The sequence below is a fragment of the Mixophyes fleayi genome, chromosome 1, assembly GCF_038048845.1.
Source record: "Mixophyes fleayi isolate aMixFle1 chromosome 1, aMixFle1.hap1, whole genome shotgun sequence".
Classification (NCBI taxonomy): Eukaryota; Metazoa; Chordata; class Amphibia; order Anura; family Limnodynastidae; genus Mixophyes; species Mixophyes fleayi.
This window is the reverse complement of record NC_134402.1, coordinates 458,581,452-458,653,540: the sequence shown is the minus strand read 5'-3', so window position 1 is coordinate 458,653,540 and position 72,089 is coordinate 458,581,452. Positions and strand designations below refer to the sequence as shown.

The following is a 72,089-nucleotide window of genomic DNA, read 5'->3' as shown; positions in this document are numbered from 1 at the left end:
TGAAGCTCCTTTCTACACACTTGGTCCACAGAGGGCGGTTTGTACCCCAAGGGATAAACGTTGTCATGGGAGCCCATTTGCTCCATCATACTATGGTACGTCAGATTTCCCGAAGAGGTGCTTTACCTGCTTGGAGTTGAGGTAGATCGTACTACCTACAGCGAGTCGGCCATATTATTGAGCGCGAGTGTACTGCTGCCGATGAACACAGCTAACAGGCGGCCTGGATAACCCAGAGCACTCCGGAGACATTGAATCAACCTTCTACGGAAGGACCTTACGGTATCTTTTGCAATTTTACCTCTTAACATTGTTGCCAAGTCTGAGAATCTGATGGTCACTATATTAATTAACCATTATATTATATGTCATGTCATGAGGAGTCGTCAGTGATGACAATATTTACATCTATGATATGATACTTTGAGCAACATATAGATTGGCAATCTATTCTGTTTTGGTGTATCTCATAATATCACTTTGCTGTGAGGAAGGAGAGTTCCATTTATCCAATATCGAGTATATTGATACATCGTAATACATTTGCCACGAGAATTATCTCAGATGTTCATTGGTTCTAAGTAGAAGTTTTCAATATCAGTGCACTGATACATATTTCAATTTAATGTGATATTTTTACTTGTTTGTTGTACATTGGTTTATATTTTAATAAATGTGATTATATATATCACATGGATTCAATTACTCATTAGGCTGTCTTCATGGGCTGCTGATCCAGCGCTGATATTGTCTCTTATTATTTATTTAATTAGAATTCACAGGTTCTTATCAGCTGCGCTTTAGCGACCCATTTGGACATAGCTCAATAAGATTTTAATGAACAGCGACGGACTATATATATATATATCTTATACAGCTTTATCTATAACCTATATACAGCAGAGAGGTATGTTCCCTGATACAGAGATAAATGGTTAGTGTAGGTACCAATATGAATGGGGTCACCTTGTTGTGGTACACTAAGAATCTCATGTTTCATTCAGATATTACATTGTATATTAATATTACAGAGCCTTATACACAAGTGGTGATGTGCTGTAATCAATATCTACCTAACAAAGGAAAAAAAATATAAAGCTTATCTGAAGTATCTTTTGTCTTAAAGTGTTTGACTGAGGTATTCCTTCAAAAAAGTGTTTTGCTCATTAAAGAATTTCCAATATTTCAGATGAAAAGTTGTATTTAGTAAACATGCAAAGGTAAAATAATAGTACATTAGGCGTACATTAATGTTAAAATCATCAATTTTACCTGTAAGGAGTCCAAATGACATCTTTTAAAACCCTGGTGAGGAAAAAGAGAGTCCCAGAGTCGATATGGAAACCTTCAGATGTGGCCCCGACACATTTCGTTGAGTGACTTCCTCAATGGGTACATTCCAAATGATTGATAATTATGGCTATAAATAATCCCTTCCATTAGGAATGCCCAATCTGCTTCCTGTATCGGGAAACGCTGTTCTGTATGACACACATATGTCACTTCCGGTTTCAGTGACGTCCCTTTCACCCTTCGCAAATGCAGATATGGAATGTTAGAATTCAGAGAGAAACATATATTAGACACATGAAAATTGCACACGACAATCAAAATTAGCCATCTATATAGTAAAAACAGCAGCATTAGTATAACATAGAGATAACCCATATACATAGGATTTTGCAAAAATATAATAATGGTCACTTGTATGCACAACGCCATTTTCTTGGTCTGAGTTAACAGACCTATCTGGGATTATAAGAACAGTCGCTTAGATGATAGGCGCCATTTTGTTGGTTTGATACAGTTGTATAAGGAGAGCCAAAAAAACCCTTATGAAGGAGAACCATACATATTCATCAATGGGAGCATAATAGGTCTAAAATATATCTGATAATTTTATACGTGTTTTCCAATTTTCAGTATAATGAATCTGTCCAAAGTATAAGTGAAATAGATCTCTCAGGCTTCTATAAGAAATGGATTCTTATATGGGCTGAGCGACATTATTGGTTATAAAATACTAAATTTAGAAGCTAAGATTAATAAAACATACAGCAAAGCCTCTTTAGTCGCTCAAAACCGACATACTATTAAGACCGTACAGATCAAGGAAACTGTTGAAGACATTGGGTGTTGGCTCTGCTGTTCTCTTTACATGAGTTGAAGTTTGTGATGATTAAATATTCTGCATGATACACACAGGTCAAAAATGTATAATATACAATTAGCAGATTCCTAATCACATCGCCTGGAGGACTTTTCTGGGCTCTCTAGATTTTCTTTCAGAATAACTTACCTTCTAACTTGTTGGACAATACTCTATGTGATTATCATTTTTTAAAGGGATTCCATTGAAATTTAATCTAACTAATTTTTGCTGAAATATTTGTCTGTTTTCTCTCACGTCTAGCCTCTCCTTAAATCGTCGGTTGCCCTGTGAAGTAAAAGATAAGTTAAGAAAGCTGAAATATCACAAACCAGGCCTACTGCGTACTTCCATAGAATGAACAATTTGAAACTATGACCGATTAATCAAAGAAACCGGGCAAAACATTCAGATTAACCTGTCTTCCCAGTCCTACTTGCTATTGACAGAATTATATTCAAAACCTAGAAAAGCAATAATTCAAAGTACAGGTTGGTCAGACAACATAGGCGACTTACATACGTGAAACAAATGACATCTTGACATGCTGCGAGTTGTATATAAATGCGTTATGACTGAAATAAAGGACTTTGATGGTTGTAAGCAGTTTGAATTTTTTCAGAATGTCCGGTGAACAAAGCAATTTAAATTACTGACATAATCCTTGTTTATGAAACATCATCAGCAACGGATGACAGTGATATGACCGCACACTACATGAGATTTTCTTAAGATTATATTTTAATGTAAGTAAAAAGACAATGCAATATCCAATGCATTATCCTAAGCACCGCATAGAAACAGGGCAAAATACACATTAAACCAATATATGTAGAGCTCGTACTGATATTCAGTTATCTTATATATAGATTTGTTTTAACATTTTTAAATAAAAAAATATCAAACCAAATAAGAGACAGTGATTGTAAGGGAGGAGAGGACTGTACAAAGGAGAATGGATGAACATATAAACTATACAGATACCTCCACATTGTCATTATATACAGACTACTTCATTTTGCAGAAAACCCTTGCACAGAAACCCACCACCTCTACTTGATTTAAATTGAAAGACCAAAAAGTAGAGTTGTGTGGAATGGTCAGAGGTAAGGAGAAACTGAAGGAGCTATAAACAGAGAGTGTTCCCTTTAGAGAACCTACGAACTCCAGATACCTTAAGGGAAAGGATAAACCTAATTACCAGACAGGAAGTCATTTGAAATCAAAATGGGAAGATAGATTTGATGGCTTTCTACAAATGAACCAATTTGATCCGTTGTAAGGTTTAAAAGAACCAGATTGTTATTATTTTCACAGGGAAAAGAGACTGTTCAGACAAAAAGGTTTTAAAGAAATTCTGCAATAAGCAAAGAGGAACTGGAAGAGGAAAAGTTAAACCTAATAGGTGGGAAAAAAGGGTAATTATAGAGGATATTATTGTAGGACCCCATATACCCCCTATAGATGAAGAAAAAGTTTTCATTTTGAGAAAGAGTTAAAGTTTGCTACTACAAACTTATTAACAAATTTGAATTTTTTGGTGGATTTACAAAAAATTTTGAGAAAATTGTCCTTGAAAAGGTTTTTCTTTGAGAAAGAAAATAACTCCAAAAAGAAAGTTTGGATACTGTAGATGATCTCACTAAAAACGCTGTGGATCATAGAAAGAGGTTAAAAAAAGGTGTATGTTTACTCCCGTTCATAATAGAGAATGTTTCATTGAGAGGTTTGGCAAAGTGGTACAGGCAGAAATTGAATCTATACAAGTGGGTAAAAATAGATGACAGAGTTATCAAGGAAAGAAAAAAATGTCTTAAAAAACCTACAGGTTAATTCGGATCTGGTTATTAAGCAGCCAGACAAGGAGGGGGGGCATTGTACTAATAGATAAGGAAATGTACATTAAAGAGATCAACAGACAATTAGAAGATGGAGAGACCAATAGTATTTTCGAAAAACAATCTGACTGAAAAGATAAGGTCTAGTTTACTTTCCTTTTTTAAAAGTGTAAAACATAGTGGTGTCCGTAGTGCCAATGAGGTAGAGCATTGGACGGTAATACATCCTACCACCCCTGTGTTATACATCTTGCCTAAAGCGCATAATGATTCCACCAATCCACCGGGACGCCCAATAGTAGCTGGGACTAAATCACTGATGGCAAATCTGTCAGAATTGGTAGATTTCTATCTGCAACCAATAGTGATTAAAAAATCCTATCTTAATGATACATGTGATGTTTTATGTAAACTTAAAGAGATTGAATGGATAAATAACTTTTATCTGGTTACGGTGGACATTAAGTCCCTCTATACTAGAGATGCTCACTGACCCCCGTGTTTTGGTTTTGGTTTTGGATCTGGATTACCGTCGTGTTTTGGTTTTGGTTTTGGTTTTGCCAAACCGCTGTCGAAGTCAGCAAATTGGATAAAGTCATCTCAATTAATATCAAGCAAACTTGATTGTCTTTGTCTGAAATGATGCGTAGAGCACGCTACAGCGTGGAAGGGCGTATCCAGCCGCAACATGTGGCAATAACAGTTTTTATACTTTTGTATACATTCGCACCAACAAACACATTTGTAAAATAGTACACATTAATCGTAGTTGCAACACATAGTTATTTATGTCGAAATATAGTAGTGTTTATGCGTAATATTATAAGCTATATGCATATTAGTGATACATATGGTTCAGGTTAAAGGAAAGGTGTCATGTCTGATATCATATTAATCCCCTTTACATCAGCAGCTGTCCGGTGCATTCGGCGAAGAGATCGTACATTGCATACTCTGGTTATTGATGTTAGGGAATAAACCTTTAATATGATGCTGACTGTAAAATGCTAATGGACTTGTTGTAATTGGAGTTTTGGCGGGAAGAACAGAGCTCATCCCCTGGAGAGATGACCTCCACCTTTGGATTCCTTAGATTGAACCAGCCTATGATCTGCAACCCCCTGGACCTTCCTGAAACCTGGACCAATAGAAGCAAGCCATTACATCTGCATTGTTTCACTGTATTTCTGTTTGCATATAAGCAGGAGCTTTTCATGTAGTGTTCAGACATCTTGTCCACAGACTTCAAGACTGAATGACTGTTCACTAGATCCAGAGCGCCTGTGATAAGTAACGGCTGTACTTACTATTATTTCGCTTGATTTATTCTGCTACTTTTTGAGAATAAATATTTGTGTGTTGGAAACACAAATCGAGATTCGACAATCGTTATTGGATAGCGACAAAACGTGCATAACAATTTGGAGGCTCGTGGCGGAGGTTTCGTTACCGGACGATATGCAGGACCAACGGATTGCGATTCCCCAACAAAGGGTGGAGACGCTTCATATACGGGTAAGAACGCAATGTGTTCAAAACCTGAATTTTACTCTGTGTTGTGAAACCGAATGTCCGTTTTGCATTATCTAAGGTGCACTAACTTGAATCTAGGAACAAAAGAGAAAACTGTTTCTTTTAATTGTCATATTGCGTTTTAACTGTATTGCATTGCTTAGCGTATGTGTACTTCCTGCTTTGCGTATGTGAACTTCCGGTAGATTTTCCACGTGGTTAAACAATCGTTTTACTAGTTTTTATACATGCATAGTATAATCACTTGTGAAAGCCTCTGAAACGTTATTACTATTGTTGGGAATTTTGTTGATTTTCTGCGCAGATAAGGTGTATGTTGTGTGATTTTGTGATTTCAATACACTAAAGTTGTGGTCTATTGTTGAATAGAGTGTCAGTTGCTGTCTGACGAGGCAGGTGCTCAACTGGTGAACTGTATATTAGGCAGATATACCGAAGGCGAAAACAAAAGAGGTTTTCGTCAAGCGCACCTAATAGATCGCATGGTTTACTGATAATTAGTGTTAGTAGGCGGTGCGATCCGATCACGCGGTAAGGACAACCGTGAGTGTGAATTGGGAGAGCAGCTTGGAGGAATTATACTGGAAAGGCAGGTTGATTGTATCGACTTTGCGCTAACAGCGATAATAGACTCAACAGATTTTGTAGTAGAGCCGGGGTATAGAGGAGCTGATACCCTTGGGGGCCTACAGTGATATTTCTGTGTTAGGGGTCCTCGCCTGGTGCGAGAAAAAGACGTGCGAGTAGACGCGGCTAGTGGAAATATGTCCACCGGTAGATTGATTGTAGCAACAGGGTTGAAAGTGTTTGTGGAATAGACAAAGTATTGCGATATATTTGTGGTCCACATAGATATTGGTACTGTTCAAAATGGGTGCTAAGCATACGCTAGAGATCGCCAGTGTACTGCCTAAGGAAGGGCCTATTGGTTCAGCAAGGTTTCTTATGTGTAAGAAATATGGTGAATACGCAACGGTTTATTGCGTCACGTGGGTCAGTTTGAAATTGTGGCAAATGGAAGGCAACACGTGGCAGACCAGCGAATGCACAGTGGAAGTAGCCCCCATCACCCTCTGTGGCGGGAGGGGTAAGTACAGCCGTTATTAAAAATGAAAAAAAGGAATTTGCAAAGTTATTTCCTGTTTTAAGTCAGTTTAAAACAAGTGTTTCTGATGAAGAAGATGAACCCACTGTAATTTTAGCCATTGCCCAAGCTGTTAATATGCTAGAGGTTCAGCGTAAGTATGGAAAGGGGGCAATGGCTACGATAGGTGAGAGTAGTGTGACCACTAGGAGGGATAACATTCAAAATACTGAAACAGCAAATCCTGTAGTTACTTCTGAAGACAGTGAACCAGTGGGTACGTATCCAGTCCGCACAATATCAGTTCCCAATGGGAAGGCGGACAAGGATGGTGTAGTTCCTTTAAGAAATGTTACAATGCATTGTCCCTGGACTAGATCAGAATTACGTTCCATTATGACTGAATTCCCAGACCCTAGAAAATAGTTGGCTAAGTGTCAGAAATTTGTTAAAGATTTAGGAAATGTACACAAACCAAGCTATAAGGATTGGCGTGTAGTGTTGTGGGCGTGTCTTCCTCCCAATACTAACATACAAAAATGTATTAAAAATTGTTCGTTGGAGGAAGATGACACCTTGACCGATGAGATTAATCAAGAAAATATAGAACAAATTGTCACACATTTAGCCATCTATTCTCCTGTAGTAGTGAATTTGAGTAAAATTTTCACCATTAAACAGAAAGATAGTGAAACAGCATCAGAATACTTCGCTAGAGCTCTGACAGCGATAGCACGGTTCACTGGGATATCAAACATCACAGAGAGGTAGCTGTAGGGGTATTAATGGATGGCCGTAGAGAAAATTTAAAGACGAGGGTAGAAACCACATTACCTAATTGGAGAGGCATCACAGTAGATTCTCTTAGGGAGACTGCTGTGGAGCATGACAAAAATCTTTTTAGAAAAAAGGAAGAGAAAAGTGATAGGTTAATGACGGTAAGTATACAGGCTCAAGAGGGAATGCATACACGACCACCAGCATACAACCCACATAACAAGAAACATAAAATAGTCAGGTGTTTCAACTGTAACGAAGAAGGACATTTCATGAGAGATTGTAAAAAGGAGAAACACAATAAACATAAGGGTGGGTCACATAAGTATCTTCCAAAGAGGAATTCACATAGACAAGAGGACTCATACCTGCCTGCGCACGTTATAGCCGTGCGGGAAAGCGATAGTCAGCGCTATGGGTCAGGTCATACCTGTAGTCTACAGCCAGTGAGGTTAACTGAGAGTCTGAAAGAAGAACCAACAATGATAGTTGGCATAGCTGGTAGGAAACAAACTTTTCTTGTAGATACAGGGGCGGCCAGATCTGTGATAACCTCTCCTTTTAATCTACAGGTGACCAGTAAAACTATTCCAGCTATGGGGGTAACGGGAAGAGTGTTACATTATCCCTTAACTAAACCCACAGAAGTTACTATCGGGCCCCTGCATACCAAGCATTCGTTTCTCTTGGCTGCAGCAGCTCCTACTAACTTGTTGGGAAGAGACTTGTTATGTAAAATGGGATGTGTCATATACTGTACCCCAGATGGTGTATTCCTAGATATACCAGAGAAGGTCGTGCATGAGGTACAGGATATTTTGGACACCCCTCAAAGGTTGATGTTGCACTCTACCGTTATAGAACAAAGTCCATCTCAAGTAAAGGGGATGTTGCTGGAAATACCGGGTTCCCTATGGACCAGAGATGGACAGGACACTGGATTAATGGCAAACGTAGCTCCTGTGATGGTAAATCTAAAAATTGGTAGGATAGCTCCAAAAATCCCACAGTATCCATTAAAACCGGAGGTGGAACTAGGGGTATATCCTGTTATTGAAAGGCTGTTGCAACAAGGGATTTTAATTCGTACATCCAGCACAGCAAATAGTCCCATTTTTCCTGTGAAGAAGAGTGGGAAAGGGGCTATAGATTAGTCCAGGACTTAAGGGCAATTAATGAAGTTGTTGAGAGCCAATTCCCCGTAGTGCCCAATCCAGCTGTCATCCTCATGCAGATTCCACCGTCTGCCAGTCATTTCACTGTCATGGATCTATGTTCTGCTTTCTTCTCAGTCCCTCTTCACCCTGACTGCCAATACCTTTTTGCATTCTCCTACCGGGGCGTGCAATATACATGGACCAGACTCCCCCAGGGATTCATTGACAGCCCCAGTATTTTCTGTCAAGCCTTACATGACTGTTTACAAACTTTCCAGCCTAGCTATGGGTCTGTTCTAATTCAATATGTGGATGATTTGTTGTTGTGCTCTGATTCTTTTATGTCATGTTTACATGATACCAAATTGTTGTTGCTCCATCTCTCACAAACAGGGCACAAAGTGGCAATGGACAAGTTACAGCCATGTCAGACTAAGGTCAAATACTTAGGACACTGTCTCACCCAGGGGCTGAGACACTTGACGACCGACAGAATTGAGGCCATACAACACATGACTCTGCCGCAGAGCCAGAAGCAGATTCGTACTTTCCTGGGGATGTGTGGATACTGTAGATCCTGGATCCCAGGTTTTTCTATTCTGGCATTTCCATTGCAGGAGCTAGTCTCTTCCTCGAAACCAGAATGTGTCGTACACACAGAAGAGTCAGAGCAAGCATTCTTTAATATTAAAGATAGTCTGACTAGAGCACCTGCATTGGGAATACCTGATTATGAAAAGCCTTTTGAGCTATACTGTACGGAAGCTGATGGTTGTGCAGCAGGTGTCCTCACACAGAAACATGGTGACGCTAGCAGACCGGTATCATACTACAGTGCATAATTGGACACTGTGGCAATATCACTCCCAACATGTCTCAGAAGTGTAGTAGCAACTGCTCTTCTGGTAAGTAAGAGCGAAGACGTAGTATTAGGATATAATTAAACTGTCTATACACCCCATGCTGTATCAGCTCTGTTAAATTCAGCTCAAACCAGACATGTTTCTTCAGCTAGATTCACAAAGTGGGAACTAGCTCTGATGGCACCCTCAAACATCACCATCAAACAATGTAGCACCTTAAATCCAGCTACATACCTTCCATATGTGTCTCAAGAGGCACAAAGGGTGGGAGGTGAGGAGACACTGGGTGATGATGAGTTTGGCAAGAGTACTGATACGCATGATTGTATGGAATACCTGAACCAGACCTTTACTGCGAGGCCCGACATACGTGACACCCCCTTAGAAAATGTAGATTTTACATTTTATACAGATGGGAGTTGTCATAGATGGACAGAGACGGGAGAACTATGTACTAGTTACACTGTTGTAGACGATCAGGATATGGTAGAAGCTGAACCCCTTGGTCCACCTCACTCAGCCCAGGTGGCGGAACTAGTAGCACTAAGGAGAGCTTTGAGTTGGCAAAAGGTAAATCAGCTAATATATATACTGACTCTAGGTACGCCTTTGGGGTAGTGCACGAATTTTGGGGCCCTTTGGCATCTTAGAAACTTTACGACAGCAGCAGGTACACCAGTGGCACACTCACAACACATAAAAGAACTTTTGACAGCGATACAGTTACCCAGGACGGTAGCCGTCATAAAGTGTAAAGCCCATACCTCTGAAGAAGACCCAGTGTCAATGGGCAACAACAGGGCGGACGAAGCTGCTAAATGGGCAGCAGGGCAACCTATGACTGTATCGACCGAGACTATGATGGTTTTTCAGACATTAGACATGCAGAAATTAATTGAAATGCAAGATTTGTGTTCCCTGCAGCAAAAAGGCGGTTTGAAGGCGAAGGGATGTGGTCAAGAGTCCTCAGGACTCTGGAGGGATGGGCAAGGTAAGCCTGTAGCTCTCCGAACATACTATCCAAGCCTGGCTGAAGCAGCACACGGTCTGACTCACCTGGGTAAAGAAGGTATGTGCAAACTGGTGAGAGCATACTGTTGTGCTCCTGGATTTTCCTCTCAGGCTGGTAAGAAAGCAATGTCATGTCTTACTTGTTTGAGGAAAAATGTCGGGAAAACTATTCCAACTGAGCCATCCCACATCCCTCCTACAGATGGACCTTTTCAGGTAATACAAATTGACTATATCCAATTACCACCTTGCAGGAATCTAAAGTATGTGTTAGTATGTATTGATGTGTTTTCCGGTTGGGTAGAAGCATATCTGGCAACCACTAATACTGCTGTGTTCACTGCAAAGAAAATTGTACAAGAGTTTGTGTGTAGGTTCGGTATCCCTAGAATCATTGAAAGTAATAGGGGTACCCACTTTACTGGTGATATCTTCCAAAATATGTGTAAGCTCATGGGAATCAGTAGCAGACTTCACACCCCTTACCGACCACAAGCCAGTGGTAAGGTGGAGAGAGTAAATGGTACTATAAAGAACAAGCTTGGTAAGGTAATGGCTGAAACTGGGTTAGCGTGGCCTGAAGCTTTGCCACTAGTCCTTCATAGCATCCAAACCACTCCTAGACCTCCTCTTAATCTGTCCTCCTTTGAGATACTGTTCGGCCGACAACCTCATTTGATCGTGAGTCCGCAAGACGACTTAAAGTGTAAAAATGAAGTGACTGTACAATATCTTATCAAAATGAGCAGACAGCTAAAACACCAGCAACAAAAACTCAAAATGCTGTCACCTGGTATGCCAGAAACGAACTCTCATGGTGTTGAACCTGGGGACTATGTTATGATCCGCAATTTCTTACGCTCGGGTTGTTTAACAGACCGTTGGGAAGGCCCGTACCAAGTGCTGATGACCAGTACTACATCACTGAAGGTTGCAGAGAGAGACACTTGGGTCCATTCCACCCACTGCAGGAGAGTCAGTAACCCGGAGAAAGTGCAAGATAAAGCTGAGACCGACGACACTGATCTGTCACTCGTAAATCTGTTCCGGGAGACCTAAAGCCTGCAGTCAAGACACCTGAACCAGAGACGTTGCTTCAGAACTATCTGTCCAGAGATGGAGTGGCGGTTTTTGTTTTTCTTTTGTTCCAGGATTTTCCTTGTTTTTACTTTTTCTAGGACACTCCATTTTTGTGAAGGAGGATGGAGGACAGAGGCAGGTTCTGGTAGTGATACAGATGAGATGGAGTTATTAGAATACCCCGAGCAGCCCATTATCAAGCTTGGTCCAGGGGTCATGAAACGGTCTGCTAGCTCGGGAACTCGGAGATAGCGTGAGGGGCTATTGTCTGATGAGTATTGTATCTGTAAGTTCTGTGGCTCCCTAGTTGAAGAAAAGTGCATCCAGCGATGCCAGTCCACCAGTACCCTGGACATGGGCGGGCATCCTCTGGAGGATTATCACTCCTTAGTGGGTAAGGTTCTAAATCAAACTGAGTGCTGGGTGTGCTCACATGTGCCTCAGGGACAGCATAACATAGGACTAGTACCATTCCCACTAAACATTTCTGAGGTACTAGAATTGAGGGGAGGGCGGCCCATAGAAGGGAGGTACAATAATACTAGGTCCCCTAGTCTGAAGCTTCGACTATACTCCTTAGACAGATCCTTACTGTGCCTAAACATCTCTCATGCAAAGCGTCTGGAGAATTGGGAAGCTGATCTATCATATCAGACAATGGCTCGCCACACTCATTTTGGAGGGAGACTTGTAAGGTTACCAATAGGCAGGACTGTTGATGGACATCACAAATTAGGGTGTGTAACTAAATATTAGAAAGTATCCATTGGAAAGGTCTCTATAGGTAATTGTAAGAATGTCATCCATGCCAACACATGTCTCGAACAAATGGAGGCACTAGGCATGGGTAGTTTTGTCAAACCCTTATGTGATATAATTAATGGGCATACGGTTCCTTATGTTCTCCCTGATGATATGTACTTTGTTTGTGGGAGAAAAGCTTATTCCTGGGTGACTCAGAGTTCCAAGGGTTTGTGTTTCTTAGCTAAACTGGTTCCTGAAATCATGACTATTACTCATGAAGAAATGGTAGGTATTCACAAGATTACATCACCACCATACATACACACACAGTATGAACACCGTGGCAAGAGAAATATGATTCCTGGTGAGGAACCCATAGCTACAAAATTGATTAGTGAAACCGCTGGTTTTCAAGTTATGGTTGTTCTAGATCTCACCAGGACCGCTCGGGGAACATTAAACTTTAAATATATCCAAGACCTAGACAATATCACCGATATGTATGATGACACTTTCAGGTATACTGGAAGGGAGCTACAAGCGTACAAGAAGGAGTTGGTGCAACATAGACTGGTACTAAATTATCTCAACTCTATTACTGGTGGATACTGTGTGACACTGGCCACCCAGTTCGGTGTCAAATGTTGCACGTACATCACTAATAATACGGATGACCCTAAAGAGGTTATAGACCGGAAGATGGATGAGATTCTGCAACTGAAATGGGAATTTCGAAGGAACCATAATTCTTCGTTATATGAGGTCGGGGAAAAGTTGGCAGGTTGTTTCTCATGGTTGAACCCTGTGAAATGGTTCTCTGGTCTGGGGGAGTGGGTGCAGGAAATGGTTGCTAGTGTAGGCAAGCTCCTTCTCCTTATACTGGGTGTCATCTTAGCAATTGGTTTATGTGTCAAATGTGTTCCTACTGTGTTGAAGTGTGGAAAACAGTCTTCTGGGAGAATCACTGAGAACGAGACTGAAAGGGTGGTGAGAGATACCGAGACCATGGTCTGTGAAGAAGTGTTGTATAATCCTGAACTTGAGACTGTGATTAGGTGATAGTTTATAACACTCAAAGGGTGGAGCTGTCGAAGTCAGCAAATTGGATAAAGTCATCTCAATTAATATCGAGCAAACTTGATTGTCTTTGTCTGAAATGATGCGTAGTGCACGCTACGGCGTGGAAGGGCATATCCAGCCGCAACATGTGGCAATAACAGTTTTTACACTTTTGTATACATTCGCACCAACACACACATTTGTAAAATAGTACACATTAATCGTAGTTGCAACACATAGTTATTTATGTCGAAATATAGTAGTGTTTATGTGTAATATTATAAGCTATATGCATATTAGTGATACATATGGTTCAGGTTAAAGGAAAGGTGTCATGTCTGATATCATATTAATCCTTTACATCAGCAGCTGTCCGGTGCATTCGGCGAAGAGATCGTACATTGCATACTCTGGTTATTGATGTTAGGGAATAAACCTTTAATATGATGCTGACTGTAAAATGCTAATGGACTGGTTGTAATTGGAGTTTTGGCGGGAAGAACAGAGCTCATCCCCTGGAGAGATGACCCCCACCTTTGGATTCCTTAGATTGAACCAGCCTATGATCTGCAACCCCCTGGACCTTCCTGAAACCTGGACCAATAGAAGCAAGCCACACCATCTGCATTGTTTCACTGTATTTCTGTTTGCATATAAGCAGGAGTTTTTCATGTATTGTTCAGACATCTTGTCCACAGACTTCAGGACTGAATCACTGTTCACTGGATCCAGAGCGTCTGTGATAAGTAACGGCTGTACTTACTATTATTTCGCTTGAATTATTCTGCTACTTTTTGAGAATAAATATTTGTGTGTTGGAAACACAAATAAAAGATTCGACAATCGTTATTGGATAGCGACAAAACGTGCATAACATCGCCATTGCGTGTTTTGGTTTTGTTTGCTTTTGTTTTGCTATTTGTTAAAAAAAAATACTTTTTTTCGGTCTAAAATAACATAATTTAGGTATTATTTTGTACCTACATTATTATTAACCTCACTAACACCAATTTATAGTCATTTCCATTCAATTTTGCCCACCTCCTAGGTCACAACATGATTTTCATACACTTTCAAAGAAAAATTGCTGCATTTCTTGCCAGTGATAAGAAAAAGGCCATTGTCATGCCTGGGCATAAGACCAAAAATACACCTCTTAAGTGGGGAATTATTTTTACAGAAATCCTGACAACAGTTGTCTAGCCATTTGTAGTGTTTTTAAAGCCACACTCAGTAGAGGTAGGGACCTTAACAATTTGGGATCCTCATCCATATTACATAATTTTTCAGCGAGTTCTCTCAAAGCTGTTGGGAAAATCAAAAACTTAGGTTAAAAAAAATTAACAACAAGCAGTCCAGTATCATCTGCCTCCCTTCTCTTATCTACATCCCAGCACCTGCAATCTACCCACCCCCCCCCCCCAACACCTTCATCATCACTATTCTCATAACCAATAATTTACAGTTAAACAATCCTTTGCAAGAGAAATCAAGTTTGAAATCTGTCACCCAGTCGCAAAGCAGATCACAGACGCCATAAGGACTATGCTAGTATTAGATCTGCGTCCAATGTACATTATTAATGCAGCTGGTTTTAGACAGTTACTTGTGGTGTTCTGTCCCTATTACCAAATTCCATGACGACCCCATTTTACTCGAAAAGCTATTCCTCACCTCTACCAGAAAGTTCTTAAAAATGTAATCATTGGACTACAAAATGACATTCTACCCACTGTACACTTAACCACAGATATGTGGGCAAGCGAAACTGGGCAAAGTATAGATTATATGACTGTGACAGGCCACTGGGTTGGTCATTCGCCTTCACCAGCAGGGACAGCAGCAGCATGTACCCCAGTACGTCACATTTTTCAGAAGTAGTTTTTGGAGCAGATTGTCAGCTGTATGCCTCTTAGTGAAGCTGCTGATACACAAAGTAGCCTAAGGGATGTCATTGAAATATGGCTAATCCTGCTTGGACTCTCCTGAGGATATGTCATTTCTGATGACGACCCCAATATTGTTCAAGCATTACAGTGGGGTTGAATTCCATCACATTTCCTGTTATGCACACAAAATCAACTTGGTGTTACAGAACTTTTAAAAAATAACATGCAGGGGATGCTGTTTGTGTCTGGAAATATTTAGGGGCAATTTCAGTTTTCTGCAACAGCATGTAGGAGAATGCAGCAGCTGCAAGAAGACTAGCATTTGAGGGGAATGTACTTTAGTCCAGTGAAGTAGTCATCTGTGAAGAGAGTGCAGGCACGGTTAGCTTGAGTCAAGTGATTGCCTTAATGATACATTTTTACAAGGAGCTACAGAAATTTAACGTGTGACATAAAACAAAGTAAATGTGCTAACTATATTTTAATTGTGGACGAAATACTTAATTTGCTTCACAAGGTTCCAAGATCTATTGACATCTTGTTGAGATGTCTTCTCCTTCAGTTTCTCAGGCAACTGCTTGTTGTACAAAAAATTGCTTTCCCAAGACACCCAGTGGTGATGCAGATGATTCTGCACAACATTTAGATATTTGCTGTGCTGTAAAAGAATTGGCCAAAAATCGTGACAGCTCTGCCATAAAATGAACTACTAATTCCATTTTGAAGGACATTATTGGCAATTACATCATAGTACACAGACTTCTATGATAGTGGGATGAATTAGTATTGTTTGAGGAAGATTAGCACTGAAACCTGCCACATCTCCTGTTTCTGAGTGAGCTATGGTACAATAAAATGTAACTGCAGATTTACACAAAGTGTGTCAGCCCTATTATTTCTATTTCAGCAATTACAATTAGCAATGGAGCAATGGAGCTCTTCTCTTTGGGTGTTACCTATATAACGCAGTAGAATTTGCCTGCAAATTCTACAGACAAGCCTGCTTGTCTTCCTCTTCATCAATGACTCTTAGCAATTGAGCACTCGACTTTGGGTGTATATTACACCCAAACCGTATTAGTGCAAATTAGGAAAAATACAGTTTAATCCCTGCTAGGTCCTCCACCATCCTTTGCATGTTAATAGTAGGATTGGTTGCAGTTATGGGCAAAGTCACTAATTTTTTTGTCAAATCCTTCAAACCAGCCCAGAGGTCAAACTGTTGTGGTCTGCCACCTGCGTCATCCCTGCTTGTGTTTGGAAAGTGCAAATTGATGCCAGAACCTCATGTGTCAGAACTGCTGCCACTGATGCCACCCTGCTGCCACTGGTGCAGGACTTACACAATCAACCGCATCCTCATCAGCGCCCTCGTCGGCTACCCAAATCTCCCCCTCATCCTCTTCTAATTCCAAAATGTCATCATCACTTGGTGTATCACTGGCTACACTCGGGCTGTTCAGGCACACATCATCAGAACTGCTGAAAGGCCCCTTCTTTATGGGTACACTAACAGAATGCTCACTATTAGACATCCCACTGTTGGATGGACTCTCCCCAGGGATTGGTGTCATTTGTGATTCAGAGCAAACATTATCCTCTAATGCCTTACTGTTATCTTGCAGCTCAGCTTTGACGCATAACAGTTGTTCAATAGTTGTGCACCACTTGTAGGCTCGGTAACATTTTTTGATTTGCCACTAATAGACAAAGGTGAAGGCCTCATTCTCTCTTTGCCACTGCATGTGTAGAATGGCATGTTGGCAATTTTTTTTTTATCGGCACTTAACTTTTCCTCAGTTACACTTCTTTTTCGCTGCAACATAGTAAAAATTTTTTAGGTGTGTGGTTTTTTTTGTGACTGATTTCAAAAGACTGTGTAGTTTGACATTGCCTTTCCCAGATGACGTACTGGGAACACTACCATCAGGACTGGTGACAGAACCTGGTTGCTGATTCTGCTCATATGTGCACTGCTTTGAATCCATTATGAGCCCAAAGCACTTATAGTGCTACAAATTGTTTTAGATACTGCTGACAAATATGACTTTTGACAGCCACAAAAATGAATGCAAACGAATGGGGGATACCCCAAAGCATTTCGGAGTGCTAAATATTATTTTTTTAGACTGCTGACAAACAGGACTTTTGACAGTCAGAAATATTAATGCAAAAGAAAGGGGGGCACCCCAAAAGCACTTGGGAGTGCTAAATATTGAAAAAAAAAAAAAAAAAGACTCCTCTCTTCTCTTCTCTATCAATTGTTATCAGAATTGTAATCAGAATTATAATCAGAATTGTTATCAGAATTGGATGAAGAATAAGGTATATTCTCTGTCCCTGCTCTAATCAGCCTGTGACTACATCCTGCTCTCTCCCTTTGTCAAATGGCGATGGATTGCTGTGGAGGCAGGTATTTATAATTTTCAATTATCGCGAGAACCGAGCTCCGAGATCCGACGACGTCACAATGACGTTTGGCCTCGATTTTGAATCCCAGCAGACGGGAGAGTACCGAGCCTGCTCGGCTCGGTACTCGGATAGTCAAAGTTCGGGTGGGTTCGGTTCTCGGGGAACCGAGCCCGCCCATCTCTACTCTATGCCTGTATTGACCATAAAGATCATTAGATGGCTATTGACTATTTTTCGGATAAAGAAATGATTGTCTTCTATGAAAGAATTTATAATTGAAGGGGTACAATTTATCCTCACAAATAATTATTTCTTTTTTGAGGGGCGTTATTAATTACAGCATATTGGAACAGCTATGGGCACCAGGTTGGACCCTAGTTATGCCAATTTTTTTGGTGCATTGTGAATAACACCATGTCTGGAGTGAACATAGTTTTGGGGCGAACCTGGTGTCCTGGATGAGGTACATAGATGATGTGCTGTTTGATTGGGAAATTGATCGTCCAAGTTTGGATTTATTTTGTAGTTATCTTAATCAGACTGAGATAAATGTAGAGTTTACCTTTGAAATCAGCAATATCTATAAATGTTTTTAGTATTAACTGAATTTATATCAGAGAACGGCAGTTGCATGAAAACCTTTAAAAAGCTAATTCCAATTCATGCATCTTAGCATCTAGTGAACAACATTACAAATAGTTGGAGAACATTCCGACAAGTCTGTTTTTGAGGCTTAAAATAAATTGTACTAAAGAGTATGTTTTACAAGAACAGACATCTATGGTGAAAAATCAATTTCTATTGAAAGGATACGATGAGTTAGTTTTAGACAAAGCCATCCATACAGTCTTTGGCACGAATCACCCTACGAGTTGATTTATCAGAACCTGTTGTCGACGAGCGCTTCTCCAATAGCAACCCCCTTTCCCATAGATCCAGATATGTTTGCTGGTACTCAATTGTCCCCAGGACTTATTCTCGAGTAGTGATAACTCAACTCCGGTAGGTAGACACCACAGAGGACTTGACAGTGAGAAGCTGAGCAGAGATACTCCTGGACCAGATAAAGCAGGAACACTGAGTTAGCAACAGGATGCAGTACCAACCTCCACCAGTATAACAGATTGGCAGTGTGCAGTAGAGGATGGTGTAGTAGCAGCTGTGGCCTGTGTGAGATGGAGCTAGAGAGCAGCACAGTGTCAGGGAAAATGCCGGAGCAAGATTGAGCAGTAAATCTGTACTGTGAAACACTGCAGAGATAGGTGAGTCTGATGGAGCGGATAGCTTGCACCATGATCCTGTGGCAGGGAGGAGAATTTTCAGACAAAAAGGTAGAGTTGGAATCCAAGCAGAGGTCAGGGCCATGAGCAAACCAGCAAGATCAGTATTCAGGCAGAGGTCAGGGTCATGAGCAAACAAGCAAGGTCGGTATCCAGGCAGAGATCACAACAGGTATCAATCAGGAAAAACAGGCAGACTATTCACAGAGAAGCACGGAGAAGCAAGCGGGTGTACGCTATAACCGGCAAAGGCAGAGTGAAGCTGACAGGTATTTTAAACCAGTAGTAGCCAATCAGGGCAGGTGTCAGATAGAGCTACAGGTGACAGGAGTTCAGGTGATCACACTCAGGCTGAAAATAACACTGCAGCAGCCAAAAAGAAAACATCAGTTACCTGCTGTTCCTAACAGTCTTTAAGATTGATGGGGATTCCATCCTAAAATAACTAATCCTATGATTTTTTTTTCTTTCTGTAAACATGGGAATATATTCAGGAGGGATCCCACTTCATCCAATATTTTAACAGAAAAGCCAAAATTTGTATGTAATCTTGTTCTTAACCTAGAGGGATAAATTGGTGAAATGTGCCTTGACTGATTCTAAAATAGTAGGGGTTACTTTTATGGCCTTTTTTAGATGTGGGATGTGAATTACATGTAGAGCCACTTCCTCAAATCAAAAGAGTAAAATGACTCATTTTGTAGTTAAAGGTTAAAAATATGAAATTAAGCTGCAACTAGCAGTACTAAAGTTGTTTATCGTTGTCATACATCGCAAACCCTTAAGGTTAGACTGGCGGAGCATATCCACAATATTAAGAAGGGATTTGATAATCATTCAGTATCCTCACATGTTAAAATATATCACAATAGCTGCACAAGTGGTTAAAAAATTTTTTTGCTCTTGATAAAATAGAGAATACTTGGATGATAAGGGACGCCCCACTCATACTTGTGAGATGAGATGGATTTAGCATCTCAAGATTCTGTTGACTGGTGGTTTAAACTTTTCTTGCTGAATATCGGTGTAGGTACACTCTGCATATACGGCACTTTTGTATTGAGCCAGATACAACACACCTCAGGAAACGAACAAGACATACACTATATGGACAAAAGTATTTGGCCACACCTGTTTATTATTGAACTGAGGTGTTTCAATCAGACCCATTGCTAAAGGGGTATAAAATCAAACACCTAGCCATGCAGTTTCCATCTGCAAACATTTGTGATACAAAATGGGTCATTCTGAAGAGCTCAGTGACTTCAAGCGAGGTACTGTGATAGGATGCCACCTGTGTAATAAGACGGTACGTGTAATTTCCATGCTTCCAACTTTGTGGCAACAGTTTGGGGAAGGCCTTTTTCTATTTTAACATGATTGTGCCCCAGTGCACATGGAAAGGACTACAAAGACATGGTTTGATGAGTTTGGTGTGGAAGAACGTGACTGGTCCGCACAAAGCCTTGATCTCAACACCATCAAATCATCTTGGGATGAACTGGAACGGAGATTGTGAGCCAGGCCTTCTCATCCAACATCAGTGTCTGACCTTATAAATGCTCTACAGAATGAATGGGAACAAATTCCCACAGAAACTCTCCAACATCTTGTGGAAAGCCTTCCAAGAAGAGCGGAAGCTGTAATTGTTGAAAAGGGGGACCTACTCCAAATTAAAGTATAAGTATTTGAATACAATGTCATTACAGTCTCTGTTCGTGTAATGGTCAAGTGTCCGAATACTTTTGTCCATATAGTGTATGTCAAATGTAAAGTTGCACTTAATAACATAAATAAATAAAAACAGTTAACAATAGATAAACATATAACAAAATAAAATAAAATATATAATTATTGCTGACTGAAAAAAATGCTTATTTCAAATAACAAAGCAGTACTTCATTAAATTCCAGTTAAGCACTTGTAATGTGAAAAGGGGCTGGATATCTTGAATATGTGTCATTCTGTCCATGTCATAAAACAAACTCTACAACATTTTTTACAAGGGAAGCAGATGCCTGTTTGCCTGTTGCATTGTTTGCTGTAGTGTAACACTTTATCTAAATTAGCTGATAGTTTAGGCAAACATTTCCCTGACAATAATCGTATGTGATCATTCAGAGCCAATGTACTGAAAACTGGATTCTAATGATGTCACAGGATGTTTTCGCAGACACACACTGAGCATGCTCCCTGCCAGTACATGGGCTGTTCACTCTCTCATTAATACTCATGAATATTCACAGCTGCCCAGAAGACGTATAGAAAGGTGACTATGGAAGTAACTCTACAGCTGTAACACTCAGTAAATGTAGCATATTATATGGAGTCTGTTCGGATATGTTTATGTGTAGTTATATATGTAGGTGTCAGGAACTCTGTAAAGACAGGGTGTATCCGGACAGCTGTGTAGGGACATGAAATGTAAAGAGTTACACTGAAAGAGAAAGCTGGAGAACTATCATTCCTTCCCTTCCTGTCTCTCCTTCTGTTCCCTTACTCCTCCCCTGTCTGTCAGTGAGTGACATTGTTCTATTCCTGCACTCACTGATCTCTCATGTTGCACAGTGAAAAGTACAGAATGGAATACATTGTAACAGGGAAATAGTAACAAGAGTTTCATGCTGTTCTTACCATGTGACCTTTTCATTCTGAGTCTATAAACCTACAGGAACAAAGGAAAGTCGCAGAGGCTTCTGTCCATCAGAGCTTACAATCTACATCTAATTTGCATATTTTCTATTCTAAGTACAAACAATGTGAATGTAGAAACTATATTGAGGAAGATTGTTTAAGCTTATTATGGACTTGGCCATTTTCATATTTCATCCCTCACAACTTTATGCTTTCCCAGCTCACACGAGAAGATGTCACTGCATGGGGACAATACTATGTTTTGCATTTGTTATTCTATATTCAACATGGAAAGCTATACAAACTATGTTTTGCTTTCTAAATAAGATGATGATACAATATTCCAGAAAAATGTCCATTTAGTATGTGTCTAATGTAAATTTTAAGAGATGAATGCATAATAATATTCCGATTGCTGTGTTTATATGGTTACTGTAAGTGTGTAAATAAATGTGTTTGCAAAATTTTCTGTGCATAGAGTGCCATAGTTTTTGTCTCTGTGACAGAACCTTGTCCTTCTAAATGTCTTCTGTTTTATACAGATGTGATAAGTTGGGGTTTGTCAAGAAACTCAAAACACAGAGAGCCCACAAAGGTGAGACAGATACCAGCCATTAAGGGCCCAAGTCAGAGAGAGACATTTGCCCATTTGCGTAACGTATCTTTCTTTTTTTTTTCACACTGCGCATGCTCAGAACTTAAGCTGTTCAAACCTGCTACTTTTCGCAACTAATGACTCCTTGAGCCTTAAGAGGAGTGATAGGGGAGGATAGGCAATGTACAGTACGGGTCTGTTCAAGCAATTACATACAGCTTCAGACTGGGACTTGGTTTCAGATACAACTGAAAAAGTGGTTTTATTTGCGGGTCATCATTTTGTTATATAGCGCCAGCAAACTCTACTGTAGTTTACAATTGGCAAAAACACAATATTAAAACAATACTGGATAATACATACAGACAGAGAGCTAAGAGAGTGCTGCTTGTAAACTTACAATCTATAGGACAATGGGAGCTTGATACAGAAGTGCTACCTATTGCATATTGGTCCAGCCAGAATACAAAGGTAAAAAGTGCTTAGTGGGCTGTGTGATCCAGTCACACAATAATGTTGTTCAAAGGGTTGTTGTTTTGTCTTAGCTGTGTAGAGGGTTGTTATAGGGTTATTTTGATAAGTCGGTTTTCAGAGAACGCTTGAAGGGTTGAAAACTAGAAGAATTATTGTGGGAGGGAGGAATTACACAAAGTGGGTGCAGTCCGAAAAAAGTCCTGTAATCAGACAGATGATGACATTCACTAAACTAGAAAACTGCTTGTATTTAGAGGTCTTCGAATGAATCTCAGACGCTTATTAGACTTTTGTAGTCGCTCGGTCATCGATTGATTAGGATCTGCAGATCGTGTTCTAGAAAAGATTATTTTATTTTATTTCTTTTTGTACGATTGTTGGGAAGTTGTTTCTGCTTTTTAGCTAGATTTTTCAAGTTTACAAGGTGCTTCATACATTTACGTTCATAATGCATGAAATAAAAGGTTTTTGTACATGTTTGCAAGTTGGGCGTAAGTGTTTGAGGGGTGTGTCTGTTGTCAAGCGGACATATCTACTTCTCATTCAGACTTGGAGACATTATCAACTCTGAAAGTGGCGCAAATACACATACACATGCATACAACTTTATTCATCACAAGTTAAACCTACGCTTGTGTTCTATTCCGAATCATGCCCATTGTGTCTGCATGAACATTTAATAATTTATATGGATAAAAATTATTTTTTTTACTATTTAATATACTTGCTTCTATTATTGGACCAAACATTGTAGAAGTTAAAGGAGGTAATCACAAGTGTAGGTTGAAGAAAGTCATCAAGAGCCAGGAAGTCAAAATAGAAACAGTATAAAGGTATCAGTACAAAGTACATTTGTTCCAGAGTTTGAGCCTGGAATTGGAACAATATAACAAGAATGACTAAGCACACTGTCATTATACATTAGCAGTTACAGGGAGCAAAGTAACTAGTTTATATAGGTGAGTAATACAGAATAGTTGAAGAGAAGATTGAACTGGGTGTGGTTAAAGGGCAGAGTTCAGCCAGAAAGGAAAGTCCAAAGCACAGAAACAGTAAATGTATTTCACAAGGTGACGTGGCTCAGATGGGGCGAGAGTCTGGAAACACATCCAGGACCAGGCAGAACATTACACAAAGAAGATGTTGGCACTGTCCCTGTCTTCACTGCCAGAGCTCACCAACATTCACAGATACTCCTTTGGATTACTAGTAGACATTGAACGACACTGGATGCACTAATTAGGATCACTAGACCATTGCTGATCAGCTTACACTTACACTTTTCTACTCTTATTTAATTGGTGTGTGTTTAGCTCATTGGGTTGTGGACAGTGTTATTAGACTGTAATTGGTTATCTGATTTGAGGAATATTGTTATCCCTATACTGGCTGAAGGGACCCAATTTCCACAGCTTTGCTGTAATACGTTTTCTATTCCACCTATATTTTTATCTTTACCTTTATAGGTTGTGTCACTTGCTCTACTCAAGGGAAGAGAAAATGGGTCAGTCCACTACAAGATGTGATACGAAAGGTCAGTTTTATGATTATTTAATTTTAAAGGCATTTGCCTAGTAAACTTAAGTATAAATTCTAAATAAATTATAAATAAATGTAAGCATAATATAAATTGATGTGCCTTTATGACAGCTATATAAGTTATATGAATCTGTGGCTCAATCCTACTTTGGATATTAACACTTAAATGCAATATCCAGTCATTCCTTTAATTATGCCTGTGTGGTTTTGTTGTTAGATGCACTCTAGGAAAGTCTATCTAACATTACTTGCATAGTTAACACTCTTTTCATTATTATTTATTATTATTATTATTTATGTATTTATAAGGCGTCACAGATTCCGCAGTGCTAGATATTGAAGCAGGTAACAAATAGATAAGGTAATACATATAAGAAGCACAGATGAGTGTGAGCAATGCCACAGGGACTCACTCAGAGTGCTGCAAAAGACATGACAGGACGAACGAGGGAGTCAGGCAGTAGACAGACATGGAACACTAGATAGAGAGGACTCTGCCCAAGAGAGCTCACTTTCTAGAGGGAGGGGTGGAGACAGACAGTAGGACCAACTGGGAAAAGATGGAGGTGGCAGGCGAGGAAGAGTAGTTGATGGATGGAACGGTTAGGAGATGGTAGGATAGGTGAGCTTGAAGTGGTGAGCTTTGAGTGAGCGTTTGAAGGACTGAAGGCTGTGGGAGAGTCGAGTGAGAAGGGGTAGGGCGTTCCAAAGATTAGGGTCAGCACCGCAGAAGTAATGAGAGGTGAATTGAGGGGGAGGTCAGAGGCAAAGCGGAGTGGCCAGGTAGGTATGTACCCCGAGACAAGGTCGGAGATGTAAGGAGGAGAAGTGTTGGCAAGGGCTTTGTAAGTGAGGGTAAGGAGTTTGAACTGAATTCTGAAATGAAGATGGAGCCAATGAAGTGATTTACGCAGAGGAGAAGCAGAGGTGCGGTGGGAGTGGAATATGAGCCTGTATTGCTTAAAGGTCAAAACTGTGAGAGTCAGGAAGGCCAGTGAAAAGGAGGTTGCAACAGTTGAAGCGAGAAATGATAAGTGAATTGACAAGGATTTTGGTTGCTTCCTGAGAGAGGAAGAGATTGATTTTCATGATGTTATGGAAGAGAAACTGGCAGGGTTTGGAGAGGGACTGGATATGAGGAGTAAAGCTGAGGGCTGAGTCAAGGGTGACACCAATGCAGTGGGCTTGGGTTACAGGAGAAAGAGTGATGTTATCAACCAGGAGGGAGATATTGGGAGGGATAGCAACATTGGCAGGAGGAAAGATGATGAGCTCGGATTTGGAGATGTTGAGTTTCAGGAAGCGCTGCAACATCCAGGTAGTTACAGAAGAGAGACATCTAGATACCTGGGTTAGGAAGGCAGGAGAGATGTCAGGGAAGGAACGATAGCTTGCGTGTCATCAGCATAGAGATGGTATTGGAAGCAAAATGATTGAATGAGTTCACTGAGAGAGGTGGTGTAGAAAGAGAAGAGCAGAGGGCCAAGGACAGAGCCTTGGGGGACTCCAATTGAGAGGGGAAGAGAGGGAGAAGAAGGGTCAGAAGCAGACACATTAAAAGAGCGGCCAGAGAGGTAGGGGGCAAACCAGGAAAGAGCTATTTTGCGAAGACCTAGGGAGTGAAGGGTGGTGAGGAGAAAAGAATGATTTATGCAATCAAGAGCAGCAGAGGGGTCAAGGAGTACAAGAAGAGAGAAGTGACTTTTGTACTTAGCTGAGAGTAAGTTATTTGTTACTTTAGTGAGGGCAGTTTCAGTTGAGCAAAGTGGACAGAAGCCAGACTGGAGAGGGTCAAAAAGAGAAAGGGAAGAGAGAAAGTGGGTTCGATGATTGAAGACAAGTCAGTCGAGAATTTTAGAAGCAAAGAGAAGCAGAGATAGAGGGCAATAGTTGGAGAGAGAGGATGGGTCAAGGGAAGGTTAAGAACAGGGGAGATGAGAGCATGCTTCCAGGCCAAGGGGAAGATACCAGTGGAGAGAGAGAGAGGTTAAAGAGGTGAGCAAGTTGATAACAGGCATTGGAAGACATGGAGCAGAGAAACTTGGAGTGGAAAGGATCGAGATAACAGGTTGCTGAAGAAGAGGAGGAGAGAAGAGAGAGGATCTCAGGCACAGTTACAGGAGTGTAGGAGCTAAGGGTGGCAGAGTGAGTGACAGAGAGGACAGGTGAGGGGAGGCAAGTCTGATGAGAACAGATATCATTGTAGATAGAGTCAATTTTGTTTTTGAACTAGGTGGCAAAGTCAAGAGCGGTGATGGATGAGGGGGGAGGAGGTGGGGAGGACACAGTAGGGAATTAATGGTAGCAAAGAGACATCAGGGTTTATTGGACAGGGAGGAGGTGAGGAATGTGTAATAGGTGTGTTTGGCAAGAAAGAGAACAGAATAGTAGGAAGAAAGGATAAATTTAAAGTGGATGAAATCAGCAATGGAGTGGGATTTCCTCCATTGGCGTTAAGAGGAGCTGGGGCACTTTTGGAGGAGACGAGTAAGAGAGGAGTCCCATAGTTAGGGTTTGGATTGGTGGTGACGTAGGTGGCTGACTGACACTGCAGTATTAAGGGCTACAGAGAGTGTGGTGTTGTAAAGAGAGACAGCAGCGTTGAGACATAATAGGGAAGAAATGGGAGCAAGTAAGGGTTCGAGGGAGGACACAAAGATGATGGAGTCAATGCTGTTGATAGTACGCAGTGTGTAAGCGACTTTGGGTGGGGGGGGCAAGAGGTAACTAGAGGTAATAGAAAGGAAGCATGTAGTATGGCATAATGGAGTGGGGAACCTTGTGGGGTTTGCGAGAGGAAGTATTGAATGGAGAGTAATAAGGTACAGGAGATGTAGTAATAGAGACCTAGCAGAGTCATGAAATAGGAGAGAGGACCAAGGTCCAGTCCAAATCCAGTTCAGATTCAGTTACAACTCCTCTTACTTGTGATGGCAGCAAAGCTTTGAATAGGCTTGAAAGTACAGTGAATTAGATAGAAGACTGAAACAGCAGTTGCAGGGGGAGGGAATGGCCAGGCAATTAGAACAGCAGGCTGATTAAACAGAGAGGATGTTGCAGTGAAATAAAGTGACAGATAAAACACATTTTTCTTGAGGTGAAGAGTTAATAAATTCAGAGTTCAAACCAAAGTTCTTGAGATGTGAATCTTGCAGCACGGGAGGGATGGAAACATCAGGAGTACATTACGGAGTTGCAGGTGAATGCTGAATGCTGTCCTCACATAGCTCTGTTTTCTGGTAAAATGTTTCCCAACTGTTCTTCAATTGTCCAAGTCTTGTGCAATTTTTGCTTTGCTATACAAAACGGTGTATGCACTTGTAACAAATACACACTGGCTGGCTCAACCTCTGTCTGTTCAATGAGTGAATAAACCACCAGTAATAGCACATTACACAGACAGTAATAAATTATTAGTTAAACTATAAATTAAATATCAAATATCAATAATAATAAAGTGAGCTCCTCAGCTACCCGACATAAAGAGATTTAAATTGCAAACAAACTAATATTTTTTCTTTATCTCTTTCTGTTTCTCAGTTTGGGTACCTGTGTTTAATTTGGGTTTTTTGCAGTATTGCTCCAGTGCAGGGGATTCAACACCTTTTTTTGTCTGAGGCCTCATTGGGAGATTGTACCTATTTTAAGAGTCCAGAATAAAATGCTAACTTCCTTAAAAATTTAACATATGTAAAATTTAATACAAGAAAAGAGGAACCTCTTTGCAGTTATGCCGTCCCTCTCAATATTTTAAAAGTCCCTGTGTAGATAGAAACATGTGACTGAGGGGTGTGGCCATACCACACAAGGGCAGTGGCATGCTCTTCCCTATTACACATGTTACCCCTCTCCTCTAACACATCTCTCTCTCACCCCTCACCTGTGACACATGTGTGACATATCTTACCTGCAGCACAAGTCTTTACTTATCTGTTCTGCAGTGAAGAAGTGATGGCTCCAAGACAGTGCAATATAGATCATGTTTTACTTGGAAAATAAAGCTCCGCAGTAGAGTGACAGTCTGCCAACCAATCAGATAACAGCTGATTCATTCTGACTGCCTGACCTCACTGTCATAGTCAATTGTACCAGTTCCAATACACTTGGCCAAACTCCAATTGGTAGATCTCAATGAGACTGCTGAAGAGTTATTATCCCATTACTTTCAAAATCAAAAATTGTTTAAATCTATATATATATATATATATATATATATATATATATATATACTTGCTAATTCAGCTCAGCTGGACTATCTGCAATTGGTTAAACTGATCCCCCCAGCAATTTTTTTTGTCTTTTTGTTATCTAGATGGTATTGAGAAGTTCCGTCAGCAGATACCTGGCTATGGAATAGACGAACTAAGAATTATATATGAGTATTTCAGAAGAGACCTAATTTATGCTGTGGAGGCCATGGACACTAAGATCCTACTGAAGGAACTGGCCTCTCGGAATATCTTATTTGAAGAGGTAGGAGGAGAAACTGTCATTTCTTACAACACAGAACAGGGAGTTTGATCTCATGATTGGTAACCAATAAAATTCTAACCAGAACATCTATGGTGTGTGCCATGATCCCCATTAAAGGTTGCTAGAGTGACTGAATTATCATGATTCATAAAACAACAAGACATAATATGGGTCTATCTGAATATGTGTATTTCTTTGTACAAAATTTCCATACTCCTTTTATCTCCATACCCACTTTTACTGCACACTGATGGTGGAGTGAAAGTTATCTGGCTAACCAGTATTTAAGGAGACAGATTCCCACTCATATACAATGTGCATATCAAGTGATAGAAATTTTTATTGGTAATTGTTTTTTTGGATGTATTATGTATATCTATCTGAAATCCTTATAACTGTGTTCCAGGAATATATAAAAGTGAATAAAGGCCTTGAACACTTCGTATTTTCTGAGAAGTTGGTGCAAGATATTTTGGACGCAGGAAGAGAAGCTGTGATTGCATTTTGGGAAAGTCTCTACGATCTAGAGATTGATTGCCAATCTCCTAATTTGTATGCACTACTGCATGAAATCAACATATTAAGTAATGTTGCTTAATAAGTCTTTATATATTAATTGCATATGTGGTGCTTGTGTTATATTAATGAACATGTAAACCTCTCATCTTGTCTAGAAAATATTTGGCTGCTGAGGACCTCAAATTCTGCTAGTGGTGTCTAGAACCCCCCCACCCCCCCTCCTTTACCACCTCATCCCCCATTCATGTTTTTCAAATACATCTCTTGGTGTCTTTCAAATTGAAAATTCAGTCGGTTTGAGGGAGGTCCCTCCTGAGCATGTAGAAAAGAGGACAAGAAGGTCTCCAGGTCTGAGTCAATATCGGAGAGAGGGCTTCTCAGGGATCCCAACTCATGACCCAGAAAGATTAAATAGTTTTGACTTAAGAGTGTATTTATTTTGCTAGGGGGGGGATCAGGGGACCAGTGATACTAGCAATTTGAGGAGACGGTGAAGATACTTATAGTGCTCAAAGAAAAATTTAAGGTGGATCTGAACCAGAGTAATTATGGAGCTACATGTAATAATAAAATTACTATGTAATGCCTTACAGTGTATTTGAGAGGCAGAAAACCTACGTGGAAATGCGCCTCTGCAGACAAATTTGTGACCAGGGTAAACCAGGAAGATCAGTGACTGTTCATCACTTGTTCAGCACAGGATTGTCAGAATTTTATTTGGTGGTGGTTCAGAACGGTGTGACGGGGACTGTTGATTTATCTATGGTACTCCTTTAACGCCTTGATGATAGACGTCTCCTGGTTATTGTGATGGCACCTACTTATCCCAACTTGCTGTTGCATAAGCAGAAAGAGGAAAACTGTACTCCTGTAATCATTTGTTATTTCAATTAAATGAAGTACAGTCTGTATTGGTATAGCCACAAAAGCATGGTGGCTTAGCACTTCTGCCTCCCAGCATTGGGGTTATGAGCTTAATTCCCGACCATGGCCTTTATCTGTTTGGAGTTTATATGTTCTCCCTGTATTTGCATGGGTTTTCTTTAGGTGCTCTGGTTTCCTCCCACACTCAAAATATAGTTGAAAGTCAAAAGATGCTGGTTGTCGATGCTCGGTAATCAGCTCAGAATGAGGTTGCACCAGGTGCTACCTGACAGGTATTAGGCGTCGTTTGCTGTTATTAGGCAACTGGTCTGGCAGACAGCAGCGCCTACTGCTTCTCTTACCAAAACACACCATCAGTAATGTTTCTACACTGCCATTTGTGGATATGATTCATGCAATTCATTGTCTTCAGGCAATGTATCACATCTCCTCTATTTATGATTTCATGTTCTATTTAAACCTTATGTTTTACTAAACATACATTGGGTTCCATTTTATATTGTCTTGGTGTTTAAAGCCAAATCACATGGAATAAAAACACCTTGCTGTCACGTAAATCCTTTGACCATCATCCAAGCTTCCAGGCATCTCCATACTGGTGAAATACCCAGTGCTCTGAATTGAAGGTTTCACTCTGAAATAATGATATTCATGAATATCCAAAGAACAGGGTTGGGCCCTAAAAAAATGTAATCTGAAAAGCCCACAATAAATCAAAAATGAGAATGAAAATTGTGACTTTTTTTAAATTTACAAATCAATTTTTCCCAACTGATTTTTTTCCTGATCTGATATTTCCTTAAAGCCATTTTATATGCGGACATGGATTGAAAATACCAAAAAGGCCAAAAGTCTTCCAAAAAATATTTTTCTTAATATATTTTATAAATCGACCTTGCATTTGATCTATTGTGAATATTTATGATATTTTTCTTAGCACCCATCCCTTGTCATTGGTGTTGGCATTTGGTACTACAAGATGGTGCAGTAGTACCACCCTGTAGTACTAGGATAAGTATAGCAGTAGTAGGACAAGTATAGCAGTATTAGTTGGACCAATTTTGGACTGGAGGTTGACTCATCATTTGTTATAGACGTGAATACCGCTGTCTTTTTAGTGTAATTTGCATATTTATTAATATGGAAGAGATATTTAGATAGTAAGTGAGTGACGGGATGTAGAGGGTCAGTTATGTAACTGATTATCTCACCAAGAGATTTTCTCATTTAGGTGATGCTCTGATGCAGAAGATCCTATTGGATAAACATGGACATTCGTTATCTCCAGAGCTGAAAGGTAAATATTATAGTAAATAACATAGTTAATCCTGTAATAGGGCAGCTGAAAGCTATATTAGAAAAAGGATAGTGTGTTAGGAGAGACTGCCAAATAGCTGAGTGACACATGTGTGCCAGTGTTGGTACTTATACGGAGTTTCTCTTTGTAAATCCCCTGCTAAGTCGAATTTCGGCTAGGTTAAAACCGGAGTAAAAATCATAGGTAGGAAATGTACTATTAGATCTGCCCTGTATATAACAAATTAAGGACATAAGGTAACACAGTACTGGAGCAAAGGTCAGTGACTAATGGTAAAAGTAACTCTTGTATATTTACAAAGCTGCACCAACATACATCTCCTGTCTTGTCTCAAAATATCTCCCAACTCTGCAACTCCGTTCTGCACAAGATCTGCGTATCTCATCCACACTCATTACATCCTCCCATTCCTGGTTACAGGACTTTTTTCGGGCTGCACCCACTCTGTGGAATACTCTCCCTCGCACAATAAGACTCTCCTCTGGTCTACAAGCTTACAAGCGTTCTCTGAAAACCCACCTCTTCAGACAAGCTTATAATATTCCTCAACCACCCTCTTAACCTCACTACATTACCCTATTACCACCCATTATACAACTACCCCTTGACCAACATTGTTGTGTGACAGGATCATTTAGCTTATGAGTCACTTTCACCTTTGCAGTCCTGCTGGGCCGACTGCAATTGTAGACTTAACCTCATGTGTCAAACTCCCATTGTCCAAAAGATTGTAAGCTTGTGAGCAGGGCCTTCTCACCTCTTTGTCTGTTTTACCCAGTTTGTTTATGAGTTTACTATGTTTGTCCCCAATTGTAAAGCGCTACGGAATATGTTGGTGCTATATAAATAAATGATGATGATGATGATACTGATGAATAATCGACTATTATGGGAAGGAAAGCTGCTCAGTCTTAGGAGTAGATTTATCTAACCTTCTAAAAAAGGAAAATTGCAGATTTTCCCCATAGCATCCAATCAAATTCTAGCTATCATTTTCTAGAATGTACTAGAATTAATGATTTTTTTTATGGGCGAGACCTCCACTTTTCCTTTTTAGAATGTTTGATAAAGCTACCCCTTAGTGTCCTACTGCAGGATACATCTGTTGTAATCAAGTAAACAGCTGTGCAGCGATATAGGTTCTATATTGCCGTGATTTTCTTTATTTCCATGTCTTTGTCCTTAACTGTTAGATACCTGTCATTACCCCCACCCCATCAGCATCACCGCTTCCTGTTTCTAACTTACCTAGATTTAAGTTGATCGAAGCAAGGTTACATTAGAGGAATGGCGCTATTAGCATCTAACAGCACAGCTCTACTATATAAGTATTTCTATTGCATACTAAATCCTATTTTTATTAATGAACTATTTTATTTATTCTTTATTTGGCAGATATGCAAGGACATCATAAGCAACATCTGCTGGATAAAACTCAGGATTTTGTAGAAAACAGGTCCCCAGGATCTATGCGAGAAAACCAAAGTTCCCACGTTTCTGAACGTAACATGGATCTTATTGTTGCCTATCTGCGCCCCCTTCATAAAAAATCTCAGCACTGGCTTATAGAGACTGGAGAGAAACATGAGGATTACTTGAAAAATGAGCTGGAGTGCATTTCCCCCAACAGGCTCTTCCGCTGGTCCCAGCAATTAAAATGTGCGCCACATACAGTCCTGGTGAGCGGAGTTCCAGGAATAGGGAAGACCACAATGATGCAGAAGTTTGTCTATGACTGGGTGAATGGAAAACTCTACCAGAGATTTGCTTTTGTCTTCTTCTTCAAATTCCAGGAACTCAACAAGCTGGATGAGGTCAGTATGGAGACGATGATCCTTCTACAATATCCGTATCTCCAGGGTCAGCTGGAAAACATCTTACAGGATCCTGAAAAACTGCTCTTTATATTTGATGGCTTAGATGAAAGTAGTCACCAAATGGATTTCAGATTAAGAAAATTGTGTCGCAATATAAAGCAGATAGAAAAGCTGGGTGTGATTGTGGTTAGTTTGGTGAGACAGTCACTTCTCAAGGGCTGTTCTGTACTAATCACCAGTCGAACAAAACCAGCATCATTTGATACAACAGTTTTCAAGCGTCAAACTCAGATTATGGGATTCATACCCAGGGAAAGGCAGATATACTGTGAACATTTTTTCAGGAACAAGGAATTATCAGACAGAACGTTTCATTATATGCGGGATAATGGGATACTCTACAATTCCTGTTATATCCCATCCTACTGCTGGCTCATTTGTACAGTAGTATCAATGTGCTGCAAAGACCAACCAACAATTAATAATCAGATGGTTTCATCATTGCCCACAACATTGACACAACTCTTTGTGACTTTCATTGCCAACATCCTATCCAATCACAGCCAGGAAAACGATGAGGCTAAGGAACTGTTGACATCTATTGGGTGGATGGCAGAATATGGAGTAATTAATCACATTGTTGCATTTAATGAACAAGATCTGGCGTCATTTAGTGTAAACACTTCCGCACAGCTCTTTTCAAGCTTAATGATTAAATCAGACCAATCTCCTAATGTGACCTTTTCCTTCTTACATGTCACTTTACAGGAGTTTTTTGCTGCCTTGGTTCATTATATTAATGAATGTCCTGAGAAGTTACATAAATCACTAGAAGAAACCAAATCATATATAGACAACCATCGTGAGATATTTCTTTGCTTCCTCTGTGGTCTCTCAGACAACTACTCCAGGTCCATTTTAAAGCCTTATTTGGGAGAATTGTCCCCTCAAACAACCAAAGATGTCATCACCTTTCTCCAACAGACCGTTATTGATGTCCAAGAGTGCAAAGAGGACAAGAGAAAGCTTCTCAATGTGTTGTTCGATCTCTTTGAGACCCAGAATAAGGTTTTAGTTTCAGAATCTCTTGGATCATACAGAAGTTTTAACTTATCTGGTGTCCACCTGACACCTCTGGATTATACTGTGTTGTTTTTTATCCTTGAATCCTGCAGAAATACAGAGGAACTTTGTCTAAGTTGTTGTAAAATTAACAGTGAGAACATGGAGAGACTGGCACCAGCTCTACATACCGTAAATAACTTAGGGTACAATTTAAGTATACTTCTTTTTATGTCTTTTGAAAATGAAACTGTCATCATGCGTTTATGCATATAGGTAGGGTGTGTAATTTTATATTGTTATTAGTCTGCTTACTTGCTTGTGTGTAGTATTAAGTTATAGCGTTAAATTATATTTCCATATATCTGATACATGATGTGAGTCAGAAAATATAGGTTAGTCTAATAGGTTAATATAATAATATAGGTTAGATAATATAGGTTAGTCTAAAGTTGGCATAGGCCAAAAATGGAGTAATATGGAGAGATTCAATTAGGAGGGATGTTCCACCAAACATAACCATAAGAAATCTCAGCTCATTTTTCTGCACACATCTATTGGGCAAGAGGAAAAATGGATGAAGATTTTCCCCTGAATATTGCGTCCATAACTCCATGGTGTGATCCGAAGACACATTGCGCTGATTTGAATCTCCTACATAGTATCTTAAAATGTTATCTTAGATGTAAACAGAGATGCATGAAACCTCTGAAATTATATTTGCAGCAGGTTCCTGAATTTGGACACAAAATCAGACACTCTCCAGGATCCCAAGAGGAGCAGGGGCTCAATGACACAATTTGCATAGTTAAGCCCCAAAGAGAAATGCTGCAAATCAAGACCGAGGGTGAGATAACACCCCCTCCCACTCTCGCCAGCCGACCTGTACACAAAAGTTGGCACGTATGCCTTAACATAGGTTCCACATGGGTGATTCAAGAGCATCTTTCCCTACTAGCAGCTGCAATTGTTATTTCTCCACCTTATGTATCATGTGTTCACAATTTTTGTCATGGGCCCCTTCATGTGTGTAATATGTCAGCGCTTTATAAATAGAGGTTAGTAATTTGTTACCACACTTTTAAGTAAAGAGCAATTGAAGTGTTGTCAAACCTCTATATGTTTCCCCAGTTTGGATCAGAAATCACATGTAGCAAACAAATTTCTGGCTTCAGAAGTTGAGCACTGCTTCTCATGCAGACAACTGAATATCGGAAATGTTTGGAAATGGCTCAAATATTGTTGCAGACTAGTGGTTGTGGAAAATGCCTCTCATCCCATATTTTTCTCATGTGCTTAACCTATTAGTAGAGAGATTCCCATGCACTTAGCAATAAATGTAATTCATTTTAGCCACGCAAGGAAGGTGAGTTTCAAGTTTTAACTTATCATATTGCACATGCAATAATCTTATGATCCAAAGATGCCACAATATCAGCTCATATGAGATTGACCAACAAGATGGGAATCTACATTGACTATTCTTGGGAGACTGCATCATGTTACTGTTGGATGTATCCAACAGGATGAGAGTGAAATGAGCCGCCATTCTCTCCAACCCAATACCACAAATATGTATATCTACAGTACAAGCTGCAGGTGTGGTCATTGTAAACAGCCAACTGATGATGATTGTCACTCACCGGACCGTGAGTGCCTCTTCCCGGACATTTAGGAACCGTGGCCGTCCGCCATCCTGAGGGTCTGCGCATGCGCAGCCCTTTTCTATACTTCAGTGTATACCCCTTTAACTTAATTGGCAGATCAGGCAACCTCCCTATATTAAGCACCTGTGGTCACTACCACGTTGCCTGATCTTGGAGTCTCATTCCTGATGAGTCTCTGAAGGTGTTCCTGTATTACTCGTGTATTCAGCGCTGCTGATTCCTGTGGTTTCCTAACCACTTCTACTACTGTGGTTCCTTACCACTTCTACCATCAACTGTATCATCATGACTGTTTGCTGATTCCTATCCGCTGCTTCCGTGCACTACAGTCTTCTACACCACTTCAACGTTATTTTATATCTATGTGACTGTTTACTCATTGCTATCCGCTGCCTCCGTGCACTCCAGCTTTTACCTCACTCACCTGCTTCTCATCAAGACTGCTAGCTGACTACTATCCGCTGCCTCTGTGCACTACAGTCTCCTGCTTGCAACTCGCCTGTGTTCAACATCGTGACTGCCAGCTGACTGCTATCCGCTGCCTCTGTGCACTACAGTCTCCTGCTTGCAACTCGCCTGTGTTCAACATCGTGACTGCCAGCTGACTACTATCTGCTGCCTCTGTGCACTACCGTCTCCTGCTCGCAACTCGCCTGTGTTCAACATCGTGACTGCCAGCTGACTTCTATCCGCTGCCTCCATGCACTACACTCTCATCTCATCTTTGCTGTGTCTTCCTCGAGACTGCCGCTTTTCATTACCATCTGCTACACTTCGTGATCTACAGCTCCTGCCCTGCGCTGCACTCCTGTTTCCCATCGCTGTTGGTTCCTGTGGTTGCTACTGGTTACCTCCGTGTGCCGCTGAGTCCTGCCGCTGTGGTCAGCGCTATCGTCCATCTCCTGCTGATCCACTCTCCACGCCTTCACGTGTTCCTCTGGCCTCTACCCTCCTGTCAGCATTGGATTTGTATCTCTTCCACTACCCGCTGCTGGATCATCTCCATTCTCCTGGGTTTCCTATGAGTCCAGTTCCACGTGTTGCTGACTCCTGTGGATTCGTGTCCCTGTCGGTCTACTCACCTGTGCGCTGCACCTGCTAGACCGCTGCTTCTCCTATCCAGGGACTTCCTATCCAGTCGGTCTCCAGCCGCTCAGGTACCGCTGCAATCCCATCTGACTGCTACTGCTGAACCACGGTATGCATACTTCTCATTGACTGTGCTGTGTATTGCATATCTTGCTGGACTGTGTTTGGTTCTCTCTGGAGTCTGCTATCCGCTGAGTCTATTGTCATCATTGACTGTGTTATCATTGTGCTGGACTACTTCAAGAGACTTTCTAGATTGCAGACCTGATCAGTCATTTACATATATATATATCTATATTGTGCATATTACTGTGGATCGTGTATAAGGTGCCTGTATATATCCTGTGTTGCAGTCTTCCCCCGTGCACCTCCTCACATATATATGCAGTGGTACAACTTGCTGATGTCAGACCACTGATCCCTGTTTCCGGTATCACCTGTTCCATTATCCTCTCACATAGCAGTGGTACAACTTGCTACCGCAGACCACTGACTACCTGGATACCTCCACTTGGATTCCATTCCTTCACTCAGACAGCGGTACAACTTGCTACCCGCAGACCGCTGACTCTCATCACCTCCTTGTCTCTGTTGGACATTCCTCCTCACTATAGCGGTGGTACAACTTGCTATCGCAGACCACTGACTACCTTCACGTGTCCTGGTCCATACAGTTCCCTGTGTATCATTACCTCATTATTACCAGTGTTGCTAGTCATAGACTTTCCTGAGCATCTCATCGGTCATCATTTCATGTTCCGTGATCACCCAGCTACCAGAGTACCCTATTACCATCTACATTGCTCTGGTAAGCCTACCATCTGGTGATCCCTGGGTAAAGACTCCTAGTGCCCGTGACAGTAAGATCAGGCCATGACAGACCCAGATGTGGAACCTACCGCCAAAGAGATGCTGCAACATCTGGTTAGCCGTGTGGAGCAACAGGATGCCCGCCAACAGCTGTTACTTCAGTGTTATCAGTCATTAACCTCCCAAGAAACATCTGGACAGACTGTGACAGCTACTACTGAGGCTCCTGTGCTTTCCTCCGTTTCCCCATTGCCATCCCAGGTGTCTATAGCTTCCACGCTTCACCTGCCTACTCCGTCAAAGTACGATGGAGACCCCAAAACTTGTAGGGGTTTCCTTAACCAATGTTCAGTCCATTTTGAGCTCCAACCTCAAAATTTTTCTACCCATCGTTCCAGAGTGGCCTATCTTATCTCTTTGTTTTCAGGACAAGCCCTGGCTTGGGCCTCCCCTCTGTGGGAGAGGAACGATCCAATATTACAAGATAGTGCCAAATTCATTTCTACATTCCGAAGTGTGTTCGATGAACCAGGTCGTGTGACCTCCGCTGCTTCCAGCATCCTCCGTCTGCGACAAGGATCTCATACTGTAGGCCAGTACGTCATTCAATTTAGGATCTTAGCCTCTGAACTTCAGTGGAACACTGAAGCCCTAGTTGCCGCCTTCTGGCAGGGGCTTTCCGATAAAATTAAAGATGCACTGACTACTCAAGAGCTTCCTTCGTCCCTTGAAGATTTGATCTCTCTATGCCATCGTGTTGATATGAGATTTCGTGAAAGAGAGGCTGAGAAAACGTCTTCTGCTAAAGCACCTTTTCGCTCTAACCCTCAATTTCGTCCAGTGTCACCCGCTGTGATTCCCATGGAGATTGGACGTTCCAAGTTATCTTCTGAGGAGAGGAAACGAAGAGTCAAGAATAGACTCTGTATCTATTGTGCTGATTCCACTCATGTCCTCAGCTCCTGCCCTAAGAGATCGGGAAATGCCAGGCCCTAACTAGTTCTGGAGAGGTGAAGTTAGGGTCCCTGGAGTCCTCTCCATCGTCTATGAGATCTAAAGTCTGCGCTTTTGATGTGACTATTTCCTTTGCTACCAAGACCTTTGAGTCACAGGCATTGATTGATTCCGGAGCAGCAGGAAATTTTATTTCCAAATCGTTAGTTAATCAATGGTCTCTACCAATGATTACCTTAAAAACTCCCATTACTGTGACGGCTATTGATGGATCACGTCTCATCAACGGTCTCATCACCCAGAGTACGTCTCCAGTAACCCTTCAGATTGGTGCCCTGCATCATGAAGAGATATCGTTTTTAATTCTTCCTGTTACGACAAGTCCGATTGTCCTAGGCCTTCCATGGCTTCAGTGTCACTCTCCCCAGATTGACTGGCGCACCCCTCAAGTCACGTCTTGGGGGCCTGAATGTCACCATCATTGCCTTTCCCAAGTCATTCCTCTCAAGGTACAGCAAGCTTCCATCTCAGCTATTTCACCGGGACTTCCTCCTCAATATGCTTCATTTACCGATGTTTTTGATAAAGCTCAGTCTGAACGTCTTCCTCCTCATCGTTCTTGGGATTGTCCGATTGATCTTCTTCCTGGCAAGACTCCTCCCAGAGGCCGGGTCTATCCACTCTCGTTACCTGAAACTCAAGCTACATCTGAATATATACGGGAGAACCTCCAGCGTGGGTTCATTCGACCTTCCACCTCGCCCGCTGGAGCTGGGTTCTTCTTTGTCAAAAAGAAGGATGGATCATTACGCCCTTGTATAGATTTTCGTGGACTCAATGCCATTACTATCAAGAACCGGTATCCCATTCCGCTGATCACTGAGCTATTTGACCGCATCAAGGGAGCCCGTATTTTTACTAAGTTGGATCTTCGTGGTGCTTACAATTTAATCAGAATTCGTTCCGGTGACGAATGGAAGACGGCGTTTAACACCAGAGACGGGCATTACGAATATCTGGTAATGCCTTTCGGGCTATGTAATGCCCCCGCTGTTTTTCAGGGCTTCATTAATGAGATTTTTCGGGACTTATTATATGTATGTGTCGTCGTCTACCTGGACGACATATTGATTTTTTCACAGGACCTGCCTTCTCACCACCAACATGTGGCAGAAGTCCTCTCCAGGCTACGGAAAAATTCATTGTTCTGTAAATTAGAAAAATGTTCATTCGAATTACCTCAGATTCCATTCTTGGGGTATATTGTTTCCGGAGTTGGTCTGAAGATGGATCCTGACAAAGTAAATGCTGTACTACATTGGCCCCAGCCAACTACTCTTCGTGCCATCCAGCGTTTTTTAGGTTTTGCCAATTACTATAGACACTTCATTCAAGATTTTTCTTCCATTGCATCTCCTATTGTGGCCCTGACTCGTAAGGGGGCTAATCCTAAGCAATGGTCTACTGAGGCTATTCAAGCCTTTCAAACATTAAAAGAGTCCTTCTCTTCGGCTCCAATCCTTCGTCAGCCTGATGTGACACTCCCTTTTTTCCTAGAAGTAGATGCCTCTAATGTGGGCTTAGGAGCTATTCTCTCCCAACGCTCGGAACAGCAAAAATTCCACCCTTGTGCCTTCTATTCTCGGGGTCTCCTACCCGCAGAGAAGAATTATACCATCGGAGACAAGGAATTACTGGCTATCAAAGCCGCATTAGAGGAATGGAGATACTTGTTGGAGGGAGCTCGCCATCCGGTGACGATCTTCACGGATCATAAGAACTTGTCATATCTCCAGTCTGCCCAATGCTTGAACCCTCGTCAAGCAAGATGGTCTCTTTTCTTTTCCCGTTTTGAATTAATAATTACCTTCAAACCAGCTGCCAAGAACAAAAAAGCTGATGCCTTATCTAGAGCCTTTGCTACGTCCTCTGATATAGAAGAGGTTCCCAACCATACCATTCTAGACCCCAAATGTATCTCACTGGCTGCTTCATCCACCAAAACGCTACCATTTGGGAAGACCCTCGTGCCTTCTACTCTAAGGAGGAAAATCCTTTCGTGGTTCCATGCCTCTCGTTTTTCTGGACACGCCGGTGAACACAAGACTTTTGAGATCCTCTCTCGAAGTTACTGGTGGCCTTCAATGAGGAGAGACGTCAAAGAGTTCATTGCTTCCTGTGAATTATGTTCGCAATTCAAATCCTCCCGCAGAACCCCAGCAGGGTTGCTGCGACCACTACCCATTCCGTCCAAACCATGGACCCATATTAGTATGGATTTCGTTACTGACTTACCACCTAGTAAGAACCATAACACTATTTGGGTGGTAGTGGACAGATTTTCGAAGATGGCTCATTTCATCCCTCTGTCTGGTTTGCCTTCCTCGTCTATCCTGGCTGAACATTTCATTAAAGAGATCTTCCGTATCCATGGATGTCCATCTGAGATTGTGTCTGATAGAGGAGTACAATTCGTGTCCAGATTCTGGCGAGCCCTTTGTAAAACCTTGGGCATACGATTAGCACTCTCATCTTCTTACCATCCACAATCCAATGGACAAACCGAACGTGTCAATCAAGATCTTGAGACTTTTATAAGGATATTTTCATCAGCCAATCAAGACAACTGGGTAGAGTTACTCCCTTGGGCTGAGTTCGCCCATAACAACATGTACCATGAGTCATCATCCAAAACTCCATTCTTTGTGGTTTACGGTCACCATCCGTCTTTTCCGGAATTTCCTGCCCTCCCGCCCACCCAAGTTCCTGCGGTGGAGACTGTTTGTCAGACCTTTAAAAATATCTGGTCTCAGGTTAGAACCTGTTTAAAGAAGACATCTGTCAAATATAAATCTTTCGCTGATAAGAAGAGGCGGGCTATTCCACCACTAAAAATTGGAGATCGTGTCTGGTTATCCACAAAAAATATTCGTTTGAAGGTTCCATCCATGAAATTCGCCCCTCGTTTTATTGGTCCATATAGGATCATTCAAGTTATCAATCCAGTATGTGTGAAACTCCTTCTTCCTAAGAGTCTTCGGATTTCTAATGCCTTCCATGTATCTTTGCTCAAACCTCTTATTATCAACCGTTTTTCAACTCCTCCCTCAGCTCCGCAGCCAGTTCAAGTTCATCAGGAGGAGGATTTTGAGATTACCGAGGTACTAGATGCAAAAATTTCGCGAGGAGTCCTCCACTTCCTCGTTCATTGGAAGGGCTTTGGTCCTGAGGAGCGCTCTTGGATCAAAGCTGAAGATCTTAATGCTCCTGCCCTTTTGAAGAAGTTTTACTCCAAAAATCCGGACAAGCCCGGTTCCAGGCGTTCTGTGCCCACCTTTAAAAGGGGGGGTACTGTCACTCACCGGACCGTGAGTGCCTCTTCCCGGACATTTAGGAACCGTGGCCGTCCGCCATCCTGAGGGTCTGCGCATGCGCAGCCCTTTTCTATACTTCAGTGTATACCCCTTTAACTTAATTGGCAGATCAGGCAACCTCCCTATATTAAGCACCTGTGGTCACTACCACGTTGCCTGATCTTGGAGTCTCATTCCTCATGAGTCTCTGAAGGTGTTCCTGTATTACTCGTGTATTCAGCGCTGCTGATTCCTGTGGTTTCCTAACCACTTCTACTACTGTGGTTCCTTACCACTTCTACCATCAACTGTATCATCATGACTGTTTGCTGATTCCTATCCGCTGCTTCCGTGCACTACAGTCTTCTACACCACTTCAACGTTATTTTATATCTATGTGACTGTTTACTCATTGCTATCCGCTGCCTCCGTGCACTCCAGCTTTTACCTCACTCACCTGCTTCTCATCAAGACTGCTAGCTGACTACTATCCGCTGCCTCTGTGCACTACAGTCTCCTGCTTGCAACTCGCCTGTGTTCAACATCGTGACTGCCAGCTGACTGCTATCCGCTGCCTCTGTGCACTACAGTCTCCTGCTTGCAACTCGCCTGTGTTCAACATCGTGACTGCCAGCTGACTACTATCTGCTGCCTCTGTGCACTACCGTCTCCTGCTCGCAACTCGCCTGTGTTCAACATCGTGACTGCCAGCTGACTTCTATCCGCTGCCTCCGTGCACTACACTCTCATCTCATCTTTGCTGTGTCTTCCTCGAGACTGCCGCTTTTCATTACCATCTGCTACACTTCGTGATCTACAGCTCCTGCCCTGCGCTGCACTCCTGTTTCCCATCGCTGTTGGTTCCTGTGGTTGCTACTGGTTACCTCCGTGTGCCGCTGAGTCCTGCCGCTGTGGTCAGCGCTATCGTCCATCTCCTGCTGATCCACTCTCCACGCCTTCACGTGTTCCTCTGGCCTCTACCCTCCTGTCAGCATTGGATTTGTATCTCTTCCACTACCCGCTGCTGGATCATCTCCATTCTCCTGGGTTTCCTATGAGTCCAGTTCCACGTGTTGCTGACTCCTGTGGATTCGTGTCCCTGTCGGTCTACTCACCTGTGCGCTGCACCTGCTAGACCGCTGCTTCTCCTATCCAGGGACTTCCTATCCAGTCGGTCTCCAGCCGCTCAGGTACCGCTGCAATCCCATCTGACTGCTACTGCTGAACCACGGTATGCATACTTCTCATTGACTGTGCTGTGTATTGCATATCTTGCTGGACTGTGTTTGGTTCTCTCTGGAGTCTGCTATCCGCTGAGTCTATTGTCATCATTGACTGTGTTATCATTGTGCTGGACTACTTCAAGAGACTTTCTAGATTGCAGACCTGATCAGTCATTTACATATATATATATCTATATTGTGCATATTACTGTGGATCGTGTATAAGGTGCCTGTATATATCCTGTGTTGCAGTCTTCCCCCGTGCACCTCCTCACATATATATGCAGTGGTACAACTTGCTGATGTCAGACCACTGATCCCTGTTTCCGGTATCACCTGTTCCATTATCCTCTCACATAGCAGTGGTACAACTTGCTACCGCAGACCACTGACTACCTGGATACCTCCACTTGGATTCCATTCCTTCACTCAGACAGCGGTACAACTTGCTACCCGCAGACCGCTGACTCTCATCACCTCCTTGTCTCTGTTGGACATTCCTCCTCACTATAGCGGTGGTACAACTTGCTATCGCAGACCACTGACTACCTTCACGTGTCCTGGTCCATACAGTTCCCTGTGTATCATTACCTCATTATTACCAGTGTTGCTAGTCATAGACTTTCCTGAGCATCTCATCGGTCATCATTTCATGTTCCGTGATCACCCAGCTACCAGAGTACCCTATTACCATCTACATTGCTCTGGTAAGCCTACCATCTGGTGATCCCTGGGTAAAGACTCCTAGTGCCCGTGACAATGATGTAGATGGTCCGATATATATCGATGATGAAAGCCAAGAACTGATCATGGATCAGGATTTATTACAGATAGTACATTATGTTAGGTGTTTATAAAAATTAACATGGCATCTACTATGCATGCAAACATAGGGGAAAAAGAAAAACTAATATCTACAAGAAAAAACAAGAAAACACATCATTACTTAGACACAACCCTAATGCTTATGAACGTAAAAATTTAATTTAGCAAACTCATCCAAACCTCATCTTAGGGAAGAGAAAATCTATTATCACCAATCCAAAAAAAAATCCATTTTGATGGACGAGATACAGATATTTTTTTGTTTTTCAAAAAGAATGAAGAGTCGCCCAGTTATGCAAAAGAACATCGTGAAACATATTTGAATTGTCTTATATTTCATCCACTCGATTGTGATCTACTGTCATATTGGAAGCTCAACCACGTGGCCAGAATTACCAACATTTGTTAATGTTCTAGAGTAATTTCTGATCATGTCTTCAGTGCTGCCAGTGGAATTGCGCAAGATTCAAACCAGCCATTTCAAACATGTTGGAATTTAAATGGCTATATTCAGAGACAGGCTGGGCTGGGGGGAAGGGGCATCTGCCCCCCCGGGCCGGTTCCATAGTAGGCTACCTTGGGCTGGGTCACTGGGCCACCTGCATTCTTTTTCCTTTAAAATAGGCTGTTGAATGGAATCTTGCACCCCGGGCCAAAATTTGCCAGCCCTCCCCTGGCTGTATCATATAGTAACTTTAACAATTCTCCATGTGATCAATGGACTTGAACACAGTAATGTTCGCTGTTTAAATTAAAATTATTATTATTTGTATAGACTAATCCCCATTAATTTCCTTCTCGGTTACTCTCTACAGACTTAATGGCAATAATCTAAGAGATGATGGAGTTCGGTTGTTCTGTGATGCCCTAAAACATCCGGAGTGCAAGATCCAGACTCTATCGTAAGTTGTCTTGTTATATCTGGCTGTATTACCTCAATTATGCTATAACCCTTCAATTAACATATTTAGTGTAATAATTTTCACTAGTTTCACCACTACCATTACATAAAGTGCCAGATCAGACTTCAATGCAGTGAGATGGAGACCTCAGTAGAGTTCTGTTGTAGAATTATAGACAAATTGAGCTCTTTACCAGTTATTGGCAACAGTAATGATACCGAAGGCGCGGCCCTTTTGTTTGCTGTATGGAGCTTGGGATGTCTCCTATAAAACAAATCTCAATAGGAAATGTAATTACTTAGGTCTGTCCCACTTTACTATTTGCAGTAATGTGACCCCTATATTTAAAATTTGTCTTACCTAACATTATTGTGTGAAAATGCATTTTTGTAGATACAACCAGTGAAACCTAGAACCAACTTGTTTTAATATTGTGATTTTATTCTATAGATTGGCAAGTAATAGACTGACAGATATTTCCTGCTGTCATCTGGGATCTGCAATAAGTAATAATCAGTCCCTGAGAACACTTGTACTGTCTTATAATACAATGGAAGGTCCTCACTTCAGTGACTTGATGACATCTCTGTCCAGTCCAACATGCCGGATAGAGGAGTTACAGTGAGTATAACAAATGCATGCAGACGTATGTAGTAGGAAATATTATATAGCTTTATTATATGTCTAAAAACACAGATAACATTGGATAAATGACATTAAGGGGTAGATTTATCAAACCTTCTAAAATGGAAAATGGACATGTTGCCCATAGCAACCAATCAGATTCTAGATATGATTTTCTACAATGTACTTGATAAATTATAACTAGAATGTGATTGGTTGCTATGGGCAACACCTCCACTTTTCCGTTTTCAGAAGGTTCAATAAATCTACCCCTGAGTGTCATGTACAAACTGCAAAGTTTCTATACAATGTTCTTTTATGTCTTTGGAAACACCCTCACAAGAGAAACTTTTTTTTATATTTCTGTGGGTTGAAACAATAAAAATGTCAAAGTTCAGCCTCCTGCCACCTTAGAATTCCTTCATTTAAAGTTTTAAGCATTTCTTTAATACTGCTCTGTTTAGCCTCCTTTATGGCTTAAGTTAATAGTGAGAGTGAAAATTGTGTCTTTCAAGCTTTTTATTACATTTGTTTACATTTTAATAGAAATGTGCTTCCCTGCAGAAGTGCAAATAAAAGGTGCAAAGTGCTTCCCATTATAAGCATAAGAGTAACCGAATGTAGATCCAATGTTCGTGACCTTTGAGTTGGTGGAGAGGTCAAGTCTTTTTGCAAGGACGTAATTTCAACCCCTTTATCTCATTTAAATAATTATGTCCTGCAAAATTTGTATCCCTAGAATGGTGCAGTATTTATAACTGGATTTAGAAATGACAACCCTTGTCCCAGGGGGTGCTTTCTCTTTTGAAATTTCTGCGCCTCACAGAGGGCAAGGTTTGAATGTGTCTGATGGCAGGAAGGGTGTATACCAAATAAAAACTTCATCGACAGTCACAGAAATGCCCTTAATCCACAAATAACATAAAAACCCTTGATAAGTGCTTATATAATGTGTCAGCTTCTAACCTTATATGTATATTGTTGTGAGGTTATGGGGTTCTTTATATCACTCGGACCGACACCAAGTATAAATCCATTAAGGTTTATTTAAGTATTAAAGGTACTCTTAACACTCAGGACCATCAGCAGAACACACCAGCGTAATATACAAACACCAATGTGTGTAATAGAGTCCGGCAAATGGAGGGTTACTATTCCCAAAGTAGATGACTGTCAAAACGTCTCAATAGCACACAAATTCAACAGAGTCCTAATGGCAAGTTTACCCTGACCAGAGCATCATTTATTAGGTCAGTCTTCCCCAAAGTGAACACCCCTTTGGACTCTCATTTATATACTGATTAACACGTTTGCCCTAAAGTCACTTTTCTGGACGTTCTCCTTTAGATTTCTCACTGTCAACTTTATTTTCTGTTTCACCGATCAACAAAATTCAGCTTTAGTTTGTCAGCTGTTCTTATTGTTTTACTACATACCTGTAGCACTTGTCATCCCCTATCTCTCCCGCTACCCTCTCTTCATCCTGGGAAATGATCGATGACAGGAGAAAAATTGTAAACTGGTCTCTGACACAGAATCGAATAACTAACTTTTATTGTGTGATTATAAAATAGTAGGTTGTTTCTACAGCCCTGATAAAAAATAGTGAAACTTCCGAAACGCGTAGATAATCCACTGTTATTGTCCTTCTGTAACTTCAGTCTCAATTTAAAATATCTTAGCCTGAACTATCGCCACTATATATATCATAAAAAATGAAAGTGGTGGGCAGGGTGGTGGTAAAAGGTGGTAGATGAACTACAATAATGAGAGAGTTATTTTTTAACGAAATACACAGTTTATTTACCATCATGTTAGGACAATTTGCCTCAATTTTTATAAGTCATCCCCTAAGAGCTGATGATAGCTAAAAGTCTCAATATTTAGAAATTACTGTTTGAGAGATTTTAATAAATGATTAAATTATCTTTATATCATATTCTGCTTTCCTTCTCCAGCCTGGATAGTACTGGCCTGAAGGACAGTTCCTGTTCCCATCTTGCATCTGCAATAACAAATAACCAGTCTCTGAGTGTACTATACTTATCTTTCAATGATCTGACTGGCCCTCACTTTGGGGATTTAATGACAGCTCTGTCCAGTCCATCGTGCAGTATAGAGAAATTAATGTGAGTATAACCGGATCATACAGTTGTGAGACATATAGGGTGGGAAATGCTATAAATATTTATGCTATTACATTTTGGTTTTATTTCTAAATGTATTTCTATAGTAATCAAAGGTCTAACTGCCCCTCATTATTACATATTATCTGGGATTAGCTATCTCAGCATTTCACAGCCATTATTGTCCTGTGGCTATTTGTTTATTTTGGCCCTATATGTGCAAAATAGACACAGAGGAGGTCATTTAAGACACACACAATGTGCACACAGTAAATGTCTATCTTTAAGCATTACTTTGCCTATGGGAACCCACTCCACTCATTTTATGGTTCACACCTAATTTCTGGTGTTTAAAGTCACCTTAATGGACTAGAAACGTGCCTGTTTCTAGTCCATGTGAAGTGCAAGTGAAAATTTTCTTAAGATAACCATAAGGACAAAGTGTAAATGTCACATCAAAAGTTCACCATCCTGGCACTTTAGAGCCCCCTTTCAGTTAGATTCTTCAATTAAATTAATCATAAGGATGAGAGGACATCATAACTGTTTTTATTATGTAACGCCCCCTAGTGACGTTTTAGTAAAACCTTGCACCTCAGTGAATACAGGAGGGGTCACCTAGAGGGCAAGCTAGAAGTTTAAGAAAAGTTAAATAAACTAGTTACAATGGTGATAACCCAGCCCAGTCTGTGAGACTAGGGGAGAGGAAGGAGGGGCTGTCAGCAAAGGAGAGAGAGAGAGACAGAGAGAGGGGAGACACAGGAGAGGAGAGATGGTAGCTGGGGACCTGGGAGAGAGTGGGGTGGAAGCTCCAGGATTCCCCAGCATTGCCTGGAAGTCTGAGCATGGTGACTGAGCCAGGGCAAGGAATGTGCCCTGGATGAGGGGGAGAACTCCATGTCATTATAGAGAACCCAAGAGAGAGGGGAACACTTCGCATGGAAGAGGCCCTGGAGTGAGGGTTGCTACAAGAGGCATGGTAGCTGTAGTGTCATAGCCTGAGGCTGGGAGTACACAGAGTGAAGTGTCAAAGCCGACAGGAGACATTATCCCCGCAGAGGAGGGATGAGCTGCAGCTGAGAGGTACACAGAGTGTGTCAGAGCTGCATGGAGGAGAAGCTGCCTGCCTGTTAGCATCCATGTGAGTGCCCCTGCGGATGAGGGTGATCTGCAGTGACGTATGGGGTGTAAGAGACCTATGATTTATGTTATATAACATCTGGATAACATTAAGAACTGTGCAGGAGGAGTAATAAGATATTTGCAACCTTATTCGTATTGCTCATTAAGAACTGTGCTGGAGAGAGTAAGCAGATGTATATATTTTTCTTTATTGCTGCAACCATTATGATTATCGTGCTGGAGGAAGAGGAGTGTAAATAAGGAGTTCAGTTTATCATAGAGATGGTCTGGCGCCCAAATTATTGTGACTTTTATTACACTGCATTACAAAGTGACATTACCTGTGTCCCACTAACTACAGAGAAACACCTGCATGTGCAGGGACCCCCTGATTATTTACACCCATCAGCTAGCCAGGGCTTGAGGAGGAGGTGCACTGTGTACCCATTGCACCCCACACTACACACAGTGACAGGGGGTTACAATTACATGTTGTGATAGTGTGTTTATAACTTTTTACTACATTGCTTGGTGTGCTAATGGAATTGTGCTTCTCTGGTGAAGTGCAGCATGGAAGTGTAAGACAGGTCCATCAGCTTTGATCTGATGCAGAATCATTTAAGCGGTGGAAATGGTCATATGTGATGTCCTGTATGACAAGGAATGGCATGAAGAATGCTCCCTCTCCATCCTTTTAACTCACTACAATAATCTTGCTCAGCAAAAGGTCATTTCGTTTCTGCACTGCACCTCTAAAACAGGTGCATAGGTATGCCTACTGCGTACTTATGGAGAACCAAACTTGAAAGAAGCTAAGCATAGGCAGCATGCTGCTATCCCACAGAGAAGGTGCCTTGGAAGGTGGAGAGTCTCTATCCTAAATCATTCTAAAAAAGGAAAAGCCATAGTTTGCATGAGTGGCTTGCTAGTTTCCAGATTAGCATGAATGTTCTGAAAAGACTGAAAATTTGCACATTATCACAGGCCATGCCTGCATTCGGGTCTCGGCACACTTACCTGCTCCACGCAAGGGTCATCTCGGTGCTGAGTGCAGTAACCATCTTCGATTTTGGTCTGAACATGTGCAGATCTTCTTTTGAAACCTTCTCTTCTTTACTATTGGTGCTTTTCTCATTAGCAGGGTATTTAAAGCACCTGAACCTGCACTCAGGTGCCTGTTCTTTGTGTGTCAAACCCTGACAGTGCACAGATGTGGCTCCCTTTGCTTCTGCTGTTTCAGTTCGCTGTTCCAGTGATTTCCTCAGTTGCTGTTCAGTGACACTCATCCTCTTATATCACTTCATCGTGTTCAGTTCGCTGTTCCAGTGATTATTCAGTTGCTGTTCAGTACCACTCACCCACAGCTGTCTCCTTCCTAAGTCTGTTCACCTCTCTGCGGTTTTCTCGCTACAGAGTTTCTGTAACGGATTACTGGATATACTACTAACCTTGGTTAGCGCTGGCTTACCTGAGGCGCGGAGTCTAACGATCTCCTCGGTATTCACCAAGAACCGCCGCAAGGCGGGGTGGGCTTTGCTGCCAGGAGTCGCAGGTCGCGGTCCTCAGGTTTGCCTCAAGATGTAGTACAGCGGAATAGGAGCAGGATGAGAATAGTCGGACAGGCCGGGTTGGTACACAGGTAGGCAATGCAGACTGATACGGGAGACAATCTCGGAGTCAATCAAACCGGGTGGTTACACGGGTCACCAGAACAGATGCGAAGTCAGCTAGCCAGTTCGGTACACAGAGATGGCAGATAAATGTGTAGAGGAAGGAGCGTCGGACAATCCGGGTCAGGAGCACAGGCTATTAGGAAGGTCAGCAAGCCGGGTCGGTACACAGGGGTAACAGAGTCCAGAAGGGTTAGCAAGCCGGGTCGGTACACAGGAGATCAATACACACAAGGAGCTGAGACCAGGAGGACACAGGAATCAGGAGCCAGGAACAGGTAAGTTGCTCTGACACTTCTAGAGTGTCAGAGCGCTGTTTAAATAGGAAGTCCAGATTTGAATTCCCCGCCCAGGTCTGGCGGTCATGTGACCGCCGAACCCGGAAGTGTGGCTTCCGGGTCCGACGGAGTGGTGGGGGAGCGGAGGAAAGGTAAGTATCGTTACAGTACCTCCTACCTTAAAGGTGGACTCCGGACACCTACACAGGTTTACAGGGAAATTTCTTATGAAAAAGTTTGAGTAGACGGGGGGCATGTAGGTCAGCCGCTCTTACCCAGGAGCGTTCCTCAGGGCCATATCCTTTCCAGTCTACCAAGAACTGTACGGAACCTCTGACTTTACGAGAGTCTAGGATTTGTTTCACCTCATATTCACCCTGATTCTGAATAATAACAGGAGGAGGTACTCTGGAAGGAGTGGAAAATTCGTTATTAACCACTGGTATCAGCAAGGAAACATGAAAAACATCTGGGATACGAAGAGAATGTGGTAATTTTAGTCTGAAGGCTACTGGATTGATGATCTCGGAAATGGAAAAAGGACCAATGAACCTTGGGGCAAACTTCTTGCTGGGAACCTTTAAACGAATGTTCTGTGTAGACAGCCATACTTTGTCCCCGATGGAGAAATTAGGACCAGCTCTTCTCCTTTTATCGTAGGCCTGTTTAGAGCGAGTGATGGCCTTTCTAAGGCTTAATTTGGTTTGTTCCCAGATGTGGGAAAACTTGCGAAATAATATGTCCACTGCTGGAACCTCGGTAGAAGAAATCTGGGAAAAGGTGGGTAATCTGGGATGACAGCCATAGAGAACAAAAAAAGGAGAGTTGGAGATAGCCTCGTAGAAATGCTTATTATGGGCGAACTCAGCCCATGGAAGGAGATCCACCCAATTGTCTTGATTGGCAGAGATGAATATTCTTAAGAATTTTTCCAGCTCCTGGTTAGTTCTCTCTGTGAGGCCGTTAGACTGGGGATGATATGCGGAGGAAAAATCGAGTTTGATTCCAGACTTGTAACAAAAGGATCTCCAAAACTTGGATATAAACTGAGAACCACGGTCAGAGACAATGTGATGAGGAGAACCATGAAGACGGAATATCTCCTTAATAAAAATATCGGCCAAAGAGAAGGAAGAAGGAAGACCTTTCAGTGGAATGAAATGAGCGGTTTTGGAAAAACGATCTGTGACCACTAGAATTACTGTACAAGACTTGGAGGAATGTAGGTCCGTAATGAAATCCATGGAGATTTGTGACCACGGGTATTCGGGAACTGGCAGTGGAAGCAAATGGCCATAAGGTCTCCTCCTAGGAGTCTTGTGTTGGGCACATAAGGAACAAGAAGACATGAACCTCTTTACATCCTCTTGTAAGGAAGGCCACCAGTAGTTGCGAGATAGCAACCCCAAAGTCTTGCGAATGCCAGCGTGACCCGAGAAGAGGGAATGATGAGCCCATCGTAACAGTTTGATGCGGAGAGGAGCAGAAATGAAGGTCTTGTTTGGGGGACAGCTTCTCTTGAGATGTGTTGCTGCCAAAATTCGGCTAGGGTCCAGAATAAATTTATTCTCCTCCAATGGTTCCGAGTCAGCAGGATCAAATGAGCGGGAGAGAGCATCCGCCTTAATATTCTTATATCCAGAACGGAAAGAGATGTTGAAATCGAATCGGTAGAAGAATAAGGACCATCTTGCCTGCCGAGGATTTAGACAGCGAGCAGTACGCAAATATAGCAAGTTCTTGTGGTCGGTGTATATAGTAATAGGAAACTGAGCACCTTCTAGGAGATGTCTCCATTCAAAAAGAGCCAATTTAATGGCCAGGAGCTCCTTGTCCCCAATGCCGTAGTTCCTCTCAGCAGGTAGGGGCGACGGGAAAAGAAACCACATGGACGTAGTTTACCCATAGAATCTCCTTGAGAGAACTGCTCCTGTACCTACGGAGGATGTGTCCACCTCCAGAATGAAAGGACGGGAACAGTCAGGTTGTTGGAGGATGGGAGCCGAGGAAAAGAGAGATTTTAAGGTAGCAAAGGCCTGAGTAGCTTCCACAGACCATACTTTGGCATTCGCAGACTTCCGGGTCAGTGCGGTGATAGGAGCCACAAGAGTAGAATATCCTTTAATAAACTGGCGGTAATAATTGGAAAAGCCTAGGAACCGTTGTGTAGCCTTCAGACCAGAGGGTTGAGGCCAATCTAGAATGGCTTTTAACTTGGTGGGGTCCATTTGCAATCCAGTTCCAGAAATTATGTAACCTAAGAAAGGAACCTGTGTTTGTTCAAAGGTACATTTTTCTAGTTTGCAGTATAAATGGTTTTCCCTGATCCGAGGCAGGACTTCCAGGACATGTTTGCGATGCGATACCAAATCTTGGGAGAAGATGAGGATATCATCTAGGTAGATGACCACAAACTGATACAACAAGTCTTTAAAGAGTTCATTCATAAAACCTTGAAACACAGCAGGAGCATTGCACAACCCAAAGGGCATGACTAAATATTCAAAGTGACCATCCCGGGTATTGAAGGCAGTCTTCCACTCATCTCCCTCCTTAATATGCACCAGGTTATAGGCTCCTCTGAGGTCCAATTTCGAGAAGATGGTAGCCCCCTTAATCCGATCAAACAATTCAGAGATTAATGGTAAGGGGTACCGATTCTTTACGGTGATGGCATTTAGATCTCGGTAGTCGATACAGGGGCGGAGGCCCCCGTCTTTCTTTTTCACAAAAGAGAAGCCTGCCCCAGCAGGGGAAGAAGATTTTCGGATGAAGCCCTTTCTCAGAGTATCGTGGACATAGTCCTCCATAGCCTTGGACTCGGGTATGGAGAGAGGGTACACTCGGCCTCGAGGTACTGGTTTACCAGGAATCAAGTTGATGCTACAATCCCAAATTCTATGTGGAGGGAGTTTCGTAGCTTCTTGTTCACAAAAGACATCGGAAAAGATTCGATAGGGCTCAGGAAGAAGGGCCAAGGGTAATCTCTTGTGGCATTTGGAATCTCTTCGAGGAACCACCTTAGAAAGGCAATGAGAAAAACAATGTTGTCCCCAAGATAAGACATGACCAGATTGCCAGTCAATATTCGGGGAATGGAGACGAAGCCACAGTAGTCCAAGGATGACTGGATTGGTAGATTTGTGAATCACAAAGAAGGAGATACTCTCCTGGTGGAGTGCTCCAATCTGAAGAAGAAGAGGAGTGGTGCGTACAAGGATAGATCTGTAAACACCAATGAGGCAGGGACTGATGTGAGTGACAAATATTCTCTGTACAGCGCTGTGGAATTAGTAGCGCTATATAAATAAAATGATGATATAGCGCCACTAACCAGTATGGGGTTTTTGGACTATGGGAGGTGACTGAAGCACCCGGAGGAAACCCATGAGAACTTGGACAGTATCTGACTCAGATGGGTTGGGATTACTGAGGGACACTGCAGGCATTTTGGGCCCCTGCACTGTTATTGCTATTTCTTTTGGTTATTCATGCTCTGTCTCAGGGGCGGATCTAGAAATTTTTTCTACCCCGGGCGATATGGGGTGGGGGGGCGATTAGGCTTCTAAGGCTGCCGGCGGCTGCACAATATGTGCAGGTCCGTTCGGCAGTGATAATGTGCTGTCCCGCTGCTCTGATTGTGTTTAAAACACAATCAGAGCAGCTGGGCAGCACATTATCACTGCCAAACGGACCCTGCACAGTGTGCAGCCGCCGGCAGCAAGCCACTGCTAGGGGGGGCAATCGCCCCCATCGCCCCCCTGGATCCGCCACTGCTCTGTCTATCTTCTGTACATTTTGATTGATAACTTAATTTATTTTTGTGTAATATCTTAGCTACATATTCTGTGCTTGTCATGGTTTTGTAATATTTAGATTTTATACTCAATCATTACATTTGCACAAGGTAATCTGTTATCCATCATCTGTTTCTAACTGGGAAATTCAAGAACTTTTCTTTAATTGTGTGGTATAGTTATATGATGCTCCTCTGTTGGTATTAATGTTAAACCTGTTATTACCAGCAGGCGACATTATAGAAAATAACATTTTGTTTCTTACCTATTGTCAGGATGAGAGTATAAATCTGATATGCTGAAATAGAATATTGAATGTCAGGGCCAAAATAAAACTTTGCATGGATACATAAATGAACCTGATCTTCAACTCAGATAAATGTGTGACCAAATGTTTTTTTAAATGAAAAGATTAGCCCAGTAGGAGGTAATTAAGTTAAGCAAACCCTTTGTCAAGAGACCAGCTTAAGATATGCAGATCACAGACATCCATTGTTTTTGATCATGTATTTCACTATCTAATTGACTTCCTTTCAATAGGTTTTGTAAACACAAACTAACCACTGGTGTAAATTAGAGAGCCATATGCCTAGGTGAGAGTCTTGGAGACTCCTGTATAAAATCTGTAGGGTCTTTATGCAGGTATATAGAAATATGAATTTGAAAGGAAATGCCTTCATTTTTCATATTTTGGAAAAATCCATTTTCCACTCCGTACTGAGGGGCAAAAACCACACCAGGGTTGTGAATGACAGGTACGGGTGGTATCCGTGAACAACTAAAATCACATATCTTTAGAAAAGGTATGTCACATTGTCAAAAGGTCATCATGTTTGGTATCAAAAGATGGACAGAGTCATAGGGGATTTATTAATGATAAAACTGGATGGATGTAATGCTCTACAGAAAATATAGATCACATAGTAGAATTGGTTAGTAAATCAGGCAACATGAAAATGGTGATTGAAAAAGTGTCACAGGCCACAACCCCCGATTAGCATTAAACACTGCCCCTGTGAAGACCATTTCATTTCATTTTGCTTAAAAACCTGTGTTTTGAAAGGACAAACTCAGCTTCTTGGGGAATCAATCTAATTGAAGGACTGTCCATCTTTTCTGCCTACCACCAGGCATACAGATTATTATATGTAAGTGATGCTCTATACTTTTACCCCTTTTGTTTTTATAACTGTTTGCCCTTTTTTATTTGTATGTCAAATCTTCATCTAATTGTTTTTATTATCTGTAAGCATTGCACTTTTTGTATATTAAATTTACAATTTAACAGTTCTGTCCTTATTGCACTAAACAAATTCATTGCCTGTTTAGAAGAGACAGATTGCTTGGCTGGATTAACTCTTTAGATACCAGAGTGAGAAGAGTTAACTATTTAACTACCAGGGCTTAGAGTGTGCACAATTGGGTGATTAAGTCATAGGTTTACTCCGGGCCTTATACGTAGCTGGTGGCAGTTGCTGAGAGGTGTGAAGCCTGCATCTGTGTTGGGAAAAGGGACCAGCGAAATCTGTAGCCTTAGAGAAAGAGGTGAGTATGAGATTTGAGGCTGGAATCCTGTGTGATCCCTTGCTGTAAGCTTCCAAGTCATCAGTGCGCAGAGTGCGGTTTTCCTACCTGTGCTTCCACTATTCAGCAGGTCCTCACAGTGGGTATTTCACCTTGTGGGTGGAAACATCATGTAAGTAAAAACATTTTATGTTTTGTTCTGCATGCTGGTTGTAATTGTAAAAAATACAGTTGAAGTTTTCTCTGATCTTTAACAGGCTCCTAGATATTCTGCTGAGAGATGACCATGTTCCATTCCTGGTATCACTGAGTAATAACACAAAACTCACACATCTGGATCTGTGCTATAATTACATTACAGATACTGGTGCCAGTTACATCGAGGAACTAATACTGAAGTCACCCAGCCTGAAACAGATCAGGTACCTACAACAAAGACAGTTCAATCACTATACGACATTGATGCTGTATCTTGTACAGGGGTAGCACAGTTCTAGGACTGAATCTTATCCAGCTCAGTGAACACATATTTCCCAAAAATGATTGTGCCCTAACCTTAATGACCTGATTAAAGCTTACTCCATCTCTCCAGCTCTTTTAAATCAAGTATTTTTTATTGTAGAGTTTCGACAACAGACATAGTATAACGAAATAAAAGAAATTAAACAAAAACAAAACAAAACAAAGCCGTACAGCATAAATAATTACAGGATGTAGGTAAGTTTGATTCAAGCAGAACAGGTGGAAGCATGGATGTATGTAATTAAACATATAAACATGTATGTAATTAAACATATAAAGATAGATATAATATATATAGGGGGCACTTTAAAAACTTGCCATCAGCTCCCATTATAAAATAAGAATTAATTCAGATTTTTATAGAGCGGGTACTCAATAGCTAAAGCCATGGTGCATAGAGTAATGAGAGGAAGGATGAAAGGATAACCTTACGCCCATCCATATTTGTAAGAAAGTCCCAATAATGGTGTATGTAATTGAATGTATATATATATATATATATACATACATATATATATATATATATACATATATATATATATATATATATATATAACACTTATAAAACTTGTAATCAGCTCCCACTATGAGGGAACAGTTAGAACTGGATTCGATTTTAATAAAGCGGGTATCCGGGAGCCACAGCTATAATGCACAGAGTAGAGATGAGGAGGATGACAAGTCAGGAGAATTGAGCATAAATAAGGTCTAGTTCAGACTTGTGTAGTTTGTATTTTGAGGAATACCAAGGAGACCATATTTTTTCATATTTGTGTCTTGCATGTCTCTCTGTATACATATACCTTTCATGATTCATGGTGTCATTCAGTAGAGCTCTCCATTTCTGTAAATCAGGGGCATCCGCTGCAAGCCACGTGTGGGCTATAATAACCTTGGCTAGGGTTGTGAGGGTAAAGATATATCATCAACTAGTTTTAGATAAACTATCATCCAATGGAATACCAAATAAACATATCCTTGGTGCAAGAGGGGGAACCCCCTGCAACGTATTACAAATACATGACCACACCTTTGTTTTATTAAGTAGTAGACTATCAGATGCATGATGATAATTTAGTTCTGTATACATAGTGGAGATAACTATACTCCCACCCATAGTTTGTAAGTTTCAATGGGTGGAATTTGAAGTGTGGGAGGAGAGCCACCAAACTGTGATTGAATAGCATGTCTGAGCTGTAAGTAACGGTAAAATTGTGTGTGGTAAACCAAAGTCTTGCCTAAATTGAGCAAAAGACTTAAATACCCCAGAGTCGTAGAGATCACCTATTGCAGACACCCCATGTTTGTTTCAAAATATATTATCACTCAGTTTATTTAGTTCTGGTAACATAGTATTGTGCCAAATCATAGTGTCTGGATCCAGGCCCTCTCCTCCATTAACCGGTGAGCCATATTCCATATCCTAATTGCCTGAGACAGAATGAGAGGGTCAGACCTTACCTATCAGAAGCACCTGGAGTGGGGAAAATAGAGGCCCCGTTCGCTCACCAAGAAAACCAACTAAAGAGCTATTCTCTGCGGCATATAACCAGTCTTGTAAATGTGATAATTGAGCTGACATATAATAAAATTTAAGATTGGGAAATGCTAGGCCACCTTCCCCTTTAGATTTACAAAGAGTATCCAATTTAATTCTGTGCCGCTTATCACTCCAGATGAATGAGGAGAGTAAAGAATTAATGATTTGAAATATATACGATTTGGGATATATATTTGTGAGTGCTGTAAAGCAAAAAGATATTTGGGTTGCATAATCATTTTAAATAGATTGATTCTCACTCCCTGTCACAGTCAAAGGGAGCCGCTTCCAAGTGTATGACCTGTGCTTAAAGCGTTTCGTGATGGGATCAATATTTAATTTAATATAATTTTTTGAGTTAGGGGTAATCCAGATACTGAGGTACTTGAAATACTGCGTCCATTGAAGAGAGATGCCCGGTGGAAGCACAAATGGGAGGACACCATGAACTGGGAATATGCAGGATGTATCCCAATTTACTTTTAAACCAGAATAATGGCCAAAGTCATCTACAATTGCTAATAAGTTATCTAGAGACGCACTTGTATCTGACAGAAACAATAGCATGTTGTCTGCATATAAAGCAATGGTAGCTGTGGCACGACCAATTGGAAGGCCATGTATACCAGGATGAGCTTGAACCAAGAAGGCCAGCGGTTCAATTGCCATTGTGAATAATGCAGGAGAGTGGTCACCCTTGACGGGTACCCCTTTCAAGACTAAATGGGGCCGAATTGCATCCACCTACTCACACCCACGCCTTTGGATTGAGATACAACATTCGGATCTATTGAATAAATGTAGGTCCAAAACCAAACCTCCTCAGCACATCCCAGAGATAGATCCATTCCACCGAGTCGAAGGTCTTGACGGCATCCAGAGATACCACTGCAGCCTACGGCTCGGATACATGAGCCATCTGCAAGTGCATATACAAGCGATGTAGGTTAGTGGCAACGGATCTGCCCCTCATGAAACCCGTTAGGTCTGGATGAATGATCTGACTTATAACAGTATTGAGCCGGATGGGCAGAATTTAGGGCGATAGGAATCAGGATATCGGAGGTCCTTGTTAGGTTTGGGTAAAACTACAGTTAATGCTTCAGACACTGAAGGAGAAAGGTATTATATTCCAGTAATTTATTATAGAGAGTTAGAAGTTAAGAGACAAAAAGCTATTACATTTTTATACAGTTAAATCGGGCCTTGTGATTGGGAAAGGTATTGATTGCCAACTCCACCTCTTCTGCTGTGAGAGGGGCATTCAGGAGGGCACTAGACAGCCTAGGAAGGTGGATGGAGTTCAGATATGTATTAAGTTGCACCTCTGTATAAGATACCTTGGATTCATAAAGCGCACTATAGTAATTTTGGAAAGGTGTTAGCAATACCAGTTCTCGTGAAATGTTTTACATGGTTGTAAATAAAGATAGTCATGACTGCCCTATTTGTTCCCTCCTCCCGAGCCTGGCAAGCCATACAACTACTACCCATGACCCCCCAGTGTACTGGGAATGTCTAGTAAATAATAGCCTCCTCTTAGCCTTGTAGAACAAAAAAATCTGACCACTCACTTTGTTTACTCAACCACCCAACCCTATATTAAATTGTACGGGAAACCAAGTGTTTAGATTCAAGATTCCTGCACTGTTGTTCCAATTCGAACTCCCTATGCCTACTAGAATTTTTAGTGTCCGCTATTTAGTGTTTGCTATGAATGCCTTCAAGGCATCCCATATAAGTGTTGGATTGGCAATATTATTGTCCCCAAAATATCCCTCCCACAAGGATATGAGATGTGAACTAGCTGCCATAGGCTGCAACCAAGCCAGATGTAGCTTCCAGAAACGCATACCATTTTCTGTGGCAATGTCAACCTGAGCTATTACAGGAGAATGATCGGAAATGCCTCTTGACAGGTATTCTATTGTGGACACTGCGGGCAACAATCTAGAGGAAAAAAGGATGAGATCTGTTAGAGAGAGTGAATTAAAAGTAGTGGAGTGACAAGAAAATTGCAGCTTATCTGGGGGACGCAATCTCCAAGCATCTACACGTCCCATCTCATTAAGAAGCTTAGAAACAGCCATAGGTTTTGATGGCAATCGCTCAGTAGCATCTCTCTACCTGTCTAGAGTAGAATCAAGAACATTATTAAAATCGCCCATACATACAACTAGGGTGTCAGGAGATTGAACCATGAAGGACGCCGCTTCTCCAAGCACCTCGGCACCAGATGGGGTTGGGATATAGATAGCAAGTATAACAAATGGTTGAGGACTCGATCACAGCCCGCAAAAACACAAATCTATCATTAAGGCTCTAACTGTAAGTAATCTAATGTGAAGCGTTAGTGTTTCCTAATTAACTGAGAGATTCCTCTGGAATTAGAAGAGTGTACGGAGTGATAGGCTCATCCCAACCATGGTCTCTTCAGTGCCATAATTTTGCTACCATGTAGATGAGTTTTCACCAGACATATGACATCTAGAGAATATTTCCAGAGATGGGACAGTACCAGGGAGCACTTGACCTTATCATTCAGACTCCTGACATTCCAGGTGAGCAAGCGGAGCCCACCCACAACAGGATTACTTACTGCCATAACGATTCAGGAGAAGACTTCTGACATTAGGATGAGACAGTGTTTGAGAAACACTCATTTGAGGATAGGACTCCATAGAATTGTTCCATTGTTGACTAAAAGAAAAATATAACATTGGCATTATAAGAACAGAGATAACCCACATGTAGTTCACCAGCATGCACCTAGTGGATTCCTTATAATAAATGCAACTAAAAAGAACAAAGTTAAACATTGAAGCAAACCTGCTCTGTTAATTTACCCAATACATCATATAAGAATGTAGAACAGAAAGCTGTACGGCAGGGAAGGAGCATTTGTCAATTTTCAGTGAGGGTTTGTCAAGCACAAGCACATGCAGTCATGTCTGAATCAAGCTCTGATGATCTCAAAGTTACTTGTTTTTCTTCCGCATCTCTTGAACCAGTTAGAGGGTTAGTTTAAGTCCACATCCTAGTGATGTCAGTATAGCATGCATACTGTAAAATAATGTACAAATGTCCGGAATGTACAGTTGACATTAAGGATAGCCTAATAAATGTTTTTCCAAGTGGTCAACAATAAATATAAATATATATATATATATATATATATATATATATATATATATATATATATATTGTGGCACATCTGACACCTTCTGACTTGTCATGTTGTTTACACCTCCTGGTGACCCTAATGCTAAGCTAAACATAGTCTGGCTCTCTACTGACTGGCCAGCTCTTCCAGCATCAGTCACAAACGCAATTGTCCAGGTTTTGCATACACAAGTCTCATCCCCTTGGACTACTTACCCCATTAGACAACCTGTGTGTGTGTAGGCTAGGAGTTTGTCTGTGTACGGAATTAGCTATGTATGTAGCATTCCCCTGCAAACTTCTTGGGACCTCACCTGTCCCTGTGACTGAAAGGTGTGGCAAATAGGCCTCTTTGCTACTATATATATATATATATATATATATATATATATATATATATACATATATGAAACAGAAAACAGGCAGGGCGCCTTATAGTGTAGTATTGATTAAAAAAGGGAGGGATAGATAATACCATGTGTACCGTTAGGTAAGCAGCCGTAGGTTTTACCGAGGAAATGGAGTAGTTTCTGCTATATTCATAATCCTCCAAGTCTCCATCAATCAGCAAACAAAAGTGAAAAGGGCAAACATAGTTTGACACCGTATTGCCAAAATATAATGAGGATCATACACCATAAACCACCAGGGCTCTATAAGGTGTATGGGACCAAGGTCTCAGATACAAATAATGGAACACCCATATAAGTGCAAGTAAATGAGTCTGCGTACCAGATATATATGAGAATTCTCACATCTCAAAAGGATTGTTGATTGCAGGTTATCATATGTGCCCAGTAGTTGAATTCTCAATCCCAACCTCACTCAATTAGCGGAAATTAATCAGATTGAGTAAGGAAAATATGTTGGTATAAATCCAAAATTTAATAAAAAATTTAATAAAAACACTCACATGAGGTTATGGAACTAGCGCAGAATGCCAGAAGATACAACCCAACGCGTTTCGTCCTGTAACACCAGGACTTTATCAGGAGCAGAAATATATGATCTGAAATCCTTCCTCTCAGCAAACAGACAGGGCGTGTCTGGCTGTGCAAAAACCCTCCTTTTTTAATCAATACTACACTATGAGGCGCTCTGCCTGTTTTCTGGTTCAGTAATTTCTACGGTCCGGACAAACCATCTGGCTTCAGGCTTCCAAGGCTGCCACTCTTACATGAGTCAAGTGAATTTTAATGTGGACTTTTTATTTGGGATTGACTGTATATACATATTCTGTTGAGACAATTGATTTAACAGATACGCTGTGGTGATCAGCGCCAATTTATATCTTTTTGTCTACTATATATACACATATATATACATCTCCATTTATAATCAAAATGACAATTATTGACAAGTAACCCTAATTGTGGAAATTTTTTTTCATTGCGCTCCTTTGAGAATTTATATTCCAGACACATATCCTACAGTTTCTGATCTATTAGAACAGAGTAAACCTATATCCATAGTCAGCACCACATGTATCTGTTGACTACGGGAGTATGCAGAGCTGATTTACATGCGGTTTAAAACAAATGCGCAGTGCGATCAGTATGTGTGACTTAATGACTCAGGCCCTGAGTGTTGGCTCTGGTGTTCTGCGTTGAAGTCTGTGATGATTAAATATTCTGCATGATATACACAGGACAAAAATGTATAATATACGATTAGCAGATTAATCACACCGCCTGGAGGACCTTTTTTTTCTCTAGATTTTTTATTTTGAATATCTCACTTTCAAGCTTTCTGGATAATACTGTATGTGATTATGGTTTTTTAAACAAGGGATCCCATAGAAATTTAAACTCACAAATTTTTGCTGAAGTACTTGTTTTGTGTTCTCTCATGTTTAGCCTATTTTTTAATCATCATTTGTCCTGGGAAGCAAGAGACAAGTTAAGAAAGCTGAAAGATCGCAAGCCAGGCCTTCTGGTTTCCATAGACTAGGCAAATTGGAAGTGGGAGCGACTATTCAAAGAGACCGGATGAAACATTCAGATTACCCTGTCTTCTTATTTAGAATGACTATGAATATTGTTTAATAGCCCAAAGTGCAAGTTGGCCAAACAACATTGGTGACTTACGGAAATGAAGCAAATGACATGTTGACATGCTGCGAGTTATGTATAATAATGTGTTATGACTGAAATAAAAGACTTTGATGGATATGAGCAGTGTTTGAATTGTATCATGTTTGTGACAACATCATCCTTGCTCATGAAACATCATAAGCAAAGGATCACAGTGTTATGACCACACACTACATGAGATGATGTGATTTTCTTAAGATCATATTTAAACGTGAGTAAAAAGACAATGCAATATCCAGCACATAATCCTAAGCACTGCACAGAAACAGTATAACAGTGAACAGTAACAGAAACAGTGTATATAGTGCTGCAGCATTACCTGATCTGACAGTTAGATGAGAAATAAGAATACAATTTAGGAACCTTCAAAATCATCTAAGAGGACCTCAGGAATTTTCAAAATGACAAACAGACTTATTAGCGGAAAGATTGATATTTTACGATGACTGGAAGATTTTATTTGGGAAAACTCATTCATCTTTGTTAAAACCAATTTCTCATAACAAAGGGTTGCCAGACATTTTTGCTGAGAACTGAAGGTTAGTGATAATTTAACTAATTCCAAACTTACATTTTTTACAGGTTCTATACACTTCATTTTTGCATTTTACATTTTACATTTTATTTTTGGACCAGTTATTTTAGGAAAACGAAGGGGCACTGTCATGGGTACTACATTTGCCACCAGCTATGCAAATATATTTGTGGGATTCTGGGAATCTCAGTTAAATATAAAATATCAGTGTTTGTTGAAAACATTAAATATTACACATGCAATAAATAGAGAATATATTACTCATCTGAGTCAGGACAGATGTAGAGATAGGCAAATTTGTTAAATATATTAATTATAGTGAATATAATCTAAATGTGCTTTACAGATGTAGCAACTACTGCACTGACAAAAGGTGTGCCATGCTGCCATTCATGTAATGTGCCAGGAGGCTTTTAGGAAACACATTACATCCTTATACCAATGATTCCCAAAGAGCTAAGTCTCAATTGCATTATTTTATAGGCAGTCCTGTTTTTTTAGCACCATATGTTGTAGAGTTAGATATCTAATTAATACAGTATGTAAATGTGTAAAAAAAAAATCATTAAATTGACAATGTGCCTCCCACAGAAATAGTAACCAGCACCACTACACTAGCATGAGCTATTTACCACTAAATAATCATGGAATCCCATTTCTACAGCATGGGGCTATGCCAATGTGGGCTGGTTACAGTATAACTGGAATAGTCACTCCATCGGGTCCCACTGTCATAATGTGACACTATAGTCAGCATGAGGGGAAATTCCCTAGGGGAATCGGGTTCACAAAAATATCACTGTGTGGTGGTGGCTCGCTCAATGAAAAATGAGCGGAGGGTTCATCCCCAACATCGGCACCAAGAAAAATTAACGGTGTGAGGAACGATGAGCGGAGATTTTAGCCCCAACATCGGTGCAATGTGTCTCTGGAAACACATTACACTGGATTTAGCCTATCCCTTTATGCGTGTTCTTTGTTTTTGTTTATCATTCTTTGGTGGTTCTCTTCATGTGATAAGTGGAGTTGTGAGAAGACTCTATTCCCTGTGGTCAACGTACTGTATCAGATAAGCACATTTCCATATACCATTTGGTACGCAGCCACCTTTACTCTCTCACAGATGTATCTGGACTTTACTGATCCTACTACACTATGTTGGGCGGCCCTCTTGTGTTTGTTTGTTTTATCACAGGCTTTAAACTTTTAAACAGGTACAAACAACAAAGTACACAGATCCCCTATATGTATTGGCACAAACTTGTGTTTCTCATTCGCTGTTAACATTTATGAGGACTGAGGTAATCAGTATCATACATGTAACTAGCACACTAATTAAATTATATTCAAGTGCATAAACTTTGTAACACTGAACATATAAAAAGTCCAGAAATCCCTTAGTGTGTATTCCAGATATATCCCCACTTCTTCCTGTCCGTATGTGCTTCTACTTACAGTATAAATAATGGAGGTTAGTTGGGCATTATCCCGACAGTGTTGTAGCTGACAGCTTGTTGTGAGACCACACCTCCTTCCCAAACTCCCGGTAGAAGATTTCCATTCTCCAAATATCAAGACCGAGATAGCAGATTGATCCTCCACAGGTTAGAGCAAAAGGATCTCTCTGTTTTAATTCCATATAATAGGAGGAAAAATGAGACTGAATGCACACATGAAAGAAATACAGTTAACAATATATTAAAAATATAAAAAAAATATATATATATTTCCAAACTATTGCTGACTGAATAAATGCTTACATAAAGCAGAACTTCATTCATTTCCAGCTACACGCATGTATTATGGAAGGGGGCTGAATACTTATAGTATATGTTTTATTCTGTCCATATTTTCAGAAGGATATAAATACATTAGAGACTATACAAAGAAGTACAAAAGTGGAAGCTGCTCAAATCAATTTATAGGCCATAACAGGTGCTTGAAAGGGTGGGGTTATCCTGCAAGGAACATACACACAACATTTTTTCCCCCAGCACACTGCTATAGCCAGCAACAGATCTGCCATTTCTACTGTAGATAAAAATGCAAAAGTCTTTGTTGCACACATTTGCAAATGTATGTTTAAGCCATCCGCCACGCCAAGGCGCTTTTGCTAATAGGATGGTCCTACTCTAAACAATGAGAGTCCCATATATTTGGGCCATACATATGTGTTTTTAAATTGAGAGCCAACTTACCAAAGAGGTACCCCAGAAGCCTCCAAACAGCAATTCAGTGCCAGTACCCCCTCTCAGCTACTCTCTGCATAAACTTTGTAACACTGAACATATAAAAAGTCCAGAAATCCCTTAGTGTGTATTCCAGATATATCCCCACTTCTTCCTGTCCGTATGTGCTTCTACTTACAGTATAAATAATGGAGGTTAGTTGGGCATTATCCCGACAGTGTTGTAGCTGACAGCTTGTTGTGAGACCACACCTCCTTCCCAAACTCCCGGTAGAAGATTTCCATTCTCCAAATATCAAGACCGAGATAGCAGATTGATCCTCCACAGGTTAGAGCAAAAGGATCTCTCTGTTTTAATTCCATATAATAGGAGGAAAAATGAGACTGAATGCACACATGAAAGAAATACAGTTAACAATATATTAAAAATATAAAAAAAATATATATATATTTCCAAACTATTGCTGACTGAATAAATGCTTACATAAAGCAGAACTTCATTCATTTCCAGCTACACGCATGTATTATGGAAGGGGGCTGAATACTTATAGTATATGTTTTATTCTGTCCATATTTTCAGAAGGATATAAATACATTAGAGACTGTACAAAGAAGGGCAACTAAAATGGTGCATGGTCTACAGCACAAAACTTACCCGGAAAGACTAAAAGATCTTAATATGTATTGTTTGGAGCAGAGGAAGGAAAGGGGGGACATATAAAAATTCTAATTTTTTAAGGTTATAACAAGGTACAGGAGGGAATCATTCTTCAAAGGAAGAGAAGTATTAGAACACGAGGACATGCACTGATACTGGAGGGAAGTAGGTTCAGAGGAAATGTGAGGAAAAACTTAAATCCCATCAGAGGTGGTAGAGGATAATACAGTAGAGCAATTTAAACATGCTTGGGATAGACATAAGGATATCCTTACAAAGAGCTAATGGTCAAATAGGGTTTAAGGTTATCACAGGTTAAAAAATGGGCAGACTAGATGGCCAAGCATTTCTATCTGCCCTCAAATTCTCTGTTTCTTTGTTTATTGCAAGCAGCTCTAGAACACGTTTTGCAAGGGAAGCAGATGCCTGTTCGCCTGTTGCAATGTTTGTTGTAGTGTAACACTTTTCCTAAATTAGCTGTTATTGAGGGCAAACATTTCCCTGACAATAATCGTATGTGATTAATCAGAGCCAACGTACTGAAAACTGGATTCTGGTGATGTCACAGGATGTTTCGCAGACACACACTGAGCATGCTCCCTGCCAGTACATGGGCTGTTCACTCTCTCATTAATACTCATGAATATTCACAGCTGCCCAGAAGACGGCTGTGTTCAGGCAGACGTATAGCAAGGTGACTATGGAAGTAACTATATGGCTGTAACACTCAGTAAATGTAGCATATTATAAGGAGTCTCAGATATGTTTATGTGTAGTTATATGTAGGTGACAGGAATGCTGTAAAGACAGGGAGTATCCGGACAGCTGTGTAGGGACATGAAATGTAAAGAGTTACACTGAAAGAGAAACCTGGAGAACTATTATTCCTTCCCTTCCTGTCTCTCCTTCTGTTCCCTTACTCCTCCCTCCCTCCCTGTCAGTGAGTGACATTGTTCTTTTACAGCACTCACTGGTCTCTCATGTAACACACAGAAATGATGGTATGTAATACATTGTAACAAGGAAATAACTGTTTAGCAACAAGAGTTTCATGCTGTTCTTACCATGTGATCTTTTCATTCTGGGTCTATAAACCTACAGGAAGATCATCATCATCATCATCATCAGTTATTTATATGGAGATATAAATAACTGATGAAGGAATATAGGAGAGAATTTGTATATTTACTATTCTAAGGACAAAAAATGTGAATGTAGAGATTATATAGAGGAATATTGTTTAAGCTTATTACTGAATTGTCCATTGTCAGATTTCATACCTCACAAATTTACGCTTTCCCAAGTCACACGAGAAGATGCCACAGCATGGTGACAAAACTATGTTTTGCATTTGTTATTCTATCATCATCGTCACCATTTATTTATATAGCTCCACTTATTCCGCAGCGCTGTACAGAGAACTCACTCACATCAGTCCCTGCCCCATTAGAGCTTACAGTCTAAATTCCCTAATACACACACACACATACACACAGACAGAGAGGGAGAGACTCGGGTCAATTTTGATAGCAGCCAATTTACCTAACAGTTTGTTTTTGGAGTGTGGGAGGAAACCAGAGCACCCAGAGGACATCCACGCAAACACGGGGAGAACATACAAACTCCAAACAGATAAGGTCATGGTTGGGAATCAAACTCATGACCCCAGTGGTGTGAGGCAGAAGTGCTAACCACTAGGCCACTGTGCTTCTATAATCGACATGGAAAGCTACACAAACTATGTTTTGCATTGGATATTCTATATATACAAACTATGTTTTGCTTTCAAAATAAGATGATGATACAATATTCCAGAATAATGTCCATTTAGTATTTGTCTAATGTAAATATTAAGAGATGAATGCATACTAATATTTCGATTGTTGTGTTTATCTGGTTACTGTAAGTGTGTAAATAAATGTGTTTGCAACGTTTTCTGTGCATAGAGTGCCATAGTTTTTGTCTCTGTGACACAACCTTGCCCTTCTAAATTTCTTCTGTTTTATACAGATGTGATAATTTGGGGTTTGTCCAGGAACTAAAAACACAGAGAGCCCACAAAGGTGAGACAGATACCAGCCATTAAGGGCCCGATTCAGAAAAAGACATTTGCCCATTAGCGCAGTGTATCTTTCTTTTTTTTCCACACTGCGCATGCTCAGAATTATTCAGACCTGCTACTTTTCGCCGCTAACAACTCCTTGTGCCTTAAGAGGAGTGGTAGGGGATGATAGGGATGTTCTAATGTAGGCAATGTACAGTAAGGGCGTGTTCGAGTAATTGAATACTGCTTTAGACTGAGACTTGTTCTCAGATACAACTGAAAAAGTTGTTTTATTTGCAGGTGGTCAGGGGCAGGTGTAAGTAGCTGAAGAATATCATTATCATCATCATGAACATATATTTATATAGCGCCAGCAAATTCTGTATCGCTTTACAATTGGCAACAAACACAGTAATAAACAATACTGGATAATACAGACAGACAGAGAGGTAAGAAGACCCTGCTCGCAGCTTACAAACTTTTTGACAATGAGAGTTTGATACATGAGGGTATGTGCTACATAATGCATATTGAGCCAGCCAGACTGCAAAGGTAAAAAGTGCTTAGTGGGCTGTGTGATACAGTCACATAACTATGTTGGTCAAAGGGTTGTTGTCTTGTGTTAACTGTGTAGAGGGTGGTAATAGGGTAACCTAGTGAGGTTAAGAGGGTGGTTGAGGAATGTTATAAGCTTGTCTGAGGAGATGAGTTTTCAGAGAACGCTTTAAGGTTTGTAGACTAGAGGAAAGTGTTTAGTAGTCGCTCAGTCATCAATTAATTAGGATTTGCAGCATGTGTTGTAGAAAATATCATTTTTTATTATTTATTTTTGAATGTATGTCGGGAAGTTGTTCTTGCTTTATAAGCTAAGCATTTCATGTTTAAATGGTGCTTCATAGCATTACATTCCCAACATATAAAATAACATATAAAATAAAAGACTTTTGTACATGTTCTCAAGATGGACGTAAGTGTTTGAGGAGTGTGTCTGTTGTCAAGCGGACATATCTACTACTCATTCAGACTTGAATGAGTAGTAGGTCCTGGACTTTTCATCGCAAGTTACCTTTACGCTTGTGTTCCATTCTGAATCATGCCCATTGTGTCTGCATGAACTTTTAATAATTTATATGGAAAAAATGATTTTTTTCTTTTACAAAGTAATATACTTGCTTCTGTTATTGGACCAAACATTGTAGAACCTGCTGGACAGCTGTGAATTTCTGAAACACAACCTGGCATGCCTGTCCTGAAGGTAAAACAGGTCTTCAGGTGGGATGGTCAGTAGTCAGCCCATGGTCAGTGGTCCCAAGCCTAGGTTGAAGAATGTCAATAGTCAGGAAGTCAGAAAAAACAGAAACAGTATAAAGGCATCAGTACAAAGTACATTTGTTCCAGAGTTTGAGGCCGGAATTGGAACAATATAACGAGAATGACTAAGCACACTGGCATTATACATTAGCTCTTACAGGGAGCAAAGTAACTAGTTTATATAGGTGAGTAATGCAGAATAGTTGAAGAGAAGATAGAACTGGGTGTGGTTAAAGGGCAGAGCTCAGCCAGAAAGGAGAGTCCAATGCACAGAAACAGTAAATGTATTTCACAAGGTGACGAGGCTCCGATGGGGCGAGAGCCTGAAAACACATCCAGGTCCAGGCAGAACACAGAAGCTGTTGGCACTGTCCCTGTCTTTACTGCCAGAGCTCACCAACCCTAACAGATACTCCTCAGGATTACTAGTAGACACTGAACCACACTGTATGCACTAATTAGGATCACTAGACCATTGATGATCAGTTTACACTTACACTTTTATACTCTTATTTAATTGGTGTGTGTTTAGCTCAATGGGTTGTGGACAGTGTTATTAGGCTGTAATTGGTTATCTGGTTTGGGGAATATTTATATCCCTATACTGGCTGAAGGGACCCGAATTTCACAGCTTTGCTGTAGTTCGTTTTCTATTCAACCCATAAGTTTATCTTTACCTTTATAGGTTGTGTCACTTGTTCAACTCAAGGGAAGAGAAAATGGGTCAGTCCACTACAAGATATACGAGAGGTCAGTCTTATGATTATTTAATTTTAAAGGCATTTGTCTAGTACAACTTAAGTATAAATTATAAATAAATGTAAGCGTTATTATAAAATAATGTGCCTTTATGACTGCTAAATAATGAATCTGTGGCTCAATTCTACTTTGGATATTTTAATATCCAAAGTACCACTTTTGAAGTATTAACACTTAAAGGCCATATCCACCTTGTCATTCCCTTATTATGTCTGTGTGTCTTTGTTGTTAGATACACTCTAGCAGAGTCTATCTAACATTACCTGCATAGTTAACACTGATTGAAATTACAAACAAACAAATCATCTTTTTTAATATCTTTCTGTTTCTCTGTTTGGGTACCTGTGTTTAATTTGGTGTGTTTGCAGTAGTACCCTAGCACAGTGTCCAACATCTTTTTTTTTTTTTTGGTCTGAGGGCCTCATTAAAAGATTATACCCATTTCAAGATTCCAGAAAATAACGGTAACTTACTTACAAATGTAAAATATGTAATATGTAATACAAGAAAAGACACCTCTTTGTAGTATTGTCATTCCTCTCAACATTGTATAAGTCCCTATGTAAATACTAACATGTGACTGAGGGGTGTGGCCATACCACATAAGGGGCGTGGCATGCTGCTCCCTTGTAACACATTAGAAATGCCTCGACCTCTGTTACTAATTTTTTGCCCCCACAATTGACCTCTAACACCCCCTTCATCTCTGTTGTAAAACATTTCTTACATAAACCCCTCTCCTATAACCCTTTTTTCCCCCACACTTTTCCTCTAATACATGTCTCTCCCCCACCCCTCACCTGTATCACATGTGTGGCATATCTTACCTGCAGCACAAGTCTTTACTTATCTGAATGAAGACATGATAGCTCCGAGACAGTGTAATATAGATCATGTTTTACTTGGAAAACAAAGCTCCGCAGTACAGTGACAGTCTGCCAGCCAATCAGAGAACATCTGATTCATTCTGACTGCCTGACCTCACTGTCATAGTGAATTGTACCAGATCCAATACAATTGGCCAAATTACAATTGGTAGATCTCAATGAGAGTGCTGAAGAGTTATTATACCATTACATTTAAAATCCAAAAATGTGAAGTCTCCTATATATATATATATA

At 40.9% G+C, this 72,089-nt stretch overlaps 2 protein-coding genes across 6 annotated transcripts in view; both read left to right on the top strand.

Annotated features, from left to right (window-relative positions):
- Positions 1-23,935: 23,935 nt before the first annotated feature.
- LOC142102389 (NACHT, LRR and PYD domains-containing protein 3-like) lies at positions 23,936-63,530 on the top strand. Of its 2 annotated transcripts, XM_075187248.1 has the most exons (10): positions 23,936-24,113; positions 28,431-28,591; positions 28,998-29,175; positions 31,227-31,292; positions 32,709-34,398; positions 44,929-45,015; positions 45,466-45,636; positions 47,598-47,768; positions 56,414-56,578; positions 63,237-63,530. In XM_075187248.1, exons 1-10 carry the CDS (start codon positions 24,080-24,082, stop codon positions 63,328-63,330), a joined length of 2,817 nt encoding a protein of 938 aa, XP_075043349.1. In that variant the 5' UTR covers positions 23,936-24,079; the 3' UTR covers positions 63,331-63,530. The 2 variants fall into 2 exon arrangements, with proteins under 2 accessions (XP_075043349.1, XP_075043358.1); XM_075187257.1 differs by lacking the exon at positions 56,414-56,578.
- A 3,972-nt stretch (positions 63,531-67,502) lies between these two features.
- The window catches only part of LOC142102398 (NACHT, LRR and PYD domains-containing protein 12-like), a 24,261-nt gene continuing 19,674 nt past the window's right edge, over positions 67,503-72,089 (top strand). Inside the window, exons 1-4 of one of the 4 annotated variants that reach the window (XM_075187270.1) lie at positions 67,503-67,548; positions 68,865-68,917; positions 69,199-69,347; positions 70,895-70,959. In XM_075187270.1, the coding sequence (XP_075043371.1) occupies positions 70,929-70,959 (31 nt within the window). In that variant the 5' untranslated portion in view covers positions 67,503-67,548; positions 68,865-68,917; positions 69,199-69,347; positions 70,895-70,928. The other 3 variants (XM_075187279.1, XM_075187288.1, XM_075187295.1) reach the window with 3 other exon arrangements.

What these genes read in the sequence shown, in the direction of transcription:
- LOC142102389 (XM_075187248.1), top strand. Translation starts at nt 24,080, where the DNA reads ATGGGTCAGTCCACTACAAGATGTGATACGAAAG. An exon ending in GGAATATCTTATTTGAAGAG is followed by an intron (nt 28,592 to 28,997) that starts GTAGGAGGAGAA and finishes ACTGTGTTCCAG; the next exon opens with GAATATATAAAAGTGAATAA. An exon ending in CATACCGTAAATAACTTAGG is followed by an intron (nt 34,399 to 44,928) that starts GTACAATTTAAG and finishes TACTCTCTACAG; the next exon opens with ACTTAATGGCAATAATCTAA.